The following is a 70,199-nucleotide window of genomic DNA, read 5'->3' as shown; positions in this document are numbered from 1 at the left end:
TTTTTCCCAGGATGCAGCTTTTATTACTTTGAAAGGAACTCGTTTGAGACTCTTTGCGATTTAGGGTTATACAAGGAAACAGGAGTCATGGATATGAAGACATTTGTTCCCGTAAGCCTTTCCAAAAGTTGAACTCTCGCTTTTAACGTTCCACAACGTCTCAGTGCAATCTTTTCATGGAAGCGTGTGTGCGTTTCCTTCAATTGAGCTTGTGGGCAATGTAGTCGATCCGTTGTTAAAAGTTTGGCAGAATCTCAAGGAGACACCATTGCTTGTGCAACGTCATTGGAATTGTTTTATTTGCTCAGGCGTTATGAGGGTCCTGACTAGGAGTGACCGTGGCTTGTGGGTAATGTAGTCAGACTGTTGTTGAACGATTGCAGGGATGATGTCATTGAAATCGTTTGGTTTGATTGGTTGATGATTGTTAGGACGTTTATCACTCTTACTCATGGATACGAAATGGGAACGGCCTCTCTTTCGGGTCGCGATGGTTTGTGGGTCATGTAGTCGATCTCTTGTTGAACGTTTACAGGGATTGGATTTGTTGACATGACGTGAAATAAGAATGTTGTCGACATACTGGCTTCTAAATGAATTATTTTTGCGATCTGTTGCCCTTATACTCCAAATAGGATCGCGCGTTATGGAGTTCTTAAAATAAATTCATGGCATTTACAACAATCATTGAGTCACGTGTGAATTAAACATCTAATATCTGTGTACCAACAATTATTGATGATACGTCAGTATATTACTTTGTTTGAAGAGGTACCTAGAGGATGAAACATTTTATTGTATTATACTTGTCTTTCTCTTTTTTCTCTCTTTCTCGCTTTGTCCCCTTCTCTCTCTCTCTCTCTCTCTCTCTCTCTCTCTCTCTCTCTCTTTCTCTCCTTCGGTCTCGTTGTCTCTCTCGCGCGCGCTCTCTCTCGCTCTCCCTGTTTTTCCTCTGTTTACCTCTTTATCTTGATGTGGCCCCCGAGTTATACGGCTCTGACCTACGAGACTCGCTTTTTTTTGTCATCTTCAGAATTGTAGGACATGTCTGGTCTATAGGAACACATACGTGCATTTTTAAAAGCCGTCCGGCAGGGGGCGCAGTGGCCATGCAAAGCACAGCTGAGCTGTGAAGGAAGGAGGCCAGAGGGAGGAATAAGTAAAACGCTGACTCTTTCCACTCTGCTCAGAGAGAATGAGCTCCTTTGCTAATGAGATGAGTTAGCATTGGGCGGGTCAGGTTTGCACAGCTTAAACCTTACCCTACCTGCCGACCTAGCGAGCTACCCTTTAACCTCTACTCATTCCTCTTATTTTCCCTTCATCAAACCCAGTTTCTGAATTTCCAGTTCAATTCGATGATTTATTCTTTAGATCTCGCATTGATTTTCCTTCTAAAAAAATGAACATTTTGTAAAACCGGTCAAAGGATTTTTTTTTGTTTGATTTGCTACAAGCGCTCTAAAACAGGGGTGTCACAAATACAGAACGGGATGGGTTCGGGCCCGCCAAGAGGCATCGATGAGAGAAGCGCAAGAGAAAAAAATGGAGACAATGAGCTGCAGTCTTAAATGAGTCTACAAGATGCTGCTCCGGTTCACCCGCTGTCGCTGGATTTGCTGACTATCACTTATCAAGCAGGGAACATTTCATTCAAATAAACCATCCTAATATTCTTTGATTTCAAATAAGAGACGCTTGTTTCCCGTAATTGAAACATTTGCTCCTAAACGACACAACTATCGATCATCACCCGGATAAAACGTAACCAAAAAAAAAAATAGCACCGAGGTGTCTTTGCAGAAGTTTAAAGAAGATTTAGCTCCTTTCTATGAATTCATACAAAATCTAACAGTTGAGTTCCCGAATTCGGGTCGACATTTTCGTTAGAAGAAGAAACATACGTCGATCATTATAGCAATCATTAAAAGCGCTTGCGTGCTATTTTTCAATTTCTTGTTTGCTTTCGTTTCTCCGAGTTAAATAAACTGTAGTGGAAACGAATGTCATTGTTGAGCTCCCCCCCTTTTTTTTTCTTTACAAATGCACACTTCATAAACTACAAGACATTTCATTTTAGTAAAGGAAAGAAAACGTTCAATCATCGTTCGATCATCAAATCTTCTACCCCTGTATCATAATGAAACGGCGAGCCTCCAAAAAGAACTCCAGCCCTACAGCCTTTTTATGCCATTTACTCGTCCGCCTGCCGTGAAACACAGAACTCTTTATACGTGCGTGTATAATTTACACATTTTGGGAAATGAATTGTAAACTGGAATTGAACATTGAAGCGGATATTTGTTTTTATTTGGGAAGAATCTAACCAGTGGCATGACGTGACGCCGAAGGAAAGATTGGCAAAAAAAAATTATTAGCGAAAGTTGTTTTTGGTATTATTTCTATTTTAGTGACACGGCCGCTTTCTGGTGTCCCATTTCATCCGGAGGGACGGAAGCATGAGCAACTTGGGTTGTTTGGGTGTTTGGACATTTGGGTTGGCCATGCTCCAAAATGTTTGTCTGTTTTTTGCTCCTTTTTCCCCTTTTTTAATATTCTTTATATTTGTATGTGTTTGTCTTGCCGTAGGTCACCCCTCTCAAGGGATATGACCAGGGTAGATGGATAGAATTACAGTATATTTCTACCATTTTCGTTTGCTGCGACGGATGACAAAGGCTAATGGCTCATGTGTAGCCCACGGGCCATAGTTTTCTCCCCTCTTCTCAGGATATCTCATCTTTCCTGGCTTTTATTGCACGCCTTCTCGCGTTCCCCGCCTTGCACTCAAAGCCAACAATGAGGCACTCTAAAGCTCCAGTCCTCGCAGTAAAATAGGGCCCTCAAACTTGCAGCCTAGGGGCCAAATATGAAAAAACGGTACGAACCCGTATTTCATCGATTGTATGTATTTTCTGTGCGATGTTGACGGAACTTGACTCGAATGTGTTTTTTCTCCCCTTTGACGACACATCGCCTGATAGTGGATAAGCCTGGCCGGCGAGCTCGCCGGCTAGCCGGCTGGCCGGCTCGCAAGGAGTTGCGGAGTGAGCTCCTTTTGTTGAAGTGACGTGCAAGTAAGCTCTTTTGCGGCTAAAGCCAATTTGGCCCCCGAGATTAGGGGCCATCTGTCTGGACAGTCCCAAAGGCGACTGCCGGCCGAGGCCTCTCGCGGGTCCCGCGAAACCCTTTCCGCGCTCTACCCACTCGGCGCTCTCAACCAAAATAGCATTTTTTTTCCACATTTATCTGGAGAAAAAACGGACCGCGACCCCAGCCCCGAAACACCGGCCCCTAGTGCCATACGTCGCTTTGAGTGCGTCTTTACCTAGGTTTTTGTGCGTTAACTCGCGCGCTTTTACATCCACGCTATTTGTTATTTCCTGCTCTTGGTTACCGTTTCTATTCGTCGGACTTCACGCGTAGGATATATATGTTGCCGGTGAGGTTCCATTTTTGTCGAACATAAGGACCTGTCTGTTTTTCTCTATTCGACCGAGCGGAATTCTGCTCAGAAATGTCAAATTCTACTTCTTTTGAAAGTAACAGAAATAGTTACTTTCCTCAGTAACCAGTTACTTTTACTTTTTGGGAAAAGTAGGGAGTAATTATAGCTAAGTAGTTTTTGGAATAACATGCCCAACACTGGTCAAGTGTACAGTTCACCGCCAGGGTCCTCAGGCCACCCCCCTCTGCGGTAGTCTTAGGCAAGTACAGCCCGGTAGGGCCCATTTTTTTGGCGAGGGGTTCGCTCCCCCGCATGGCTCGGATAGTACCGCTTTCCACGGTTAGGAGGAGAATGTTTCCCATCGCTTTCCGATACAGCACTTTCATCACCCGGTCACGGTTTGTTTTTTGCTGTAAAGCGTCATTCCGCTCTTCAGAGACGTTACGATATTGATACTTTGTACTCAATCGCAGAGGAAAAACCATTCTATGGTACCTTACGCATCGACTCGCTTGCCACTTTTTATATTTTTCCTGAAAAAAAATGGTGGCCTTGACGATTTGTCCTATGCTTTTGTGACATATTATAGTCTCAAAGCACGTTGTCTGCTAAAAATGTCATTTTCGAAAAAGTATTTCAATACAAAAAATCTGTTAACTTAATGCCAATGTCCAAATCATGACTCCATATATGGATGTAAATCAAAAATGGAAATACCAGCTAGCCTAAGGCTAACGTAATATAAAAGACCTTGCGTGTAGTCGGACAAAATAAGAATAATCGGATGCTGACTTCAAATCCAAATGACTCAAAATATGTTCACAAAGACTACTACTAACACGGATTGCAAAACGGCATATACATTAGTTATGTTAGTCAATACAGACGCCTCCTGACTTTCGTGCATTCGACTTCCGGATTCCGGCAGATTCGATCATTTTTTTTCACGATGTCGAAAAATATCCGGACATTGCCGTAAGTTAGATTTATGTATCGTGCGCACCTTTTTCTGAGTAGAGGACAGTACCGTAGCGCTTTTTTCCGGCGCTACCGGCACGCGGCGCTGTGAGAGCTCACCCGACATCCGCAACGAAGAAGAAATCTGGCTTCCACTTCCTGTGTATACACACTGCACTGTATCTCTCGTGCGCTCAGAACTTTTGACATTTTTATCGTTCAACACGGTGGGTGTCAAGTGTAAAGAAAAGGCGAGACGTTTCTTTTGAAACGAAAGTGGAACAAGAAAGCCGACGCGGTTGAGAAAACGGTCGTGACGCTTTTTTTCAGCCACTTTTTACCAGGCGCGAGTTCCAAAAGGAAGTAAAACGATATGGAAACGGTAGAGAATCTTTTAGCTATCTTTCGTGATCAAGCCAAGAAATGTGAAAACGTTTTCTTCTTCTATAATTTGGACCTTTTTAAAGCAGTTTTAGGGGCTCGACTTACACGCGAGTGTACACAGACATTTGTAACTAGATACTTCGGGAGTAAGACTTTTTAGTGTCTAATCTGGGGGTTAAGTGAATTACTTTCAAAAGGAAGTGGTAGGTTTTTTTTCATAACTTGAATCTTTTTATTGTCCGCTACATCGCACAGCAAAACAAACAAACAAAAGTCCACTCAAAATAAATAGAATGGAATTAAAAAGAAACAAAGAAAAATACTCAAGAGAATACCGAAAAGAAAAATCAACTACTTCCTGCCCGCCCTTCCTTTTTATAATCAAGGTTTACAGTTTATAAAAAGACTTTTGCCATATTTGACGATGAAGCTGTAAAAAGTGTACCTGCGCTACAAAGACAAAGCGTATCCCATTGGCAGAAAACTTGAAATACATATTGAAGTAAAACTTTCGTAACAGATTTCATCTTGTTTCCAGGAATATATATACTATATTAAAAATATCAACCAAGGAAAATTGTCTTACACAGCAGATGGTAAACAAGTTTACTCATTTGGAGAAAAAAATGTACAAGAAAACAAGTGAAACTATGAAAATGAGCCCAATCGTATGAAATACATTGAATTGTGTGGGCTTCCGATGAAAAGCACCCTTACAACACAGCGAATACCCTCAAAATTAGATTTCTATTTATTATCGATGTTTGATATATTCCTTTTCTTTAAATATAACTCTGAATTTTGGTGCTAACCGTTTCTTGTAAACATATGGCTGGCCCTGCCACCTTAAAAGGTTTTTCTCACAATAGTGACAGGGCATTGGGATTTCCTAGGAATGTTGTAGAAGCGGTATAAGAAATGAATATTTGCTTGGTTGCATCATTTTTTTTCACATAAATCAAATGATTTAAAGGGACCGTGTGTCATTTGTGACCACGACGCGTCGTTTGTTGCAGTGCCACGTAAGCGGCAAGATGGCCGACATCTTATGTCAAATAAATACAAGTATTTGAAAGAATATTTCAAGAATGTTTAAATCGTTTTATTTTAATTCCTCATGAAGTAACCCTTACCCCTTTTTTATGACAGTTCATGTATTTTTGTTTCTTATCGAAATCGATATTTGAGTAAAAGTGCTCGATAATACACACTGTCCCTTTAAGAATAGTGTCGTTGTCCCCAAAAACCTTTTTGTGTAAAAATGAAAGCGGAATAAAGCATGAGCACGTTCCTTGTTAGGAAACGTCAAGGTTTTTTCAAACGCGGCGCGGTTAGGTGCTGCGGTACCGGTGTGTGACGACAGAGAGCGCCGAGCGAGCCCTTTTAACCTCTGTCCCTTTAAATTTGTCCAGTTCTGTTCCCGTTCACTCTCGTTTCTTCTTCTTTTGCTTTTTGTCCGGCGGCGGGGAGGCGTGGCCGTTGGTCGCCGCGGCAACGCCGTTGCCCAGCGCGTGATGGGCCGCGGCTTTCGCGGGCGGGGCCGGCTTTCCCCGGTAGGCGTGGTAGTAGAAATTGGCGAACAGGACGATGAAGGTGACGGCGTAGCCGATCAGAGCCCACTGCATCCAATTGGGGAAGGGACAGCCCGTGTACAGAGAATGGCCCGCGTGGCCGATGGTCACGTGGAATTGAATCTGAAAGAGAATCCGGTCAAACTCCGTTGCCTAAAAAAAACAATCCTTGTAAACTACCATGGGGCGGCGCGTAAGATGGAGAGGAAAAAGACGCATCCGGTGCCATGGAGATACAAAGAGAAAGAGAAACAGATACAGAGAGAGAGAGAGAGAGAAAAACGACACCACGGAGAAACATCTACTGGTCCAATAATCCACGCTGCCCCTTTAAACATAAAAAAAATGGAACGAGGATACCGGGCTCACCATTTGCATGATGGTCAAGTATTTCTTCCACCAAAGATACTTTTGCATCTGCGGCCCTAAAGCCGCTAAACCGTAGTAGCCGTACATCACCACGTGGATCCCCGAGTTGATGGTTGCTCCGAAAAAAGCTGCAGAAAAAAAAAACCCCCCGCATACATCGGATTGAGCTTTACGTCCAAAAATAACGAGGGAGACTTTGCGTGGCAAGGATCGCACCTTGTCCTCCCGGGACCCATTTGATGCCGATCCACCATAAGATGAACATGGTGCAGTGATGGTAGACGTGAAGGAAGCTGACCTGCTTGAACTTCTTCCTCAAGATGAAGAAGACGGTGTCCAGGAACTCCACGCCTTTGGAGATGTAGTACCACCAAAGCGCAGACGCTATCTGAGGAGGAGAGGGATTCTAGCATATTACGTCCCTCGTCCCCGTCCGACGAGACGCCCTCCACCAAAGGTCGTGCGTATGCGGTCGGAGAGGGTGCTCACCCTGACTTCATTGACGTCGTCCGAGTAGTCCACGGGTTGACAGAGGTAGCTGTAGCCGGCCGCTCTTGAAGCGAGCAGGAGCTGATTTCAAAGCAAAGTCCCGGCTGCTTTTAGAACAATCCCTTTATTGCTAGTACTGGCCTTTTTATCTTGAGAAAAACACAGTAATATCTCGCTCTATTGCAGTTTTGCTACTTGGTGAATTTTCCCGGTGTGTTCTGCATTCTGATCGGCCAAACACTTGGATGCCCTTACTCACAAGAAAGGGATGCGCAGACCATAGATTATTGGCACCATCCCCTGATCTAAAACCTACATGAGGGCAAGGCTCAGCATGAGGAAAACAAAGAAACCTTAAAAGGGGACTGCACATGAGGTCATCCGCTTCCGGAAAATCGCTATTCAAAAGCAGTCTCGCATTAAAAAAGACATCCCGATTAGTGGAGTTGACTTTCTGCCTGTGTCTGCTTGTGTGCCGAAAACGTCGCGGCCTACGTTTTACGACAACATAAAACCGCTTAAGGAACCTATATTTTGTTTTTATTCTGAAAAGAAAAAGTACTATATAAATGCTGCAAAAGTACTACTACAGTAATACTACAATAGAAATAACAGATGCATATTACGATAGAAATACCACAAAAATACGACTACAGTAATCAAACAAAATACTGCAAAACAGTACCATGTAAAAGGCTGCAAACATACTGCCATAGATCTATCAAGACAAAAATACTACAACAGTAATACTACAAAAACCACAGAAACGCGACAAAAATACAACAGAAAAACTCTAAAAATACGACATAATGCGGGGGTGGAGGGGTTGTACCGCAAAGCCCGCAATAAAAAGATTCCTGTCTTTGCTCTGACTTAAAACGACACGATGAGGAATTCATGAGGTACCCGTTCCTGAAAATGTAGAAAATACGCTTGTATGGTTTGCCATTTTTGCACGAAGCGAAGGATTACCGTACCTTTTTGTCCATCCATCTATCTATCTACCCTGGTCGTATCCCTCCAGAGGGGTGACCGATAGCAAGACAAACACATACGCAAAAACAAAGAAAAGGAAAAGCTAGCAAAAAATGACCACGGCCAACCCAAATGCACCTCGGCACTTAAGTGGGTCATGCTTTCGTCCCTCCGGATGAAACGGGACGCCAGAAAGCGTCCGTGTCACTCGGGTCGGGGCGACGCAACACGCCCTTCTGTTCGACAGCAGGGCCCGACAGCTTTCGCTGGTTTACCCCCGCTGCATCCCACTATCCTTTCACAATCATTCCTATCTCCTACAAGAGCTCTAGCTTCCACTAGATTTCGACCTCTTTCCTGCAGTGCACTCGTAACACCATCCATCCAGGTCCATGGCGGCCTTCCTCTCGGTCTCCTTCCATTGACTTCCGCTCCTTAGATCCTCTTCAACATCGGCTCCTCATCCATCCTCTCCGTGTGTCCGAACCGACCGAGTACTCTCTTATGCACACGCTTGCTCGGTTCCGCGACGACTCCGGTTCTGTCTCTCGCGATTTCATTTCTCAATCTATCCAATCTTCAAACACTTTATCTCAAAAACATTTCATGACCTTCTCAAATCTGCGTTCAGGCTCCGAGTCTCTGCACCGTACGACACAGTCGGCACGATCACTCTCTCATACGGTCCTCTCTTAACATCCACGTTCCTCATCGCTCTCCTCAGAGCAGCCAAAACCTTGCTTCCTTGATTGACTCTGTGCAATACCTCGCCCTCCATTCCACCAACTGCAGCCACATCCCAACCTAAGTACCTAAAGCTTTTGTAGCGATTAAAAATGGATTCAATCATTGTTTTAGGACCTCTTTATTGATACAGATGTGTAGGACCACCATGCTGAAGTTGTAGACCATAAGCGGTTAAGGTTTTGGATTTTGCATGAAGCGAAGGATTACTGTATCTTTGTTGAGACAAAAAAAAAAAGAATATAGTGCGTGTGATTTGTGACCTCTTTGGCGATGTAGAAGTTCAGGAGCACCATGCCGAAGTTGTAGACGATGAGCGTCTTCCTGAGCGTGTAAGCTTTTCGATTTTGCATGAAGCGAGGCCCCGCCCACAGGAACAACAAATACAGGAAGCTGATGGCCAGCGTCGCCCGCGGCGACGACATCAGCGGCCACGTTGCGACGCGCTTGTCTAAGGGAAAGAAATCAATTTATTAAAAAAAAGCATTCAAACCTGGTTTGAGCTCCCCGGGAGTAGTGGGCTACAAAAAAACATTTTACGGGGCCGGACGAGCGGAAAGAGAGACGAAGGGAATCGGAATCGAAAGGTAGGAGAGATAAAGAGAGATCACGAAAGACAAAGAAAGGAAAAGGAAAAGAAACACACCAAGAGAGAAAATACAAAAAAGCCAGAGAAGAAAAAATGACAGAGAGAGAGAGAGAGAGAGAGGCTTAACCCTGAGAGAGAAAGAAATCCAGCCGGAGTTGCTTCGTGAGCGGCGCTTTGCTTTGGTGGTATCAAGTGTACACATTTGAAACCGAAGCCTATTTTTTTCCCTTGTGCTTCTCTCGGCATTCTCTCCCGGGCCAAACCTAAAACCCTTGGCGGGCCCGGTCCAGCCTGCGGGCCACATCTTTGACACCCCGGCTTTCTAATCACCGCTGTAGATGAACTGCTCTATTTGAACACACTTCCTGTCCTCAAGTGGCCAGAAGTTTTTTTGCATTGATTTCAAAGAACTCTTGATACAAACGACCTAGAGACTCGCTTCTTTTTTGACACACGAGTGAACCTACGAAAAGGAAGAAAAAACGAAAATCTCCGAGGGGCCCGATCCAGCCCGCAGGCCGTGTACTTGACTCGCCCGTGATACGCGGCCAAAAACGCAAAGTCAAACGAGAGACTCACCTGCTATTGTGAGGCTCCATTTGTAAAAGTCTACGGTGTCGTTCATCAAAAGCCTTACAGCGTCCATCTTCTCGACGATTCTGCCAAAGACAAAATGATTCGTTGATGACAAACCCCAATTATTCCTGCATCACCGACGTTTGCTTTCAAAATAATGATAGCGCTATGTTGTCCTTACAACAACTGTTTTTCTTCAAAGGGACAGTGTGTATTATGATATCGCGTCTCCTACTGTATTTAAAAAAACAAAAAAAACATGTATTTGAAAGTAAACCATTGACTTCAATCATAAGCCAAAACACATACAAAAATCATAAACGTGTATTTTCAAAGTACCGACAGGCGGAGAAACGTAAATTTATTCGACACTCAACGAAAATCACCCGAAGGGAGTTGACATGCTTGTCGGCCATCTTGTTTCCAAGCGTATGTATGTACAGTACAGTAATCCCTGGGTTATGGCGGTTAATGGGGACCAGAACCACCCGCGAAAAGTGAAAATCCGCCAAGTAGCGACGCCCCTTCAAAAATCCTTAAATTCTTTTTTTTTTTTTTTTTTATTATTTTATTTTATTATTATTATTTTTTAGACCTGCGAAGCTCTGAACCAGTTAACATGGAACCACGAAGTAGCAAAGCCCCTTCAAAAATGCTTATATATTTTTTTAATTTTTCATCTTTTCTTTTCTTATTATATTATTTTTTAGACCCGCGAACGCGGAACCGCGAGGTCCCAGCGAGGTCCCATCTCCCCCTAGTGGCAGGTGGCCAGAATCAAGAACACATTCTTTGCATTCTTGACTCTTTCTGGGAGATTGAAATGAAATGATCTGCATTTCTATAGCGCTTTACATTGTGCTTCACATTTCCCAATAGCGGCCGTGATCTGTGCAGCCACGTAAGGCTGCTTATTGGGGGTATTTAGGGTTCAGTGTCTTACCCAAGGACACTTCGACATTACCACGGACAAGCCGGGATTCGAACTGGGATCCCTTATTAGCTAAAACGACCGCCCCAGTTGATAAAGAGGAGGGGATTCCCAGCCCCCTCTCTCAACTGAACCGATGTGTCGCAACACCTGTCGTTGGGAGTCATCTTTATTTCTTCTTTCTTTTTTGTCTTGCCTCCTCATCTTTGTTTTTTTTCGTTATACTTTTTGTTTTTTTGACCTTTTTCCCACGACTCATCTTTTTCTCCTCATGACTTTTTTTCTCTTTCCTGTATTTTTCCATTTCATTCTTTTTCTCTTTTTGTTTTCTTATTTTTCTTTCCTTTCTTTCGCTTTCCCCTCTATTCTGTTTTACCGTCCCCCCCACCCCCTTTTTGTCTTTCATTCACAAAAGACCGGACGCAAAATACGGAGTAAAACACATGGCACGTTGCTCACTTTGAGTCTCCCCAGTTGGTATTCGTCCTGGTGCTTTTTTTGAAGGCTGTCCCTCGAAAAAAAAGCGGAGCAAAATCCGAGAGCGGATGCGTCAGCGCTTCTTGTGTTGGAGCGCTCAAGAGGCTTAAGCGCAATTGAGAAACAAGATTATTTGCTAAGTAGGAATGACCGCCACAAAGAGCAATGTCGAAATCAATGGAAAACCTATCTACGGTATCTCCATTTTCTCTTTGTCGGGACTGGATGACTCCCCGGAAAAGACTATATTGAAATGCTTCCGATGACGAGTGTCGGGAGCGTTTTGTGACAGTAATAAAGCGGCGGAGGAAAAAAAAAAATCAGAATGAAAATGCACTTTACCTCCTTTATGTTTCCGAGGCGTTTAATGACATCCGGTGAAATGGATCTCCCGGGCAGCGTCACACCTCGTCCTCTCCCAAACGGAGCCCGTCCCTCCTCATCCAATGAAATCTATGAGGAAAAGGGCTCCCGATCGACAAGAAAACGTCAAATGCGCTTTTATCGAGACCCGAGTGGTTTCCCGTTGAAGATGGTTGTCATGTGGCCTTACTGAAGCGAACGGCTCCCACCTCATCGAGAGCCGGTTCCCGTTCGAGATAGGGATGTGTCGTTTGCGAACGAAAGGACTCCGCCAGCCAAACGGCTCCTCTCCGACCTCGTGATGTGGTTTTCGCGAACGAATGGGCTTTACGAGCCAGCTCCCCGCCAATCAAGATTGTGGCGTTAGTGAAAACGACATCCATTTTCTTTTCGTTTTTTTCTTCCTTTTCGTAGGTTCACTTGTTCCTGTTTTCCTGCGTTCTTTTTCAATTCTCACATTTTTTTTATTTTCCAGATTGTTGAGTTTTTTCTTTTTTTTTCCTTTTCTCCCTTTTGCTTTTCTGTCGGTTACTATTTTTCAGTTTTGTCTTTCTTTTTTCCTCAGCCGTTTTTAAAAAAATCGTTTCGTGCGCAATGCGCCGCTAATCCGTCGCGGGATGTGCTGGTGATTTAAGAAAAGCTACCCGTGTTTATACGTTCCCAAAAATCTTACACGGTTCTAAACTTTCCTCGGCGATATCGAGGTTTTTTTCATCGATCGAAATAAGTAAAATAACGGAAGTGTTTGGAGACTTGTGAGGCTCCTTCTCAAGGTTTCTTTATTTTTTGTCGGTTTAAGATCAGGCGATGGTGTCATTGTCATCCCGCGCAGTCCTTGGAGACGTTTTTGTGATTTAAGGGCCAAACAAATCACTGGGACTTAATATAGCCGACTCTTTTGAGTGAGCTGATTCGAAAGAGCCGCAACTCGAAAAAAGAGACGGAATTGCCACGACTGCTCGGAAGGAGCGGGCAGTTACCGCGCATGCGCCACTCCTCTCCTCTCTATTTGCCCATAAATTGTCATTCTTTTGACCAACGTTCTTATGATTTTATTTTTTCTCAGCTTTTCTATTTTTTTTTTCACGCAAATCGAAAGTAAGGAAAAACTGTGGCATTTCTCTTTTTTGTGCACAAGAGGGCGCCATCGAGCCTTTTTGGGGGGAGGGCCACGTCCAAAGAGTCTCTCTTCTATTTTGAAATACATTTGTCAGGTAAACATTTTAAACAAATGTATTCTGGCATTAAAATTGAAATCCTTGCATACTGCTTTTCCTTTACTTTAAGCAAATAGCGTTTTTTTTATTTCATCAAAACTTACGACACTTAGTTTTGTCTGTTTTGAAGGTAGAACAAAGACATATTTTGCACTAGGATATAACAAAGGTCATACTTTGTGGATCTATATCGGTGTATATACGCCTGTGTTGGAACGAGATCATAAAAAAGGCCCTTTTTGTTTGGCGCCTGCGTGACGTCATCCATGCAGATGGGCGGGGCGTCACCTTGTTAGATAGGCGGTCCAGAGAGACGGGGGGCGGGGCCTGGGCGGGGCCTGCCCGCCACCATTGCCTGGGAATTCGTCTCGACGTCAACAATTTCTTTTTTTGAACTGTGATTTAGAAACGAGTAGAATTTGGTCAAATTTGAGCCGATACAAATATTTCTTTCCTTTTGATTATTGCCGATTGAAATGTTCAAAAATGCAGTTTGCAAAACGCTGAACCCCCCCTCCATGAATTGTCAAAGCGACAGATGAGCTCCGATTAGCGCAGATTAGCGTCTGCAACCTTTCCAATAGTATCATCAGCAATTCATTCATATGTAAAAAACGAATATATCATTGCCAGAAACTCTGCAAACTGTATGTTGATTTGATCTTGGGTTTGCTCAGCATTTGGTTGCCATACGCAGGATGATGTTGCTCACCAATCTTCCAGGCGATGCTCACTGACTTTGTGTGATTGCTCAGTCTTGTGGAAGCTCAGAGGGTACATTGTTGCAGAGTTGCAAAAAGTACTGAGACATGGTTAAAGTCATAGAAAAGCGAGTTGAACATACTCCAAAATAGTGAAAAGTATTGGAATATGACATCAAAAGAAGCGGATGCTTGATCATTTCTGAGCCCTCGTTACTTGGCGCTTTAGTTAACGCCGGTTCACTCCTTCACAAGTTTGAAATAGAATCCATTTTGTCCTGGTCATTGATATCGACATATCGTGCATTGCGTTCTGCGGACAGCAGGGACTGATTAGGGAGGGCGCTCTGTTTGGGCGGGTGTGACTTTGTGACTGTGATAGGCTGCGGTAAGCTGTCAATCAAAGAGTGGAAGGCCCTGCCTCTGTGAACAAATTGGGAAGCATAGCGCCCGCCGCTACTAGCGTCCCGATACGTTGACATTGAATTCACCGATTCGTTCGGACTCTACGGAAAGTCAGGAGAGCGCAAAGAAATGCCGGCGGTCGCTCTATAGATCGTTATCGTGCCCGGGAATCGTCTGAGGCGGCGTCGGAAGCGAAAACAATCGCCCGGTCGCTGCCCTCGCCGACGGCTCGTGGCTAAGCTAACAACTCTGCTAAACTGCCGCCGCTCACTCTGTATCTTTTGAAAACCTGGAGCTAAAACTCGAGGAACATCGCTACGCAACTGCTGGCTCAATTTGGGTACACCCTATGCGAGTGCGGAGCTAGCCAGACACTCTCTGAATCGCTTTCTTACACCAGAAGAAGCCCTCCGTCTTTGTTTAACTTTTGTGTAACGAATAAAGTGCATTTATTCAATTGCAATTTGAAGCTCTATTATTTTGTCACAGTTGTAGACTCTCAGTCGGTATTGAGATCATCTGGACATAGGTTTAACCCTCTTGGGGCTTTCGCGAAGGTGTAACGCTGCTCGGAAGAATTTCCCTTTTAGCGAGCGGTTCATCCGGGAAAACCCCGGCATCGCTCTACTCGAAATTCCAAGAAGCAAAGAGGCATAATTGACACGCGCTTTGGCTGCTTTTTGTATTTTATTGCATTTGACAGGAGGACTCTCATGCAGGTTTAAGGAAGAAAAGCGCCAGGAGGGAAAAGCACCAGTTCGGGAGAATCGGGAAAATAACCACACTACATTTGAAAGGCCGCCGCGCCCCCAAAATACACAGTTGCCACGGTAATACACCCAGCAAACACAATCTATCCGCATTGTCTGGTATGTCACCTTTTATTATTATTTTTCTCATTCAACATGTAATCGCCACAATGGAATAAGAGTCACTTTTGAAAAAGAAACGACACAGGACATACATTTAGACGCGAGTTTTCCTACAGAGCAAACGTAATGCTAGCATGCTAGCGACCTCCTCGTTCGTTGACGCCGGCAGAGGGCGCCGCTTGAAACGGCTAGCCGTGTTGGAAAAGAAATACCGCTTCTAAAAAACTGACCGCTACGTGTGCGTAGATCGAACGTGGACATGCTTACCCCGTGATATGTCACCAAAATCTGAAGTTGTTTTTTTTGTTTCCATTCAATAAAGAAAATACGTTAAAGCAGCGGACGACGTGGAGAATCGGAGGAGCGATAAGGAGCTCGGGCGTCGACATCGCAAAGCCGCGGACGTTACACCGACGTAGCGCATATTAGCTGAGGGGGTTAGCTCGTTATGATTTGATGAGGGGGCGGAGTCAAGTTACACACAGCCAAACACAATCCACGTTAAACAACACGCTCTTTGTCAGTCAGGTGTTGAACAAAACACACAACTTTGTCCAGAAGGAATCTAAATATACATTTTTTTGATCATCTTTTTTTTCTTTTAACACTGATTTGCACGCACACGTAAAACACCTTTGTCTGTATCTAGGTTACACATTCACAGTAGTGCTACAACATAGGGGTGGAGTTTGCAGGGCAGGGGGGGGGGGCATGTTCGCAGGTCTTCCAAGGGTTTTGGCGGCGTAGTGGAAAAGGTGGGCGTGGCCAGACATCCATTGCGCCACACGCAGTAACACCTGTAACCACAAGTTGCATTGAAGTCAGTGGAATTCTCCGGCTAAAAACCAATTCCGAGGTAAAGGAGCCTTGGTGGTTCATTGCTCCGGAACAGTAACTACACAACAGTAAGATGAAATGGTTCGCAATGACTTTTCTGGATAACGAGTGCACTTACGCCTTAATAACATTTGTTACTGGTGTTCCGACATGGTGCGTTACTCCGCTACCTATCAAAAGTAGATCATGAATTGCTTGCTCCTACAGTCGCCATGTAGCATACATTCCCAAGAAGGGCGGTCGTGTTTCTATTTACCTGCAAAGTACAACTGAATACGGTTATGGTGGCGCTGTCTTAACCACTGAGTTTTAAGTCGCTGAATTTCTCCTCATGTAGATATCATCCCCACCCTATTTTTTCTCATTAGAGCCAAATTTACCACGATGAATATATTAGTGAATGACTCTTGTATCTATTGCTGACTTGGTGAATCACATCTCATCATCGCACAAGAGGAATAATTGTGGACATTTCATTAAAAAAAAAAAATGCAATTTGGTTCAAAATAAATGCAGACAAATTAGAAAAAAAACAACTTCAATTAATGGATGTGTTTTTAATTTTGTATTTTCATGAACCCTTACTCTCCCCTCGCCTGGCCATCTCCTCATTGTGGATCATGTCCCGATTTTGTCTTTGATCGGTTACAAAATTATTATCGTCCCTGTCCGTCATTCAGCGTTTTCCGTTTTGACGTAGATGTCGGCTTTCGGCTCGACGAAGGCCTTTTGGAGCGCGGTCGTCTGTTTTGACAAGATGGCGTCTCTGCGTTGACACTAGATCTCATCTCGGTGGCGCTCGCCCCGATTTCTGCGCAGTCGCTCGGACGTTTTCTTCCTGGACTGTTCCAACAGAGTCCGAGTTCCCACGCCGACCAGTCTCACTCGCGTCGACCAAAAGACGTCCGCTACCTCTTCAAGGCGCAATTGTGACAAACGGACTGCGTCGACGGTCGTTCCAGGAATGGAGGCGATAACCTCTCAGGAACGCGAGCCTTCGGTCGTGTTCGACTCTCGAGCTCAAATGTATTTTCTCAATTGCGCCGATCGCCCGATTTAAGAACTGCATTTTTGGCAACAGCGTCGACTTCTTGTCAGAGCGAGGAGGAGGGGACGGAAGTCAGTCAGTCTTTCTATCTACAAACTTTGGGATCGAATTTTGAGTAAGTAGGCCATTTCCGATCCAACTGACCTTTTTTCGGCCGTCCTACATGAAATCCTTGATGTTGAGGTCGTCCAGAGCGTTCCTGGGCGGGGCAGGCTTTCGCGGGCTCATTCCGGGAGAAATCTGCGGAACGGAGAGAGGAACGATCGATAACGGCCTTTTCTCCCTCTCGCAAAAATCTGGAGCCGGGGTTACCGGGGCGCCTCCGGCACGGATCCCCGGCCTAACCCGATGCGTCGCGGGAGCCGCCGCGCCCACGGGCTTTATTCGTGAGACACACACAACACAGAGCGCAACATTTACATTCAAGCCGGACTGGGAATTCTCGGCTATTTTCAAGACATCTTCTCTTTTTTCTCATTCGTCAATCCATAGAGACGCTATACGTATACATGCAAACCTATACGAGCTATTTCTTTTGACATTTGTCTCACAACTTGTCTATGAAATGCTCACAATGAAGCAATTTCATATTTTGTTTGTCATATTACCGTCGTTATATTTTTTAGTATGACTTGAGATTTTTGAGGAGATTTATTTCTGTAGTCGTATTTGTGCCACTATTTTTTTGTATTTCTGTCATATTTCCTTGAAGAACGAAAGCAAAAATGATCTCTGTTTTTGAACACCTAATGTAGTATTTTTGTAGTTGTATTTTTGGCGTGTTTTTGTACAATTTCCATATTTTTTTTATATTGTAACACGTTTTTGTAGTAGTCACTGCTGTATTTCTGTAGTCTTGCTGCAGTAGTATTTTTTTGTATTTCTGTATCACGGTATTACCGTAGTAGTATGGCGCTCCATGCCCTTCCAAACTGTCGTATTTTCCCTTACAAAATAACAAAATCATCTTACACCGTTTTTTTTTTTCGTCAAACGTGTTTATTGACGTCGTTTAACATTTTATATTGTACACGTGTTTCGTGATATCATATATATTGTTCATGTACATTTTGTTGTGAGATCCCGAGTTGCTCGACAATAAAGAGGTTTATTATAAAAAAAGTTGAAAAATGAAGTCGCTTGAAGGAAAAAATACATGCAAATATAAGTAAGTAGAATAATAAACTTTCTTATTCAAATGATGAATTTTCTGCATTTAATGATTGTTGGTAATATACTGATTCAAGGGATCACCACGAACCTGTCTTTTCATTTTCTCCTTTTCTACTTCCTTTTTTTCTTAACTTCTTTAGAAACATCATCATTTGTAATATAACGCATCATAGCAAGTGAGTCGTTTGAGAGCCGGCTCTCTTGAATGTGTTGAGCCGAAAAAGCCGGTTCTCTAAAAAGAGACGGACTTCCTTTCACGACATCGAACCGCTCGCTTCGTTTGCAAGGAAAAAAAACATTCCGAGATAGAGGCTACCGCGGCGAACTCGTTTAGCGCGATCGATTTGCCGTTTCGTCATCGTCGGTGAATACCGGATAGTACCCGTAGTTGACAAATTTGCCTTTTTCCGTACAGATTTTCTTGTACGTCGTACACGCCATAAAATGCATCAAGAACTTGCTTTGTACGGCAAAAACATACAGGTTGACGGGTATTTAGTATTTTGTTTTTATTCATGTCGTATGTTTAATTTTTGAAACAAAGCAATACATTGGGTTCCTGTTTTTAGGCACTCCATTTATTGAGTTTTGTAGGGATTTTCTTTCATGATTCATATTTTTCTAGTAGAGGAAGAATGAGGGTCAATCCCAACATTTGATAGTAGCAGTAGGACTCGACTATTATTCATATTATTGTTATACTTTGACTTTTTGTTCTTTGGGCTGCGCTCAAAAAGCCAGCCCTGGTTTTTGCTCGTACTGTTGAGTAGAAATAGGATTCTGCTAAATGTGATGCCAATGTGGTCATTTGTTTATGAAAGGGGTCTTTTTGGACTCTTACCATGCCGTAGCCTGGGTGAGTCCCCGTAAATGGAGGGGCACCCGTGGGTGCGGGCTACAAATTGGAGAGAGGGGAGCGGGGATTGTGCACAGAAGACAAAAACAATCAAAGAAACCAACGTAGCGTACGCATCACGACACATCACAACACATCACAACACAAACACCAGTAAACCGGTAAACGGAGGAGCACCCATTGCTGCTGGCTACAAATTGGAGAGAGAGTTTTGCGTACGAGACAAAAACTATAAAACAAGGAAACGTAGCGCGCGGTCCTCATTTGAATTGGCAAATTCGTGTGGCGGATGATTTATTTGATATTCTTACCACTTTATAATTCAGACGTGTCGTATACAAAATACTACTCCAAGGTGCTGTCTGGAATTTGATGGTTACACTTGCTGATGCCATCTTCTGGCTTAAGTTATTATTGCAGCCTCTGCAAGCTCCTTGTTATTTAGATACATTCCGTTTTTTTATCTTTATGCTGTTTGGAATTTGAAACGGGCCCTTTTCATTCCACACTAACAGAAAACCACCAGCGTGAAATCCTCTTGAGAAGGGGCCGCACGTGAGATCGTATCTTTCTAAGTACGTTTATGTTTTGTGTACGACGAGGGCCGGCTCCACTCCACTCCACGCGCGAAACCCCTAGCCGAACATTTACCCTGGGGGGCCCCCGGCCGGGGAGAACTACCTGAGGAGCAGCCGGAGATGCCGCGGTCAGGTCTGCGGCAGAGAAATCAAACAAAAGCCGTCAGCGAGCCCAAAAACACCGACATTTCGACAAGGAAACAAGAGTACCACTTACTACTCGCCGCGTTAGCCGCGGAGGCGTCGAGTTGGGCCGAGTGGGGGGTCAGGGTGGGCTTCATCACGTCTCCTAACACGTCGAACGCTACACCGAGGGAAGGATCGGGAAGAGGGCCACGGGAAAGGGAATGTGAAAGAAGCACTCATTTATTACAAGGAAGCAGTTTTCGGATCACGTGACCGTTCCAAATGGCCGATACAAAGACGTGCACGTATTTACTACTGCGCCGAAAGAAATTGCAAACGAGGGCTGAAAACGGGGCATCAAATGTGAGCCGTACTCAGGGCAACTAAACTGTGGAAAGTACTGCCAGATTGCAATACTGAGGTGTCTTTTTGTGTTTTTGTCATTAGCGGTTGCCACGGTAACAGACTAAATTGCATCGTCTTGTCACCGTTCCTCGAGGGTTCGTGGAAACTTCAGCGACTGGACTTGACGCCGATGATACGGAAAGAGAAATGTAGCATTTTTGATGGATAACTTCCACTTGTGTCCAATTCGGACTTGACTCGAAGGTGAACGTGTTGTAATATTGTATGTTGTAAATCTATTAAGCAATTTATTTATTTTGGGGGGGGCTGGTGTTTTATCGTATTTTTGGTCTTTTTTATTTCGGCTTGGCAGTTTGGTCATGTTTAACCTTTTATTAGGCATTTTGGGAATTTTTCATCGTTCTTTGGGTGGTTTTTGGTGGCATTTTTGGTACTTTTTTTAATCGTTTTTCTTTGTCCATTCCTCGTTTGTTTCATTGGTCATTGTTATTTTGGTCCGCTTGTTTGTTCACGTCTGACCTTTATCTGACATTTCTGGCGGTCTCATTGGTCTTTTCAAAACGGGGTCCGTTTTTGGGGAGGTCGTTAATGTATTTTTAAATAAACGGCTAAAATATTTTCAAGCGAAGTAAAAACACCGAATAGAATAGCGTCAAAGCTCCCCGTTTGCTCTTGTTTCGTATCAAACACTATTTGTAAGTCATTTCTCCGGCGTACGGGTGTCATAAATCTTTCCGGCCGTCACTGTGGTGTTTTGTATTTAGAGTGCATTCGTTGTGGAAAAGAGCGGCTCGCTGTTTTCCTCAGTTCTGCATAAAAAAGAATAAGCCGCACTGTATTAAAAGCTGCGGTGTTTAAGATGTAGCAAAAGAGAATTGACTGCAGTGTACGCGTGTGACTTGCGTAACGCAGGCAGCGCCACAAGAAAAGCGCTAAAAGCGAGAAAACTCACCCAATTCGTTGTCAGGAAACGAGCAAGCGCCACCACGGGCAAGTGTAGAGAAGCAAGCGAGAAAAACAAATAAGAGGATGCAAAAGAGAGCAGAAAAAGAAGCCTTCTATCTACAATGAGATTTTCCTTCATGCATCGATTTTTGTCTTACCTGAGATAAGTTCTGCAGCCGGGGCTGCCGCGGCGTCCCCGGCAGTGGACTCTGTCGGGAGAACCGGACCGACATGGGGTCCGCCCGGGGTCCGTCGTGGCATCGGGGACAAGAGGGGGGACGTCAGCACAATGCTCCAAAAGAAAACTCAAATATAGCATCATTTTTGACATTTATGACATTCATACCACTCTAGAGCGCCTGGCTGTTAGCCACCAAATGGTATCATCGTTGGTTTTTAAATTGTACGTTTTGCTCGCAAACCGGAGCGTCATTGAGACAGTTATCATTGACGCGTGCCTACTCTTTGTTGCGCCTGGAAAATTCCAGAGATATTTACGGTGCCTAGCTTTTATGTTTTTGAAAGATTTATAGTTCTTTTGTTGATTCGAGCGACGGACCCGACACGAACGCTCACGTTTCGGTGTTCAACACTGCCGGACGATCGGAAGCAGGTTTAAACGGCACTCGCCGGTAAAAGCCAGGCAAAGTTTGCAAGACGTGTGTGTGTGTGTGTGACTGATACGTAAGCTGTCAGTCAGTTAGACAAAACAAATCACACAGCTTGCAGCTAAAGCATCTTACATTAAAAAGAGAATTGATCAATAAAAGTCAGAAAAGCGCAAAGAAATGCTGATCAGCGTGCGCTTCCTGGATTTTTATCGCATCTGGGAATCGACTGAGGTGGCGTTGGAAGTAAAAGAAGCTAGGCTATCTAACTACTGCCGAACGTGGCTAGTCACCAACCGTTACCTGTGCAACAGATGACCTGGAGCTACAACTCTGGGGAAACCGCTACATCCGTGACTTTTGTATTTTAATCTTCACGGAGACCTCGCAGAACCCGACCCTTATGTGCAGCGAGCCGGCCGCTCTCTAAATCGCCTTCCTACTCTGAAAAAGGATACGCTTAAATTCTCCTGTGCTTTTGTATCATGACATTTATTCGATTACAATTCTGTTATTCTGTTTTATTTATAAGATCTATAGTTGTTTATCGAATTCTCCCGGTCGGTAATAAGGTCATCTGGAGGTGTATGTTTGCATGTTACTATGTTCAAGTTCTCGTCAAAAACAAAACAAGGAAAGCGATGCACTTTTCTTTTGGAATCCAAAACGGCAACAGAACTGCAGCACGGGTCTGGAAACGAATGAGAAAATACTTCTGTTTGAAAATGTGCAAAACCAGATACGTCTTCCTAAAGACTGGTGGCTGATGTCGCAGCAAAAGGAGCTTGTACCAAGTATTGACTCAAAGCGGGCCAACAGTTTTGCAAGGCCTACTTTCAATGGTTTTTTTTTTGTTTGTACAATGTAAAATGTTGGATCAATTGGGTTTCTGGTGTTGATGATTTCAGGACCTATTTTGGGTTTTCATCCATAGGTTTGAAGCCTGAAAAACGGCAATAACGTATGTCAAAACGTACTCTGGGGGCAATACTTTTGCAAGGCACCGTACGATAAAAAGATAACACACTTTTGAAAAGAAATAGCTGCAGCATGACTAGTTACCCACCACAAAACAGGCTGAAGATGTCGTTACTGTCGGCTTTGGGCGCAGATGAATAAACGGAGAGAATGGCGGAGGACTCCAAAAAATCCGCTTCGGAAGGACAAGCGTGATACAATCAACTTGGAATGAAGACGAGTGGCATATTCAGCAAAAAAATGCCCCTTTTGGGCCAAAGATCCACAGCAGGCCAAAATGCACGCGAAGGCCGGCATAGAGCAGGAAATTTGTGGCGGGAATGGAAAAGAAGGCAGTTAAGAAGTTAACCGTGGGCGTCCGTGCAAACTTGTTGTAGGAGGCGACAAAAAGAAGAAGAAATGCTTAAAGATGGCTGCTCGCAGTAAGAGCGTTCAAGGGAAAAAGATCTTTTTATTGTGGCCTTACCCAGCAACCTTCAAAACAGCTTGGAATCTTTGCATCTTCGGGGTTAGGTTACAGTCCTATCCTGTTCTTCTGGAGAGTTCCAAATCCATTCATGTCTTCTCTCCTTGTCTTGAGCTTCAACTAAACTATAAACGCATCATTTCATTCCTTTGTCCTGGATATTGTGCATCTTGAGGGTTTAGCTGTCCCGCTAGCTCAATTCTGTGTCCTCTTCTGTCCTTATTTTGTGTTTCTACCAAACCGTTAACTTATTAATATCGTGCATCTTGAGGGTTTTGTGCGGTCCTCTCTGGTTCTCCTTGTTTGCACAAAAATTCAACCATGTCTTCTCTCAACTAGAAAAATATCATTTGGTCCTTTTGAGCAGAATTTTCAACAGCAACCTAAGAGTTATTTTGGATCCTAAATGTTTGGCACTGTCCTATCCTGTTCTCCTTGCAAGATCATAATCCGTTCATGTCTTTTCTACCTGCATGTGCAAAATCCGTTCCTATTTTTTCTCCTTATTCTGTCCGATGTGTGGCAACTGCCGATTTGGACCGGGATTAACCGCACTCCGGTTTTACTTCTTTGCCGGAAAATGTGCATGGACAGCAAATGCCGAGTCACCTACCGGCTCCGGCGCTCGGGTCGGCCGCAGGCGTGGCAACGGCGGCCGCTCCTCCCTCGGCGGCCGCCGCCTCGGTGGCGGGCGCGGCGGGCGTGCCGAATGCGTCTGACGTTCAAAGTAGGAAACAAAAAGGAAGGCCGCAGAAGAAAGTGAGAAAAGAAGAAAATGAGAAGCGCTAGAGAGGACGGGAAGACGGAGGGACGGGAAGACGGACGTGAAGGCCTTCAAACATTTTAGGGCACGGTGATGCCACCGCTTTGATAGACGGGCGGAGCGTAAAGATTGTCTATCAAAATGAAAGCTTCACAAAAGAAGTTTGAGTCTTCATATCCAGCTTAACCCATTGAAAGGTTTGATCCAATTTCATCGGGGAACACTATAGAAAGGACGCCTGAGGTTTTTGCAGCACATCCTGTGCCTTTCCAAGTGGATGGCGGTTAGACCCGTCATAAGCAGTCTTGTAAGGGGAGTTTTTTTGCATAGACAAACGGGGGCCGGCATGATTAGTGTGGTGGAAAATGAGTATTCATTCGATCCGTTTGAAATGTGTCTTTACCCTGCCACGTGCGCGCGAGGGCACTCAAACATGTTTTGATCAACGGCAGTTGGCTGAATAGAGTGCGTATACCCCATGTCATTAATGAAGACCCCCGCTCTAAACTTAAAGGGAAGCTCCGTATGGCCGCTCAGGTGCATGCCAAACTGTTTCCGGAAACTTTGCCTACGAGGATGTTTCAAACGGGCACTTTGCGTCGGACGATCGTATCGCGTGCTGAATTCATTTGTTCCGGCAAGCGTAGTCCCGGATCGCTGAGTTTAACCAAAGAAGGAACGATCCCCTATTACAAGGACCCCGCCCTCTCAGTCCCAAGTACTTTAGCTGGGCACCCTAGAAGACCCGAACTGAGCCGCTAGTTGGCTGTGACTCGTCTTTGCTCGTTACCTTCCTATCCACGAGCACTCTTGCACACATGTTCCAGTTTGATGCAGCCAAGACCGTCGGGTCTCTCGCATAGACACATCGCACGGGCGGAGGGACTGCTCAATAAGGCATGGTTTCGCTGCTGCTGCGTATTTCATCTTACTGGGATCTAGAATGGATTCAAGTTTTCCATTTTGTTGAATAAAAGTTGTGTCAATGATGACTTACTTCTGTTTTTAACATTGGAAGGAGGTTTTAATAGAATGCCAGTTCTTTTTTTTTCCAATACATTAGGCAGCGTTGTTTGATGTTTTTGTCGCTACCAGTCAAATATGTTGCCGTTCCCTGAATTCCTTGAGGGACCATCTGCTTTTGTAACCTAGGGTAGGTAACTAAAAGAGCTCGGGGGCGTGCCTTTAGAACAGCTCGGACTTTCTTGTCTGAAGGTTTCTATCGGTTCTCGCGAGTTGAAAATCAACCGACGCCTTCTTTCTTTGTTTCCCCGCGTCCATTAAAGTTTGAATTTGTCAACGGCCGCTAACGGCACTGTGCGTTAGGGTGGATATGAAGCCCGTGGAATAAATGAGCGCTCGCATTCCAGTAAGTGCGGAGAGGCCACGGCACTTCGCTTGAAGCTTTTGCAAACAGAGTGAAAACTCCCCCGGTTAAACAAGGAGCCCACGAAGTGGCTCGGGGCCGCCGTCCAGCCAAAACTCCGGCTGCGTTTGAATCTCATTCTGCCGGAGCTGCTAAAATTGCTGTCGCTTCAAGATCCAACAGCGGGATGGTTTTCCCCGTGGCGGACAGTCAATCGTATTTGAAGCGAGCGTGTCGAACGTACGGCTCTCGGGCCAGACCCGGCTCATTGGAGGATTTAATGCGGCCCGCCATACATTTCGGGGTATGACAAAAAAAGAAGTCTCCGGGCCGTTTCTATCATTGAAACAAAAAAATAAAGCAAATGCTACTTCTGGCCGCTAGAGGTCATTAAAGGCTATACTCTCAGCCCAGTAATTTGACCTACAGAATGTAGTCTAATCTCATTGCCCATGCACTGCTAGGACCTTCATTTTTTTTCTATTCTTTTCAAACGAGCGCCTCAAGACAAAAATGACATGTTTAATAGCTTTTACTGGAGTTTGTATAGCATGGTGTTTTGGTGCATGTGTAAAACTGCATTCACTCAACTGTGAAGAAATCTATTTAACACATTAAATGCCAAACCCGAAAAAATCATTTTTTCCTCATTGTTTGTGAATATATGTGATGAGGTTAGAAAAGATCCCTCGTTATCCATAATTAAGAATGAAAAACGATGGTACGCTCAAAGTTTTAAGTTGACTTTTTATTTTTGCGTTGCGTGGCGATTCGATTTATGTCACATTATTTACAGTCTTACAAGTTTTACGAGTTTTTGTTTTTTGGTCCTACCTTCTGTGACGACTCATAGCAAAATTTTGGTTTGTCTGAAAATGACTGCCCGAGCCTCGCGTGAGTGTTTTTTCTTTTAAAAGACGCATACCGCGCAGCGGAGGTCAAATCGGAAGCATTAATTATCCACCCGTTTTTGTCCTTTGATTTAAAAATAAAAAGCCGAGGTCTGGCAACCGGGCCTGCCCGAGAACCGAAAGTCTGGAGCCGGAGATGAACCGACTCGCCATCCCCGCTTAAACTGCTGTTTCATACCGTGCGCTAAGAGTGGATGGCTTTTATTTTGGCAGCGTTTTGACGGACGGCGGGTTCCGGACCGTCTCCAGCCGGCGGAAATGTCAATCTGCGTCTCGGCAGATCGCATTCGTGGCATCACACGGGTCGGGAGCTTCTCAGAGAGAACGGGAGCTCCGAAAGCGCTCCCGCTTCCCCGGAAGCCCACTAACCTCCTAAGAGATCCGCATTGGTGGCGCCGGGGGCCGCCGGGCTAGAGGCGGCGGCTAGAACGTCTCCGGATTGGGCCGCAGCTCGGGCCGCTTCTGCTGCCGGGCCGGGCTCGGCTAGCAAGGAATCGCCCATCTCTGAGGAAAGGGTTGAGAGGGGTGTGGCGTGGTTTTACCGGGTTTTGCCCGACCCGAATCAAAAGGGCCAGCCCGTAACCCAACGTTCAAATCGAATCGTTTCATGAAAAAAAAAAAACATAACAAACGTTGATTGAAAAATGGAATCGGACCACAAAGGATGGGGAGGGTGAAGGATCAGGATTTAAGTGTCGGGGGTTGGGATTAGAGGGGCAAAAGAGAGAGAGAGAGAGAGAGAGACAACAACAACACTCAGACTAAAAGAGAGACACACAGGGACACTGTAACAATATCACCATGGACCCTACACTTTGACTTTAAGTTAGAAACACTATTCCAGTTGAACTACTAAGGCAGTCAAACATATGGCCCACGGGCGATTTGATCCGGCCGGCCATACATTTCTGTGCGTGTAAAAAAAACACAAGAAGGGAGTGAGTCTCTAGGTCATTCAAGTTTTGTTGTTGTTTGTTTGTAACCAAATGCTCTGTGTGGTGAGTCGGTTCACGTGTAAAGCAGCATTCACTTAACGTTTCTATTCCAGTTAACAAATGCAATGCCAAACATGTAAAGCCCCCCACCCCTGACCCTATTTTTTGGTGAATAAATGTGTTGTGTTCCGAAAAGATGGCGTGATTTTAATATGTAGGGTAGCTCACTAAATTAGGGTGAATGATGAAGCATAATACTGAAGAAGAAGGCATTGTTTTGGTGGCGGGGCCCGCCTCAGAACAAAAAGTCTGAATCGGGCCCCGGGGCCTTAGTTTGACGTCCCTGTTCTAAGAACAAGACAGAGGCTGGAATGCTATTGGACAAAAACTATTAGAAGGTAGACTCGCACGACACGCGGAAGCACTCACCTGATCCTAGAAGGTCTGCAAAAAAAAGCACAAATCGTCGTTTACTCCTTGATTTTCTGATACCGCGCTTTGATGTTTTGTTTTTTTGCCGGCATCCCTTAAAAAATGTCCCGTACCTCCCCAGGAAGTCGGGCCCGCAGATGCTGCCGGGGGGCCCGAGGACGAAAGAGGATCCAAATCCAACAAGGAACTGAAAGAAAGGGTACAAAACAAAACCATAGGTCGGTAATGTCGGTGCTCTACTTTGCTTTGTGCGTGCGAACCGCTGTCGGTCTTTTACCTTAAATATGATCGTTTTGGTTATTGGGGGAAGTTCCAGACTACGAGCAGCTACTCTTTTTCTACGTTTTAAACTCTGCAGGTCACACTATAATGCGCCTTATTCTTTTGACTTATTCTACGCGGGTCACATTTACCGGCGCCTAGAACTGGTGCAGACTAGGAGAATCTCACTTTAATTAAAGGACTGCAAGCAAGCGTCATTTGTCATTTCTGCCCAGTGCTCGTAATGTCAAACTGAAGAAATGGAATGAAGCGTGGGTAAACTACGGACATAACTATGACTCTCTTAACATGCTTCGTCATCCGGTTAGTGATGCGCATAATCGGGTGAACAAGATTCCCGGTGAAATTGTAAAAAAAAGTCGTAACGAAGGAGGGGTACGCGATAAGTATCAGACTGATAACGTAACGTCACAGTTTTCGTCATAATGTATACCCCAAAATTAGCCACCTGAACTATTCCATCGGCTGACACAACTCGTTCGAAAGATTTCAAACGTTGACGTGTCGTGATATTTTTCCTGTAGTGGTAGCGATACGTGACTCTATCCACGGGATCGTTTAAGATCGGTCACATGACTCGGCGTGTGTACACATTCTTGTGATTGTACCGTACATTGCCTTTTGTTTTGAGAAGCTTTCGATTGCACTCCTTTGACGGCTGCACAATCAATAGACACTCCCCCGCTGATCTTTATTGAAATGAGCCGAATGGACTCGAAGGAGGAAATATTTCTGGCCAGTTCAGCTTGTACAGAGGCAACGTCGAGTTTGTTCCTTAAATGTGCGCACGCAGCTTTTATTTAGGTGCCTTCCGCCGCCCAGAATCGAAGGTACATCGCTCATCCCGTAAGTACGTACTCTTCTGCCGGCTCGGGTGCGGCGGCAGCGGGGGCGCCGGTTGCGTTTTCCCCCGGCGGAGGTTGCAAAACGGGGACGGCGTTGGAAGATTTGGCCGGGGTGGACGTAGGAGACACGTTGTTTGTGGGCGAACCCTGCAAGCGGACGGATGCGATCAGAAAACGCCTTCGGGCGCGCAGAAAGCGCCACTCCCGACCGCTGTCATTCGCTCGCTTACCTTGCTCGGAGACCTGCAAGGTACAAACGAAAATGTCATTTAGGGAATCGGATAGCAAAACAAAAACAGCAACACGCACAGGACCTTTAATTGAGTTGAGTGCCGGACTGGGCCGAGGTGAATGGTATACGGACGCCTGTAACAAGGGTTAAAAACCTAATAATGGGTATTTATGTGCCCGATCGTGGTTCTTCCCATTGTCCCTGAAGGTGCCACCGGAAACGACACCCTTTTCAACGATTCAATTGTGAGTTTAGAGAGTACCGTATAAAGTGCTCTGGCTTTAGTCTATTCAGTTGTTTATGGGAGGGAACCCAAAGAGTAGCAGCTTCAAAATGTAACCCTTGCTTTCCTCGGGACCCGTTTGTACGCCTGGTGACCTTTACTATTAGCGTTAGCCATGTTACTAACCCATGCGAACATGTGCTCCTTTAATGGGTTTTCTTCATATTCCGCAGCCCCTCCGCTCAAAAATATCAAACTCTTATCATCATTTTGCATTACAATACGTGATACGCACGCGTGTCTCGCCGACTTCACTTATGTGTTCTCGAACACGCGCGCACACAGATCCTACAGGTGCTTGAAATCCTTGAGTTTGAATTGAAAAGGCCTTGATTTTGTAGACGGTTGGAATTTTTGCCATGTTTCATAACAAGTCTGCTCTGTGCAACAACAAAAAAAAGTAGTCCGGTAACATTTGGCAGCAAAAGAACAAAATAACAGCGGCAAAGTTTTTCAGCTTTGTGTGCTCGTTTAGGGCGATGATGGCCCTGGGTAAGAAGCTGTCGGTCCAAAAATCAAGAGAATTCAAATGAACAGTTCTTTTGTTCAAAATAAATACTTAGCTTGTTACTCCTAACAAACTGACACTTTGATAATGTATTGACCCAACTACGGGGTGATTTTTACAGGATTCTTACGGGCGCTTGACTTCCTTGAAAGCGCTTGAATTCCAATTTTGTGTTTTCAAGGTTTGAAAAGTACTTCAATACAAAATATATTCGCAATTTACTGATTCTCCAAAAATCATATGTCTTGATGAACGCACACGCAAGATTAAAAATGGCATATGAAAATCACGTTTGTGAGGCTCTTCAAAAGACATGATTGACACTGGCTTTTTTCTTTCAATGCTACTGGAGAAATCCGAAAATTGGCTTGGACAGCCCTTAAAAAGGGTTTGAATTTGCCCACGAACATAGTGCACGAACCCCGCAACCTCGCTAAACTCATGCTAAAAGAGCATCCGTCGCCATATATTCCAAATGGAAAGTTTCTTAAAGTGCTCACCCTTCACTGGCGATCCCAAATGAAGGAAAAGGGGAAGAAAAAGAGAGCAAAAGGTTAAAGGAAAGAAAAACACACTTAAGCCCCGCCCTCATTGGCCACGTTCTCTTTTATTTTAGCAAATGAGAAATATTCTTCAACCGTTTTTATTTCTTCCCATTTACTTTGCCTTTCAATTGTCATCCGTAAGAATTTCTTTTCACCTCCGATTGGCTTTCACGTTGGCAAAGTTCAAGTAACCCTCAACCTCAAAATGCTTTTCAAATAGCCACATACTAAAAGACATTCCAAATATGAATGAGGTGTGTCACTAAACATCAATCGTTTCAATATGTAGTTATTAATGATAAATATAGAGGTAAAACGCTCAAAGTCTAACATTTTTAAAGCAGTTAGTGTACTTTCCAGCAGCACTTCGACGTACATCATTTGTGTCGTTTCATTCTTTGCCTTGATGCTTGTCGTCGCTCTTTTCCTTCCTTTTATCGTGACCCGTTTTTATGGAAGAGTAAGGAAATGAAACCGACAAAAGCGCAATCAAATGAGTCCTGGCCCCTCTAAAAGGGCTCAATTGAATGACCAGAAAGGAGGGATGGGGCAGGGCTTTATCGCCATCTACTGTTATGGAGTGTCATCGACCCTCCGTTTTTTTCTCCTTAGGCTTTATTCTGCCGCTAAGACCCACTCAAAACGGGTCCGTAAGAAACATTAGTCTAACGTACTAAAGTACTTCCAATTTGGAGGTGTTTTTTTATTTATTTAAAAACTCTGGTCGATTAAGAATTATTTAGTGAGATGATTTATGAAGCTCCTAAAAATGCTCAAATGAAGTGAAAGTGCGTTTCTCACCCCTTCTTGGGGCCCTTGACGTCCTCCAGGCCGTTCATGTGCGTTTCCAGGGACTCCAGGATGCTGCTTGGGGCCTAAAGTACAAAAAAAAAAAAAAAAAAAAAAAAAGATTTTTCATTGGGATTTTCCAGGAAATACTTCTGCTTTTTCAACTATTCAAACGTTTAGGGTCACTAAGAAATATATTTGAAGGAAAATCTATTTTTTTTTTTTTTCAATTAAGATAACATGCAACTATTCAGAAATAAACCCCATACATTGTTAAAGGCACCCTGTGTTACATGTGACCACTCATCTGTCCTAGCTGTGCAGGAGAAGTGTGCTTGCACGTTGGGGTGCATCATTTCAAAAAGTTGCCTTCATTTGAGCTAATCCAGTATCTGGAGTGTCACATTTGGAGCTGTGATTCAACTTTTCAGAAAAAGACAATTTTTGTGTGACGCTCAACAATCTAGTCAAAAAAATGAAATACCCTTCCATGCCAGAAATGACCAAGAAACGGAAGATCTCCTACAACGGCGTGTACTACTCTGTTCAGAGAACAGCACAAACGGTCTCTAACCATAGTAGAAAGAGAAGTGGCATTAAAGTCCCTAGTTTTTTAAAATAGATGCCTCAAAGTCCTTAACTAGCAGCTTGGGTAAATAGTAGCCGCGACACACCGGTGTCTACGTGTACAGAGTGGCAAAGAAAAAGCGACATTATTATGAGCAAACCGACACGTATATTATTTGATAAATAAAAGTGTGAGCTTTCATGGAAAACCCTGACTTGTCCGCACGACCCCAAACATTTGAACAATAGTGTCCGACTCGAAGGCGCACCGCAAACAAAATATCGGAAAGTCGCTATCCGAGACGGCCCAAAACGGCCGCCCGACACTCCATCCTGCGAACAGGCACGCGGCCGTCGCTACCGTTACCGGTTCCTCCTGCGGCGGTTTAAAGGGACAGTCCGGGTCCTCGTAGTCCGCCAGGTCCACAACGGCGCCGGGGTGGAGACACTACAGGGGCGGTTGCGGTTCACGGCGCGGGCGGGACGGTACATTTAGCCGGTGACTCGGGTCGTTCGCGTGGAAACGCTAAATTGAGAGGGAATGTTACCCGGCCACTTACGTAGTTAATGTCGGGGATGTCGTTTTTCTCCACTCCCACCGTCTGAATAGAAGATGGCAAAGCAGACGAGTTAGGTTTAGGGCGGCGCGTCGCCGCAGCTTTCGCGTTCCAATAGCAAACCTCGGCCAGTTTCATGAACTCGCCGATTTTGGTGACTCGGGTCAGGAAACGTTTGTAGATCTCCAAAGCTTCCTTGCAGTCGCTCTTCTTCATCTTGAAAAATTTCTCTGCGTTTCAAAAAAAAAAGTCATAAAAAGAAGAAAAAAATGATTCATTTGAAATGGTTTTGTTCCGTCCAATGAGTCTTGAAATATTCACGCTTAAAGCAAAAGAATCCATCCGGTCCTTGTTTGAAGCACTTTTTTTCACATTTAGTATTACTCTAGTTGTATTTTTGTAGCGTTTCTGTCGTGTTTATTTCTTTCCAGAATGAAATAGAATGCAGAATTAGGTCCCTGTTTTGAAGCACTCATTGTGATGTTCTTTTACTGCATTTTTGTAGTATTAAGCAGTATTTTTTGTCGTAGTGTATTTCTATTATTGCCGTGGTAGTTTTTCTGCACTATACACTTTATTGCAGCATTTCTGTAGTATTTTTCTTTTTCTGGTTGAAAGTAAGTATTAGGTGCCTGTTTTTAAGCACTGTATTTGATATTGAAATTTATAGTATCTGTAGTATTTTGCAGTATTTCTGTGTTAGTATTTTTGTAGTACTTCTGTTGTACTATTTCTGTAATAATATTTTGTAGTAATATTTCTTGAATAATATTTGGGAGTATTACTGTAGTCGTAATTTAGTTGTATTTAGGTCCCTGTTTTCAAGCAGGAAATTTGGTATTCAGTTTAGTCGTTTTTGGGTGGTATTTCTATCTTTTTGTAGGAAACACTTCAAGGGAAGTCGGGGACAAAGCTGGTCCTAAAAACATCTATGGGTAGAACTTGATTTACTATAAGATATATTGTCATATTTTCCCTATTTTTGTGAGGCGGAGCGGATGAAAAAGCATGTTGCCCGCGGCCTCCATTTTTCCCACTGAGAGTGTAGAATATAGTACATAGTACATACCTAGCATGTTGATGACGCCATCGTTGTAGGACGCGAAAAGTTTGACCAGATCCTTGAAGAGGAGCAAGAAGGCGGCATTGATGATGGCGTTGTTGAGCTCCTTGGGATGCACCTGGGCGCCATTAGGGGGCAATGTTTTTACACACATTCATTTACATATAATCCCTAAGAGTAATCACACCTAATACAGTAATCCTTAATAGTAATAATAATAATAATAATAATAATTTCCTTGTATTGTCATTCTGTGTAACAATGTACACAGAACGAAATGTCGATTGCATCTGACCCGATGCAGCCGCAGCCAAGAGAGGGCGCCGCCGACCACTTTTTAAGTCTTAGGAATGACTCGGCCGGGGCGCGAACCCGAACCTCCCAGTCTCAAAGCGGGCGCCTTACCATCTAGGCTACTGAGCTGGTCACACGTAATGCAGTAATCCATAATGATCCCTAATAGCAATTCCCGGACAAACTTCAACATGTTACCTCGTGTTCTCTTTTATTGGTGTTTACTATGACACCAGCTCGGTGGCCTTGGGGTTATGGCGCCCCGCCCCGAGACCGGGAGGTTGTGGTTCAAGCCTCGGCCGAGTCCTAAGACGTAAGACTTAAACATTGGTACCCGTTGCCTCTCCTGCTTGGCGCTTGGCATTAGGGGGTTTGGTCACCTAATGACTCCCAACACCTCAGTTGGGTTGAGCGAGGGGGCTGGGAATCCCCTCCTCTGAATCAATCTCCCAAAAAGAGTCAGAAATGACTCTAGCCACCTCCTACTAGGGGGATATGGCTGTAATATCTCATCTCATCTCATTAGCTGTACCGCTTATCCTCATTAGAGTCGCGGGGTGGCTGGAGCCCATTCCAGCCATCTCCGGGCAGGGAACACCCTGAACCGGTTGCCAGCCAATCACAGGGCCCACGGGGACAGACAACTCACTCGCTCAGACACACCTAGGGACAATTTGGACCGGCCAATTCACCTGAAATGCATGTTTTTTTGGAATGTGGGAGGAAACCGGAGTGTCCGGAGAAAACCCACGCAAGCACGGGGAGAACATACAAACTCCGCACAGGAAGTCTGAAGCTGGATTTAAACCCACGCAGGAGGTTCCCATGACATGAACTGTGCCGCACAAGCGCTAACCACTGCGCCGCCGTGCTGCCTTGGCTGTAGTGTATATATATATATATATATATATATAATATATGTTTGCATACTGTAACTCCACCCTGGTCATCCTGGCCCCTTCTCAAGGTTTTTTTCCTCACGCTAAGGTTTTGAGTTTTTTCTTGCCCGCGTGTTGGTTTACCATCAGGCGATGGTGTCATTGGAATCCTGTGCGGTCCATTTTTGTGATGAAGGGCCAAACAAATCAATGTGACTTGACTTGACTACTGTGGTTTCGCTACTTTGCCAATTTTATGGTTCATTTTGCTCTGCTTTCCACATGTCTGAACAGCCACCTCGCCCCTTTTCTGCCCGTGTCTGCCTTTGCGTCATTAGGCTCGCACTCTTTGCGGTACTCGCACGTAAAACGGCGACATGCCCGAATCTTTTTCAATTTGCAGCCGTCGTGTCGAGAATCATTCTGGACTGACAAAAGCGGCGACAATTTTGGAGTTCTCCGTTTGCTAACTATGGCGGGGACATGTTTGGAAGCAAAGCAGAAACGGCGAAAAACAAAGCGCTAGTGCAGTCGTGTACTCACGTCAAACTCCAGCAGCGTGTCAATTTGAGTCTGCAGCACGGGCATTCCCTTCAGCAACTTCTCCGTGGTCATGGTCCTCATGACGCCCTCCGCCCTAGGGTTAAGATTCAAGTTAGGATAAGGGCTTAGGGTTGGGAATAAGGGTTAGGAGTTGGGGTCAATGGTATTGTCAGGGTGGAGTCGGGCTTTGGGGATACGACGTCTCTTTTGCACGGCCGTTCTTACCCTTTCTTGACCCGGGTGAAGTCGAAGGCCATCTGGCGGTAGGCGAAGGCTTTTTCGTTCAGGTAGCGGCCGTAGCGTCGGATGAAGGTGGACATGTCGTAGCCTGACAAAGAAGGACGGACGAGGACGTACTTTTAGTTCCGCCGTCCCGATTAGAAAGTCATGCGGTCGCTGTGGGATTTGTTGTTTGTTATCGTGAAGCTAGCCCGCTTTTGTGAGAATGACAACCGTTAGCATAAAGCTAGTCTGCTTTGGTGGCATTTTCAATCGTTTGTCAGCACGCAGCTAGCGTGCTTTTGCGGAACATCCGATCGTTTTGTGTTCTGGCGAAGGCGGGTGCGAAACGTTACCGTGAGAGCCAGTTTTGTCGATAAAGTTGCTGAGGTTGAAGAGCGAAGTCCTGGAGGCCAAGTACTGGATGAACCTCTGCAAGGAAAGGAAAATCTTCATCTTTTCTTGTTGCCGTCGTTGTGCACGCGCCCCGCTTCCGTGCGCGACGAGCACCATCGTTTTGTCTACGCGCCGCTGTTGTGCATGTACTTCGTCTCCGTGCAAGAGAGGCCTCGTTGTTTTTGTGCGTTAACCCCCTCTCGTTGCGCACGTACCTAATAGCCGTGCACGAGAAACATCATCTATTCCTCGCGACGGGCACATACCTGTCGAGCTGTACGTTTTTGCCGTACAAAGTGCCTTCATTATGCATTTTAAGACGTGTACGACGTACGAGAAAATCTGTACGGAAAAACGCAAATTTGCCAACGGCGAGTGACATCCGGTATACACCGACGATCGCCAAACGGCAAATCGATCGCGTCAAACGAGTTCGCCGCGGTAGCCTCTATCTCGGTATCGTTTTTTTTTCGTTGCAAACGAAGCGAGCGGTTTGATGTCGTGAAAGGAAGTCCGTCTCTTTTTAAAGAACCTGCTTTTTCCGCTCAACTCATTTTGGATGTATTTTATTATGATGTTGTATAAAGAAGTTAAGAAAAAAAGGAAGTATACAAAGAGAAAATGAAAAAAGACAGGTTTGTGGTGATCCCTTGAATCAGTATATCACCAACAATAATTGAATGTAGAAAATGAAATCATCATTTGAATAAGAAAATGTATTATTCTACTGAATTATATTTGCGTGTATTTTTTCTTCTACAGTGAAGGTCCATTTTTGAACTTTTTTTTGTAATAAAGCTCATTCATGTCGAGCAACTCAGTAAATGTTCACGAACAATATATATGATATAACGAAACGCATGTACAATATAACACGTTAAACTACATAAACACGTTTGGTGTAGGATGATTTTGTAAGGGAAATAGGAGAATTTGTAAGGGCTGGGAGCCCTGGAGCGCGACAGGGCACCCGGTTGCCGGAGGAGCGCAGTGTTTTGTGCGCGAAGCCCATTCGGTTGTGCACGTTACCTCGTTTCCGTGCACGCACATGTGGTGCGTGGTGACGAGGGCCTTGAAGACCACCACCCAGCTGGCGTTCGTGGCTCGCTCGAAAAGCGTGTCGGCCATTTGCGGGATGTTGACGTTGGTGGTGTTGGTAGCCGACACCAAATCTGAAAGAAACGACAACAAGACAAGTATTGCTCTCTCTCTTTCTCCCTTTTCCTTTCTTTCCCATTTTTGGGCTCTTTCTCTCTCTTCCCCTCCCCCTTTCTACCTCCATCTCCCGTTCTTTGGGTTCCTCTCATTTTTTTTCTCCCTCCCTTCAAACCCTAGTTTCTCCACCGCTCCCACCCATTATTTTTTTTCTCTCTCTCTTGCCTCGCCCTTTTTATAAAGTTGATCAGATCTCCTCAGTCGTAGTAAACAAATGGCTAATCGACATGCTAATGAGGATTAGCCGAGCTATTTGAAGTATCCGACGTTAATCCGACGGCTCCCTGAATGGACAATCGCTTCAATGTTTTGGCCGCACCCACCTAAAACTAAAACTCAATTAGACAGAAAACACGTTTGGATTTGAGGATACAAATTTCCTATGAAATATATCGGAATGGCAGTCTGTGTTGTAGTAAAGAACCCGCAGCCTGCCTCTTATTTTCTGATGGGCATTATACAGCCATTCTACTTTTAAAGACGATTTTTCAACTTTTCCAGTACCAAAAATAAGGAAATCCTGCATTTTGCAGAGCAACAAATACTTCTGTGAATGTGTTTGCATTTATCAAGTGATATGATTTTGAGATCTTGAATAAATTGTGAACGTATCTGTTTTCGAGACAAATCTCTAGACGAATCGGTAGTATGTAGCTGGCATTTTCAATCGTGGGAAGTTCTTCCGACAGCAATACGCCACCTTGCCCATTACAAATGTCCCCAATTGATGCTTTATCCATTCACTAATACACTTTTGTAGGGCCCTCTTTAGGTGTAGCATGTCCTGTAGGGGGGGTGATACTTTAAAGGAGAATTTCGTACAAACTCATGCCAGTTGCCGTTCATTTACGAGGGAAAAAATGCAATGGCAAAGCCAATCCGCTAGAGACTTTCTTTCAATCTTTCTTTTTTTCTTTCCATCTATTTCATTCTCTTTGTACCTATCTCTTTTTTCCCCGCCCTATTTTCTCTCCTGTCTTTTCTCTCTCTCTTTTTCTCCTTTTCTGTCTTTTGTCCCCTTTTGTCTCTTCGAGCTCAAAGGTGTTTGTCGCCAAAGAGAGCCTGAGTCGTCAATCGACTGGTTCTGAAAATAGCTAACCCGTGTGTGTGATTCTCTGAGAAATGTGATTCCTAACTGGAATTCAAAATAGACGTAATCAGTGTCTTTAAAAACAGTGTTTTGGTGATTGGCTAACCCTACTTATAATGATTACAGCTGGCTAATATAAGAATGACATAGTCATGACATATGTTGTTATTTTAGACCTACATTTTAAAGCGGTAGCCCTTTGCCCTAAGCCGTACTAAAAAGTAGCTCTCCGCTTCAAAAAGGTTGGTTTGAAGTGTACAATTTTTGCAGTCATGGGTTTATCTTGATTTTAGAGAGCCCTACATTTTAAGAGTTTGATGGAATGAGCTCTTTTGGAGACATTGAAATACGTACAGCAACTTGCAAGCTCATATGTGGCTACCAAAACAAACTTTTGTAAGGGAGCCACAAGCTTTTAGCGGCTCGTTACATTAAAAACAAATTCCTCGACCCCTGAGGTAAGTCAGAAGAGGGCAAAGAAACGCCGAGTACCAGGGGGTGCTCCGTGGATTGTTATCAGGTCCTGGGAAGCGACTGAGGCAGTTTCTGGATTGAGATTTACTACCCATGAAATGGATGAGCTGGAGCTACAACTCATGGGAAACGGCTACATTTGAGACCTTTGTTTTTCAACGTCACGGAGAGCTGGCTCAGCTGAGGATAACGGATAATTGTGTGCAGCTAGCTGGCCACTCTCTAAGTTGCCTTCTTTTTCTGTACGTTTGTATAATGACAATAAAGAACATTCATTCAACCGCAATTCTTTGTTGTGGGTTTTTATTTGTAGATCTGTTGTTATCTTGTTACAGTGAGATTTTCTCAGTCCGTAATGACGTCATTCGGAGGCAAGTTCGACCCTCGGTGGAGTTTCCCTTTTGGAAAAGGGTCGTGGTCCGCGTTAACCGAGGAATCTCCGTATCGATTTTGTTACGGTGTCGTTGTCCAAAGCCTTCAACGAAGAGGGAACGCAAAGTGCGCCACGCGAGCGGTTAGCCACGTCCGAGAGCGCTAAACGCCGCTTTCTGCGGACGATACTCGCCTCAAACACTCAATTTGTTGACTTTGTAAAGCGGAAATCAAGCTAAGGCCTAAATAATGCAGGCCGCACATTGGCTGATGGCTGAATTATTCACCAGGGGAGAAGATCACGAGTGCAAGTAAAGATCACAGGCCAAAAAACAAACAAAGCTCTTCATTTGAAGGCAAATGTCTCACGCAAACCAAATGATTTTACGATAATCCGATTCCTGACCTGAAATCGTGTCATTGCCCAATGGCATTCTTGTTAGCAACTGAATGAAGCTCAGGTGTTTTAGTAGGCTTTTCCTTTTAACGCATGTCAAAAAAATCCATTTGAGCTGAACAGCAGACAATATTGCATCTTATTTCACAAAACTTAAGAATATATCATTTGTCTGTGTTTTTGTTTTGTCGCCGCTAGATGTTATTGTTCTTGGTGCACGATTGTTACCACGCGCCAATGTTTTTTATTGCGTTATTAGGACTTAGGCCACTCTATAAGCTCAAGGTTGTATTTTTTCTGGCCTCTTTATCCTGACTGTCTTTTTATATTTTGTTCACTTTAAAGTCTTTCTGACACGATTACCCCGGAGTGCCATGTCTAAATGTTTCAAAACGTTATATCAATGACACCAAAGACTAGTTCATTCAAGTTAGGGGTCAGGAATTTGATTTGGACTGGAACCTATTTAGATTAAAATGCAAATTCTGCAGATGTGGGATGCAGATGATGCTACATGCTAACCTAGCCCCCAACAATGTGGCTCCAAAGTATTTGGAATCAGGGGACTCATTGGGTTCAAATAGTTGGCCAAGGGGCCCATCCTGGAGACCTATCCATTTTCTTTGTTTATATTTATGAATAAATCTATATGTAGACATTTCCATGTTATATTTGTTTTGAAATGGATACGTTTCATCATATTTGTTTTTGAAACAATCACGACTAAAGCAAAATCATAAACGACGTCCCCGTTTGAAGCACTCAATGTGTTCTTTTGGTTTTGTACTTTTACAGTAGATGTAGTTTTCGTAAATGTTCTGCAGCTGTTTTTTGCTGAAGTTTTGTAATATTACCGTTTGATATTAGTAGTATTTCTACAGTAGTATTTTTGTAGCATTTCCGTTGCAGTATCTTTGTCGTATATCTTCTGTTGTATTTTTGTAGTATTACTGCACTTTTTGTCGTACTGCATTTCCATAGTAGGAATTTTGTTGTATAGCTATAGTATTTTGGTAGTATTACTGTACTAATGCCTCTGTAATAGTATTGTTTGTAGTGTTTTTGTATTAAAGTATTGCTGTAGTGGTGTTTTTTTGGAATTATTTCCAAAGTAGTCATTTTGTGGTATTTCTCGTAGATTTGTTGTCCTTTGTAGTATTTTGGCATATGTATTTAGTATTCATTATTATTATATCATTATACTGTAATTGGATTTTGTTGTATTTCTGAGGTGATATTCCTTTATGAGTATTTTTGTATTTATATCTGTAGTAGTATATCTTGTTTTAGACACACGAAGTGACAATGGGGACAAAGTTTAAAAACACGTTTTTATCGGTAGTACTTAAAATGATTTTGTATTTTGTTTTATTCTGACTATTTGGGTTGAACGGGCCGGCTGAAAAAAGCCCGAAGGGCGCATGTCGTTCGTGGGCCCCGGTTCGCCCACCCGATCTCCATGCTTGCAGAGAACGTTTTATGATCTCTTTTTCTCCCGCGTATGTATGATGTGGGAAGAAGATGCGTGCTATTTTCGACTCACACTCCAGGTGCTTCTTCTTGGGCGCCATGACTTCGTGCGTGGTGGCTTTGCACACGGCCCTCGCCATGTCCGAACCCGTCAACTGGTACTGGGCCGCAGCGATGCGGTCCGTTAGCGTCTGACCCGACATTTCCTCTCACTTTCTTTCACTTCTTCAGCAAAACAAACGGTACGAATATATCAACAAAACATGCACAGTAGATAAGAGCGAGGCGGGAATGTGGCATTTGGAGTCGAACCTTCGTGCAGAATTCAGCACCGCGGACAGCTCGCGAGCCGCTCGGTTACGTAAGCAGCCGCCTTTCTCGGTGATTTCAAGGCTCCTCTAAAAAAGACATTCAAAATGGAAAAAGAGCAAAGGATGCAAATCAAGGCCCCATAAGCCAAACTCTTCAATCGGCCCGATTTGTTCCTGCAGAGCGAACCCGAAACGTGCGGAGCTTTTTTTCTGCGGCACCCTTTTTTTTTAGTGCGCAGAAGGCGTGCGCAGTCAAATGGCCGAGGGGAGGGGCAAAGAAGAAAGGGCGGAAATGCTTCTTTTGCCCTCATTTCTCCATCTTTTTTTTATTGCGCAGAAGGCGTGCGCGCTAAAATGGCGGAGGACGAAAGGAGGGTGGAAATTCTTACCCGATCGACAGGTTTTATCTATATTTAAAATAAGGAAGGATGAGGAGCAATACGGATCAAACATAGATGTCATTATGGAACGCAAAATTTGGGGCTAATAGAATAAGGCACACACATTTTCTAGAGGATCCCAGTATGTCAAATAAATGGATTCATCTACTTCAACAGAAATACAGCGATATTACGCTATCAAATGTCGGATCTAGTGCTTGAAAACTGGGACCAAACATATTCTTTTGCTTTCGTTCTGGAAAAAAAAAAATGCTGCAGGAATATTGCAGTGATACTTTAATACAAAGATACTACCACAGAAATATTAGCCCAGTAATACTACAAAATATAAACACAACTACAGTCATATTACAAAAATATAAAAGAAATAAGACATCAATATTACTATAGGAAATACTAGTCATGTTTATTTGTTTGTCACTTAATCACAAGAAAGACTACCATTACACTAAAATAGCATTTTGGGAAAAAATACCACTACATTTAATACATTGATACAGAAATACTATTAGAGAAATATTACTACAGAAATACTATTACTGAAGTATTACGACACAACCACTGCAATAATACAACTACACCAAGACTGCAAAAATGAATACAAATAATAGAAGAGGGCGCTTGCCACAACAGTCTCCGAGAAGATATAAGATCCAGTATATTATTAGTATTTCCATAATTGAGCTAGTGATTTTCTTTCATTATTTTTATTGATGTCCTATGACTGTACATCTTGTAGTACTTTTCGTAGTATTTCCATCTATTTAGAATCTTTGTATTATTACTTGTGTTATAATATTACTGCAGGGGTATTCTTGTAGTATTTCCACCTGAAATTGGAGCGTTTCTTGTCTTACCTGCGTTCGTTTAGTCCATCTGGGAAGAGAGTGTTTAATTTTCCTATCCAGCCTTTTTCTGCCCTGAGTCTGTCTTTTTGAGTCCAATTGCTATTTGTTTCTAGGCCCCATATTTGTAATGCCTGTAGTCCATGTCGAATGAAGTGTGCGACAAGATGTGTATTACTTTGTTTAAGGTTCTTAATGTTGTAAATGTGTTGTGCTAATCTACATCTGATAGAATTTCCTGTCTCTCCTATATATTTAATGTCACAGTGTTTACATTTTATGACATAAATACAGTTTTCTGTGGTGGGAGTGATTCTTTGTTTAATTAGGTAGTTTGTCTTGGTAATGGTGTTCCTAACTGTGGTGGCTTGTTTGTAGAATGTGGGTCCCTGCGTTTGTGTTATGTTGATTTCTGGTAATTTACTTTTTACTAAGTAATCTTTGAGATTTTTGTTTCTTTTAAAGGCTGAGATGATTTTGTAATCTTGGATTATGCTTGTGTTCTGTAGTGTCTGATTTATATTTTGTCTAATTTTTCTATTAGCAATTTGGCTAAATTCTGAGTAGGTACTAATTAGTGGGATAATTTTCTGTGTGTCTCGTTGCCCTGTGGTTAAAAATGTTTTACGGACCTGCCTGAGGAAAGATCTTGAGTATCCTCTTGGTCTCAGTGCCTTGAAAAGGGTTTGGGTGGCCTTTTCAAAGTCCGTATCTTGCGAGCAGATTCTGTGGAATCTGAGCAACTGTCATTTTATTAAGCCTCTGTAGGTGTGTTTTGGATGAAGGCTGTTTTTGTGTAAGAGTGCATGTGTGTCTGTGTCTTTAAAGAAGGCCTTAGTGTCTAAAGTTTGTGTTTGAGTGAATGAGGGTCCCTTGTAAGTGGTTGTGTCTAGAAAATCTATCTGGTGGTCATTTGTAGAATGTTTGAGCGTAATTGTACTATGGTGAGTGTTGAGGATTTCTATGAATTGGTTGAATTCCTCTCTGCTATGTGTCCATGTTCCCCAAATGTCATCTAAGTACCTAAAATAATTGGTGGGTAGTTTGTCGCATTTTTCAAAAGCTGTTTCCTCCCAATGCGCCATGTAAATGTTAGCATAGGCAGGTGCAAATTTTTTGCCCATGGCTGTACCACTGATCTGTAAGTAGAATTCCTTGTTGAATTCAAAGTCGTTCCTAGTGAGGTTAATTTCTAGGAGTTGTATTAGTTCTGTGTCTGGGCGTTTGTCGTCCGGGTATTTTTCCATCCAGCGCTTTACTGCTGTTAACCCTGCGACTGTGTTTATGTTTGTGTAGAGGCTATCTATGTCAATGGTGAACAAGATAGTGTCCTGCGTTATTTTAATCTGTTTTATTTTGTTTACGAAGTCATATGTATCTTTAATGTAGCTATTATGTTTTGTGGATAGTGGAGTGAGGAAGTGGTCTATGTATTCCGCGATCCTGTAGGATTCACTGCCGCAATCTGAGACAATTGGTCTTCCTGTCGGCACTTCATACGGAATAGTCCACGATAGTGGTGATTTGTGTATTTTAGGTAGCAGGTAAAATCTACGGGGCCTGGCTTCTTCTTCTCCCATTAGGTAGCGTTTTTGTTTTTTGTTAATATATTTATTTTCTAGTAGTGTTTGTATGATATCTTCTAATTTCTGGGCTGTTTCTGGGTATATTGGTTTTGTTAATTTCTTATAATGTGGCGTATTGTTTAATTGTCTGTGTGCTTCATATATATATTGTGTTCTGTCTAGGATAACTATTGCACTACCCTTGTCCGCTGGTTTAATAACTATCTGTTTGTTGTTAGCTAATTGAAAGAGAGCTTCACATTCTCCTCTGCTAAGGTTATCTTTGTCTCTGTGAGACTGCGGGTTTAATGTGTTAATTAGGCTTTGGTTATCCTCAATCACTTGTGTTATTATGTTAGGGATTTGGTTGTTTCTTGGTTCCCAATCAGATTTTGGTATGAAATGTTTTTGTTCCGAATCTTCTGACCTGTCGAAGAAGGCTGCTAATTTAAGCTTTCGGTGGAAATCTTGGATTTCTCCTCTCAGAATTTCCTTTTGTTTCTTACGAATATTTACCGTGGGGACAAACGATAAGCCCTTTTCTAGTAGACTAATCTGATTTTGTGTAGGTGTGAAGTTCTGAGCTAGTAGAATGATGTTCTTATACCCCTCCCTATTTGGGTTTGTGGGGGTGTTTAGTTTAAATTGTGTAGCCAGTGTTTTAACATCTTGTCTGCTGTCTTACCTGTCCAGTGGATCCCGTCCTCGGTGGTGTGGAAGTCCCGTCCTGGGAGTTTTGGTAGGCATGGCATGTTCCTGGAGATGTGGTCACTGATTTCCTCCAGGTTGAGTTTATGGGGGTCTTCTAGTTGCTGTGAGTAGTTGATCAGCGGTATCCAGATTTCAGCTGCTGGGAAGGTGGCCTTGGTGTTTTTTACCATCATCTGGAGTTGTTTCACCGCTGTCTTCTTAGGTTGTTGCTCCCTGTTGTTTATTCCAACCGACAGAATGACCCTCTGTACCTTGTAATTTCGTGGAGTTTTTTCTAGAAGATGTGCCATGTGGTAAAACGTTGCTCCGGGGTAGCTGTCGATCTGGAAGTCCTCTCTGGAGTAAGATTCTATCCTCGAGAGATTGGAATTTCCCAAGATTATATTTGGTTTGACGGCTGTAAGTGTCCATTGTTGAATTTTCCGGGGTGTTCTGGGATGTCTGTTTGGGTGAAAGGGGCTGTGGCTGGGGTTGGGTGTAGGGTTTGGGTTAGGGTTATGACTGTCATTTTGATGATGCCTGTGTGTCGTTTGTTGGTGCCCTTGAGACATCCATTTTGGCCTGGACATTCTGGAAGGGGGATAACCACACCTGTGGCCACTTTTCAAGGTCTGTTCATTTTCCTCATGCAGATTTTTGGGTTTTTCCTTTCTCTCATATAGGGTTTACATCGGGGGATTGTGTCTTAATAGTCTGTAGTCCGTGCAGACCTTTGAGCACACTTTGGTCACAGCATCTTCTGATCTAAAACCTACATGAGGGCAAGGAAAAAATCAAAAAACATAAAAAAATGAAGTCACCTAGAGAAAGGGGTCGCACATGAGGATGACCAGGCCGAGATGGATGTTGCAATACACAGACACTGTCAACATGAGATGTGTTCATTCCTAAACTATGTAGAGTAAATTGCTTTCAATGATATTGATTTAATACTGAATGTAATTGGCAAGCCTTGGGCGACCAAGAGGCTGAAAGCCACAGCGTCCTCTTCCCAGCCTGGAGACATGGCAAAACCAAACCATGATTCTCATTTTCCCTAACCTTTAGCTGAATGATTTGACAAAAAGAGATAGACTTGTCTGAGGAGGTTTCTTTTTTTTCATTTCCGCCCTATTTTTGTGTCTCCATTTTCTTTCCAGACTGATCAATCGTGATTCATATCAAGGAACTGAAACATCGATCATTTAAAACTAAAATTCAAATATGTTTAGAGTATTGCTTCTTCACCATGAACGCGAGAGGCTAAGTCAAATCAATTAGCGTGGGTAATCGTGAGCCCTGACTACCGGCCGATGAGGTCACCACAAAACGAGCTTCTGAATTAAATCGATATCATTTCAAGCAATTTACTTGACAGCTATCGAATATAAGTGTGCTTTAAGTCTAGATTGAAACAGTTCCAATAAGTTCGCAAATAGAATCTCAGAGGGCAGAGCATTCTTCAGCACAGGGGCCAGAACGGAGAACGCTCTCGAACCTGCGGATTTCTTCTTGGCTCTTGAGATCACTAATAGACCGTCATTTTCTGAGCGAAGCCAATGCAGGTGAGCCAAAAGTCAGGGTCGTGTGATCAAACTTTCTTGTCTAGTTAAAAGCCCAGTTGCAGCATTTTGGACCAGCTGAAGGCTCTGGATTTTGGACTTTGGGAGACTGGAGAGTAGGGCTTGAATAATATTCTCAGCATCCGAAGGGGACAGCAAATAACTCATTTCTGCAACACTGCGAATGTGGAAAAGAAGCTGTTCTAGTAATACGGTAAGACCTTGGTTATCGCGGTTAATGGGGACCAAAACCACTCGCGATAAGTGAAAATCCGCGAAGTAGCGGCGCACCTTCAAAAAAAAAAAAAAAAAAAAAAAAATCTCATCTCATCTCATTATCTGCACCGCTTATCCTTATTAGGGTCCCGGGGGGGCTGGAGCCCATCCCAGCCATCTCTGGGCAGTGGGCGGGGGACACCCTGAACTGGTTGCCAGCCAATCGCAGCTGCAAATCACATTAGTTCTCGCAGCTAGCTGCGTTCTTCATCGACGCATGAGCCGAGTGATCCGCCGCTAAGAGTCGCACAGCTGGGCGATTTTACGTCCGCCCGGGACGATCGGAGACAAATTCAGGGTTTTTACTTTTGCCGCACCGCGGGTGCCGTCCGGTCGCTCCTGCGAGCGAGCCCCTAACCCGTGGCGCGGGTACTTTTTACGCACGACACCGCGACAAGCCGAGCGTGTCGGGCTCCGGCCGACAGACAGACGGCCGCGGGAAAGGGGTAGCTGGGGGGGCCTGTGGGGTTAGGTGGGGGCGATGAAGCGGAAGCCGCACCGAAACCGCGCGCCGGGAAACGAGAACGGCGCGCTGCGCTAGGGTCGTCGGCCGCAAAAAGTGAAAATCTGCAAAGTAGCGACGCCCCTTCAAATTTAACCATTACAGACCGCGAAGCTCCGAAGCCGCGAACGTCGAACCGCGAAGTAGCGAGGGCCCAGTGTATTCGAAAGCAAAATAAGAAAAGCCAAAAATGTAAAAAGAAAAAGAAAAGATTCCATGAAAAAAAGGCATCTAGAAGGGAATCACCTCTTGACTGGTGGGGAGCCGGCTCGTAAAGCCGTTTCGTACACGAACTACATGACGTTGCATTTTTCTGAGTATTATCCGTCGTAATTATTCTGCAATTGTTTTTAAATCATAGTGCTACTGTAGTGGTATTTCTGTATAAAACATTTTTTAAGATCAGAATGAAGACAAAATAATATATTAGGTCCCTGGATGAGCTCGACTGGAAACGAGGGTTCGTAAATTCCGGTCACGTGACGCTTTGCTCGAAGCGCGCCTTCATTTTTCGCGCCCACTCGCATTCAAACGTAAACTTCCAATCGACGCATTTCGTCCGTCGCCATTGCAGGTCACCCAGAAAACTGCAACTTGAATTTTTTTCCATTAGGCGATTCGTGGAAACCACAAAAAATCTCAACAAGACGACTTTCGGTGAGTTTGTTTGGAAACTCTTTCCCCTTTTAAGTGTGACGCGCTTGAACGAACGATGTTGCTCGGAGAAATGGCGGATAACGTTTCAAACGCATGTGAGATTTACTTTTAATATTCATCGTCTCTGTAAATGATATTTGTCTAACGTCGTCGCTTATTTTGGTGTACATTTTTCAGTTTCGACGTTAATGTCAGTGGCTTGGCGCAACAATTGGCCGCCATTTCATGACGCAGTTTTTCAGGCAATATGATAACGTTGCTCAGAAAAGGATAACATCGGCGTTCTCTATTTTCGCTGGAAATGGAGAAGTTTAGCAGGTCGTATAAGTGGCTTGGGGTGACAATGTTGCTTATAGAAGCAGGGGCGATTTTAGGGTTAGAGCTTCTGGGGTGCTGGGCACCCAGATCAGAGGTGGGAAAACTACAACCAGACGAACCAAAATGAATATTGCGACGAACCAAAATGAATATTGCAACCAATTCAACTGCAAAAAAAAAAACGACATATACAATACAATAATTACACTGAGGAAATAGTATTTTAATACTACTGTAAAAACACTACAAAGTGCTATGAAATAAAATACAGTAATGCTATAAAAACACAACTGCAGATATAATATAAAAATACGACAACAATAATACCAAAACAACTACAGTATTACTGCAGATGTACTATAACAGTTCTACGATAGAAAATACTACAAAATATGACAACAGAAATGATACAAAAAGACTTGTACATAAATATTACAACAGAAGTCCTACAAAAATGCTACAAAAGGAAATAGTGTTATAATACTCGTGTAAAACACGACTAAATATTACAAAATAAAACTACAGTACTGCACTACACAGAAATATTACAAATGGAATACTGTAGAAGTATTAAAGGAATGCTTTTTTGAATACTGCATTGCACGCTTTATGAAAGAATACCCCAAACTTTTGATGACAATTATTTCAGAACAACTCAAGAGAGACCTAAACCTACCTACTTTGACCCGGACTCCTTGGAGCCAACAAGGGACATCGCCTGATCACTTCCACAACAAGGTGGCGCTACTCTAGGTAGGAATTGGATTCTTTCTTTCCTCTTGACTGTGGATTGCACAACACATGCTCGTGAATTGTCTAAGGTGGAGGGCATTGGAATTTGTTTTTTTTCTCGAAATGATGGTTCGTACTAGCGCTTGAAATACTTGGAGAATGTTTGAATGTTAATGTTGTGTTTTCATGGTTGGAATTTTTTAAGAAGAATTTTTGTTGTAACGGTGGTGTTTTTGTAGTATTATTGTAGTTGTATTTTTGTAACGTTTCTATTGTTATATATCAGCATACCTGTCAACCTCCACGGCTCTATGCCCGCACAAACTGTCGTATTTTACCGCACCAAATACAAAATAATCGTACGCCGTATTTTTTCGAAATGGCGCATGATGGGAAATCCCCAGGCGGCAGACGCATGCGCACAGTAGCATCAAACCGCTCGCTTCGTTTGCAACGAAAAAAAAACACGATACGGAGGATAGTGGCTACCGTGGCGACCTGACTTGATTTGATATGCCGTTTGGTGATAGTCGGTGTATACCCATAATTGACAAATTTTCCGTACAGATTTTCTTGTACGTCGTACACGTCTTAAAATGCATAATAAACGTACTTTGTATGGCAAAAACGTACAGGTTGACAAGTATGTATTAGTAATTGTTCTGTTTTATATTTTCTGTGCAGTATTTTTTTTTTTTTAGTAGTATAATTGTTTTATTTATTTAATATTTCTCTCATAGTATTTTTGTAGTATTTCCATTGTATTCATTCTGTAGTAGTGTTTTTGTGTTTCAGTATAACTTGAGTGCTATTTTTGTTAGTGTTTCTGTAGTAGTCTCTTGTATTCTAGTATTACTCTAGTGTCATTTTTGTCAGTGGTGTTTCCCCCACCCCTGATCTAGCGTATTGCTGAGCTGCTATTCTGTATTTGCGATTGGTGTCGCTTTCGCTCCCTCTTGTGGTCACTTGAGTCAAGTGTCAGGCTTTTCAATGCATCCGCGTTACATTTGTTGAACGGAAGTGCCATTTCCAGGTAAAGCAAAGTCTTCTTTGTAAGTTGTATCGACATCAAAGTCTCAATGATGGATTAGATGCACAACTTGCAGGCAAACTTAAAATTGTATGCATAAAAGTAGAAAGAATACAAGCGCACTCTAAGTACCGCGAAAATGATGATATGGCGCGCCCTTGTGGTCATTCTTGGTAAGTGTAATGTGTTTTTTTTGTACTGGATATGTCTCCGTTGTTAGGGTTAAGGTTTTTGGTTGTGGTTGGGGGGATAGGTTTAGGGTTATGGTTTAGGGATTTGGGTTGGGGGTTAGGTTTAGGGGTTAGGTTTAGAGAGTTAAGGGTTTAAGGATTAGGGTTATTATGTATTTGCGATTTGTGTCGCTTAAACTCCTTTTAGCTCCCTCTTGTGGTAACTTGTAAAAATGCATCCACTTCTAGGCTGTCGCTTGAGCTCCCCACTTGTGGTCACTTGTAATAATGCATCCACGTCTAGGCTGTCGCTTGAGCTCCCTCTTGTGGTTTTTTGTAATAATTCATCCATTTCTAGGCTGTCGCTTTAGCTCCCTCTTGTGGTCATTTGTAATAATGCATCCACGTCTAGGCTGTCGCTTGAGCTCCCTCTTGTGGTCACTTGTAATAATGCATCCATTTCTAGGCTGTCGCTTTAGCTCTCTCTTGTGGTCACTTTAGTAAAGTGTCAGGCTTTTTAATGCAGACACGTCTCATTTGCAAAAATGATTATATGGCGCTCACTGGTGGTTAGGGTTAAGATTAGGGTTAGGGGTTAAGGGTTAGTCTTATTCTGTATTTGTGATTGGTGTCGCTTAAACTCCTTTTAGCTCCCTCTTGTGGTAACTTGTAAAAATGCATCCACTTCTAGGCTGTCGCTTGAGCTCCCTCTTGTGCTCACTTGTAATAATGCATCCATATCTAGGCTGTCGCTTTAGCTCCCTCTTGTGGTCACTTGTAATAATGCATCCACGTCTAGGCTGTCGCTTAAGTTCACTCTTGTGGTCACTTGTAATAATGCATCCATTTCTAGGCTTTCGCTTTAGCTCCCTCTTGTGGTCACTTGTAATAATGCATCTACGTCTAGGCTGTCGCTTGAGCTCCCTCTTGTGGTCACTTGTAAATGCATCCATTTCTAGGCTGTCGCTTGAGCTCCCTCTTGTGGTCACTTGTAATAATGCATCCACGTCTAGGCTGTCGCTTGAGCTCCCTCTTGTGGTCACTTGTAAATGCATCCATTTCTAGGCTGTCGCTTGAGCTCCCTCTTGTGGTCACTTGTAATAATGCATCCACGTCTAGGCTGTCGCTTGAGCTCCCTCTTGTGGTCACTTGTAATAATGCATCCATTTCTAGGCTGTCGCTTTAGCTCCCTCTTGTGGTCACTTGTAATAATGCATCCACGTCTAGGCTGTCGCTTGAGCTCCCTCTTGTGGTCACTTGTAATAATGCATCCATTTCTAGGCTGTCGCTTTAGCTCCCTCTTGTGGTCACTTGTAATAATGCATCCACGTCTAGGCTGTCGCTTGAGCTTCCTCTTGTGGTCACTTGTAAAAATGCATCCACTTCTAGGCTGTCGCTTGAGCTCCCTCTTGTGGTCACTTGTAAATGCATCCATTTCTAGGCTGTCGCTTTAGCTCCCTCTTGTGGTCACTTGTAATAATGCATCCACGTCTAGGCTGTCGCTTGAGCTCCCTCTTGTGGTCACTTGTAATAATGCATCCATTTCTAGGCTGTCGCTTTAGCTCCCTCTTCTGGTCACTTGTAATAATGCATCTACGTCTAGGCTGTCGCTTGAGCTCCCTCTTGTGGTCACTTTAAATAATGCATCCACGTCTAGGCTGTCGCTTGAGCTAGGGTTAGGGTTAGGAAGCAATTTTTCTTTCCCAAGGTCCCCTAAATCTGAGGCTCTTGGGAAAGTAAGTTCGGGGTTAGGGGTTAAGGGTTAAGGGTTAAGGGTTAGGGGTTAAGGGTTAGGGGTTAGGGTTAGAGGGTTAGGGTTAGAGGGTTAGGGGTTAGAGGGTTAAGGGTTAAGGGTTAAGGGTTAGGGTTAGGTTTTTGAAACAATATTGCTTTCCCAAGGTCCCCCAAAAAATTTTTTTCTGGGGGTCCTTGGGAAACCAATTTTTTAGCACTCGCCATACAGGAAAATATAGCGTTTTTTTGTGTGTCTTACCTGCGTTCGTTTAGTCCATTAGGGTTAGGGGTTAGGGTTAGAGGGTTAGGGTTAGAGGGTTAGGGTTAGAGGGTTAGGGTTAGAGTTAGAGGGTTAGGGTTAGGGTTAGAGGGTTAGAGTTAGAGGGTTAGGGTTAGGGTTAGAGGGTTAGGGTTAGGTTTTTGAAACAATATTGCTTTCCCAAGGTTCCCCAAAAAATTTTTTTTCTGGGGGTCCCTGGGAAACCAATTTTTTAGCACTCGCCATACAGGAAAATATAGCGTTTTTTTGTGTGTCTTACCTGCGTTCGTTTAGTCCATTAGGAAAGAGAGTGTTTAGTTTTTTTATCCAGTCTTTTTCTGCTAAGCGTCTTTCTTTTTGTGTCCAATTGCTATTTGTTTGAAGGCCCGATATTTCTAAAGCTTGTATCCCATGATGAATGAAGTGTGCAACAAGATGTGTATTAATTTGTCTAAGGTTCCTAATGTTGTAAATGTGTTGTGCTAGTCTACATCTGATAGAATTTCCTGTCTCTCCTATATATTTAATGTCACAGTGTTTACATTTTATGACATAAATACAGTTTTCTGTGGTAGGAGTGATTCTTTGTTTAATCAGGTAGTTTGTTTTTGTAATGGTGTTCCTAACTGTGGTGGCTTGTTTGTAAAATGTGGGCGCCTGTGTTTGTATTGTGTTAATTTCAGGTAGTTTGCTTTTTACTAAGTAATCTTTGAGGTTTTTGTTCCTTTTAAAGGCTGGGATGATTTTGTAATCTTGAATTATGCCTGTGTTCTGTAGTGTCTGATTGATATTTTGTCTAATTTTTCTATTAGCAATTTGGCTAAATTCTGAGTACGTGGTAATTAGCGGAATGATTTTCTGCGTGTCTCGTAGCCCTGTGGTTAAAAATGTTTTACGGACTTGTCTGAGGGTTAGGGTTAGGGTTAGGGTTAGGGTTAGGGTTAGAGGGTTAGGGTTAGGGTTAGAGGGTTAGGGTTATAGGGTTAGGGTTAGGGTTAGAGGGTTAGGGTTAGAGGGTTAGGGTTAGGGTTAGGGTTAGGGTTAGAGGGTTAGAGGGTTAGGGTTAGAGGGTTAGAGGGTTAGAGGGTTAGAGGGTTAGAGGGTTAGAGGGTTAGAGGGTGAGGGTTAGAGGGTTAGGGTTAGGGTTAGGGTTAGGGTTAGGGTTAGGGTTAGAGGGTTAGGGTTAGGGTTAGGGTTAGAGGGTTAGGGTTAGGGTTAGGGTTAGGGTTAGGTTTTTGAAACAATATTGCTTTCCCAAGGTCCCCCAAAAGGGTTAGGGTTAGGGTTAGGGTTAGGGTTAGGGTTAGGGTTAGGGTTAGGGTTAGGGTTAGGGTTAGGTTAGGAAGCAATCTTGATTTCTCAAGGTCCCCCCGAAAATTTTTGGGAGGTCCTTGGGAAACCAAGTCTCTGCACTGGCCATCATGGAAGCTGGAGCGTTTCTCACCTGCGTTCGTTTAGTCCATCTGGGAAAAGAGTGTTAAGTCTTTCTATCCAGTGTCTTTCTGCCCTGCGTCTTTCCTTTTGATTCCAATTGCTATTTGTTTGCAGGCCCCATATTTCTAAAGCCTGTAGTCCATGTTGAATGAAGTGGGCGACAAGATGTGTATTATTTTGTCTAATATTCCTAATGTTGTAAATGTGTTGTGCTAATCTACATCTGATAGAATTCCCCGTCTCCCCTACATATTTAATGTCACAGTGTTTACACTTTATGACATATATACAGTTTTCCGTAGTAGGTGTGATTGTTTGTTTAATTAGGTAGTTTGTGTTGGTGACGGTGTTCCTAACTGTGGTGGCCTTTTTGTAGAATGTGGGGCCCTGCGTTTGTGTTATGTTGATTTCTGGTAATTTACTTTTTACTAGGTAGTCTTTTAGGTTTTTGTTTCTTTTAAAGGCTGAGATGATTTTGTAATCTTGGATTATGTCTGTGTTCTGTAGTGTCTGGTTTACATTTTGTCTAATTTTTCTATTAGCATTTTGGCTAAATTCTGAGTACGTACTTATTAGAGGGATAATTTTTTGTGTGTCCCGTTGCCCTGTGGTTAAAAATGTTTTACGGACTTGCCTGAGGAACGATCTAGAGTATCCTCTCGGTCCCAGTGCCTTGAACAGGGTTTGGGTGGCCTTTTCAAAGTCCGTACGTTGCGAGCAGATTCTGTGGTACCTGAGCAACTGTGATTTTATTAAGCCTCTGTAGGTGTGCTTTGGATGAAGGCTGTTTTTGTGTAAGAGTGCATGTGTGTCTGTGTCTTTAAAGAAGACCTTTGTGTCTAAAGTTTGTGTTTGGGTGAATGAGGGTCCCTTATAAGTAGTTGTGTCTAGAAAATCTATCTGGTGGTCATTTGTGGAGTGTTTGACCGTAATTGTACTATGGTGTGTGTTGAGGATTTCTATCCATTGTTGAAATTCCTCTTTGCTATGTGTCCACGTTCCCCAAATGTCATCTAAGTACCTAAAATAATTGGTGGGTAGTTTGTCGCATTTTTCAAAAGCTGTCTCCTCCCAATGTGCCATGTAGATGTTAGCATAGGCAGGTGCAAATTTTTTGCCCATGGCTGTACCACTGATCTGTAAGTAGAATTCCTTGTTGAATTCAAAGTCGTTCCTAGTGAGGTTAATTTCTAGGAGTTGTATTAGTTCTGTGTCTGGGCGTTTGTCGTCCGGGTATTTTTCCATCCAGCGCTTTACTGCTGTTAACCCTGCGACCGTGTTAATGTTTGTGTAGAGGCTATCTATGTCTATGGTAAATAAGATTGTTTCCTGCGTTATTTTAATCTGTTTTATTTTGTTTACAAAATCATATGTATCTTTAATGTAGCTATTATGTTTTGTGGATAGTGGAGTGAGGAAGTGGTCTATGTATTCCGCGATCCTGTAGGATTCGCTGCCACAGTCTGACACAATAGGTCTTCCTGTCGGCACTTCATACGGAATAGTCCACGTTAGTGGTGATTTGTGTATTTTAGGTAGCAGGTAAAATCTACGGGGTCTGGCTTCCTCTTCCCCTATTAGGTAGCGTTTTTGTTTTTTAGTTATATCTTCATTTTCTAGAAGTGTTTGTAGGATATCTTCTATTTTCTGGGCTGTTTCTGGGTATATTGGTTTTGTTAATTTCTTATAATGTGACGTATTGTTTAATTGTCTGTGTGCTTCATATATATATTGTGTTCTGTCTAGGATAACTATTGCACTACCCTTGTCCGCTGGTTTAATAACTATCTGTTTGTTGTTAGCTAATTGAAAGAGGGCTTCACATTCTCCTCTGCTAAGGTTATCTTTGTCTCTGTGAGACTGCGGGTTTAATGTGTTAATTAGGCTTTGGTTCTCCTCAATTACTTGTGTTATTATGTTAGGGATTTGGTTGTTTCTTGGTTCCCAATCAGATTTTGGTATGAAATGTTTTTGTTCCGAATCTTCTGACCTGTCAAAGAAGGCTGCTAATTTAAGCTTTCGGTGGAAATCTTGGATTTCTCCTCTTAGGATTTCCTTTTGTTTCTTACGAATATTTACCGTGGGGACAAACGATAAGCCTTTTTCTAGTAGACTAATCTGATTTTGTGTAGGTGTGAAGTTCTGAGCTAGTAGGATGATGTTCTTATACCCCTCCCTATTTGGGTTTGTGGGGGTGTTTAGTTTAAATTGTGTAGCCAGTGTTTTAACATCTTGTCTGCTGTCTCACCTGTCCAGTGGATCCCGTCTCCGGTGGTGTGGAAGTCCTGTTCTGGGAGTTTTGGTAGGCTTGGCATGTTCCTGGAGATGTGGTCATTGATTTCCTCCAGGTTGAGTTTATGGGGGTCTTCTAGTTGCTGTGAGTAGTTGATCAGCGGTATCCAGATTTCAGCTGCTGGGAAGGTGGCCTTGGTGTTTTTCACCATCATCTGGAGTTGTTTCACAGCTGTCTTCTTAGGTTGTTGCTCCCTGTTGTTTATTCCAACCGACAGAATGACCCTCTGTACCTTGTCGTTTCGTGGAGTTTTTTCTAGAAGATGTGCCATGTGGTAAAACGTTGCTCCGGGGTAGCTGTCGATCTGGACGTCCTCTCTGGAGTAAGATTCTATCCTCGAGAGATTGGAATCTCCCAAGATTATATTTGGTTTGACCGCTGTAAGTGTCCATTGTTGAATTTTCCGGGGTGTTCTGGGATGTCTGTTTGGGTGAAAGGGGCTGTGGCTGGGGTTGGGTGTAGGGTTAGGGTTAGGGTTAGGGTTTGGGGTAGGCTTAAGGTTAGGTCTTGGGTCCGGGTCATCTCTGGAGACAGGATTGGAGGTTCGCGTGGGCCTCTGTGGTCTTTGTGGAAGTGGCTTGGGACCTCTGTTGTCCTGTCGTCCAGAGGTTTCTTCTCCCCTTCCATTTTCCCGTCTCGGTGGTGTTCCCTGTGGTTCAGGGGGCCCCGTGGGACTCCCTGCCGTCCTCGTCCCCTTGGGCCTGGGTGTCTCCTTCGGCGAAGGTCCCCGAGGGGGACCGCAGGATCTGTCTGGTCCTGGTTCCGCGTTGTTGTTGTTCTTCGTTGTTTAGGGAGCCCCCTGGGACTCCCTGTTGTCCTCGTCCCCTCGCGTCCGTTTGTCTCATTCAGTGAGGGCCACTGAAGGGGACTGAGGGATTCTTCTAAAGGAGAGATGGTGTCGTTAATATTTTCTGTACTTACCTGGTTCTGGTTCTGAGTTGTCCTGGTGTTGATTTTTGGTTTTGTAGGTGGGGGTGGTGGCGAATCTGTTAGGGCTGCGAATCTGTTGGTGGTGTGAAAAGATGTCAAGGGGTCCTCCGATTGCAAGGTTGGAGTTGTGTCTCCTCCGTCTCCCAGACTCCAGATGACCGTTTCTTGTGCCCTTTGTACTGTGAGAGGATGCAACCGTCTCCCGAACTTTTTCTTCGCCCATCTAGTTGCCACCTCGAAGGCCTCGCGCCAGTTGGTTATTTGCATCGCTTCCAGTTTCCTGGCGAGATCCTCTAGGTTCTCAAGGTAGTGTTCCTCAAGGATTTGCATGCAAGTGTGCAGCCAGTTGACCGCATTCCCTTGTATTTTCATCAATGTGTCATCTGTGGGGGATGCTGGTCTGATTAGAGTGGCTAGTTCCTGCATTTTCCTCTGGAGGCTGGCTGGTGGTGATGCTTTGGCCCCCGATACTGTAGTATTCTGTAGGTGGTGTAGTGTTTGGATAATCCGAAAGAGAATTTTAGTGGTTTCCGTGAAGGTTGCCATACCTGTTTGGGGATTTGTCTAAAAGAGAATTGATGTGAGTAATATTGCAAATACTTACCCTTTACTTACCCTGGCACTCCAGGTGTTCCTGTTTCTTTGAGGAATAGGCAGCAGGAGGTTCCCTTTGCGTCCGCGAAAGGTTCTTGCTCTCTTCTGTCTTCCAAGTTAGTAAATTCACACGACGTTTCGGCTTATTTCTTAGCCTTCCTCAGGTGCGAAAAAGATTGTAACTCACTGTGTTTCCCTTATAAGTAGTACCAGTGAAGGTGTGGCTCACTGTTTTTGTGGGAGGCTGCTTACCTGGCATTCCCCTCCTTGTTTTGTTAGGGGCTGAGGCTTTTGTTCTTTTTGAGATAGCTTTAACGACCCCTTTACATAGTCGTTCTTCCGCCCTTATTTTTCTTCTTGGTGGCTTAATGGCTTTGACCTTTACCCCGGTGGGTGGAAAACTTGTTTTTCCCAATTTTTCTTAGTAGAATGTACTTAGTTTCCCTTTTATTTGTTAGATCTCGTTTATTTTAGTTAAGTTGTTGTTTGTAAGTCAATTTTTGCTGCCATTATTTCCTAGAGGCTCTGGCTTAGTTAGGTTAGGAAGCAATCTTGATTTCTCAAGGTCCCCCCGAAAATTTTTGGGAGGTCCTTGGGAAACCAAGTCTCTGCACTGGCCATCATGGAAGCTGGAGCGTTTCTCACCTGCGTTCGTTTAGTCCATCTGGGAAAAGAGTGTTAAGTCTTTCTATCCAGTGTCTTTCTGCCCTGCGTCTTTCCTTTTGATTCCAATTGCTATTTGTTTGCAGGCCCCATATTTCTAAAGCCTGTAGTCCATGTTGAATGAAGTGGGCGACAAGATGTGTATTATTTTGTCTAATATTCCTAATGTTGTAAATGTGTTGTGCTAATCTACATCTGATAGAATTCCCCGTCTCCCCTACATATTTAATGTCACAGCGTTTACACTTTATGACATATATACAGTTTTCCGTAGTAGGTGTGATTGTTTGTTTAATTAGGTAGTTTGTGTTGGTGACGGTGTTCCTAACTGTGGTGGCTTGTTTGTAGAATGTGGGGCCCTGCGTTTGTGTTATGTTGATTTCTGGTAATTTACTTTTTACTAGGTAGTCTTTTAGGTTTTTGTTTCTTTTAAAGGCTGAGATGATTTTGTAATCTTGGATTATGTCTGTGTTCTGTAGTGTCTGGTTTACATTTTGTCTAATTTTTCTATTAGCATTTTGGCTAAATTCTGAGTACGTACTTATTAGAGGGATAATTTTTTGTGTGTCCCGTTGCCCTGTGGTTAAAAATGTTTTACGGACTTGCCTGAGGAACGATCTAGAGTATCCTCTCGGTCCCAGTGCCTTGAACAGGGTTTGGGTGGCCTTTTCAAAGTCCGTACGTTGCGAGCAGATTCTGTGGTACCTGAGCAACTGTGATTTTATTAAGCCTCTGTAGGTGTGCTTTGGATGAAGGCTGTTTTTGTGTAAGAGTGCATGTGTGTCTGTGTCTTTAAAGAAGACCTTTGTGTCTAAAGTTTGTGTTTGGGTGAATGAGGGTCCCTTATAAGTAGTTGTGTCTAGAAAATCTATCTGGTGGTCATTTGTGGAGTGTTTGACCGTAATTGTACTATGGTGTGTGTTGAGGATTTCTATCCATTGTTGAAATTCCTCTTTGCTATGTGTCCACGTTCCCCAAATGTCATCTAAGTACCTAAAATAATTGGTGGGTAGTTTGTCGCATTTTTCAAAAGCTGTCTCCTCCCAATGTGCCATGTAGATGTTAGCATAGGCAGGTGCAAATTTTTTGCCCATGGCTGTACCACTGATCTGTAAGTAGAATTCCTTGTTGAATTCAAAGTCGTTCCTAGTGAGGTTAATTTCTAGGAGTTGTATTAGTTCTGTGTCTGGGCGTTTGTCGTCCGGGTATTTTTCCATCCAGCGCTTTACTGCTGTCAACCCTGCGACCGTGTTAATGTTTGTGTAGAGGCTATCTATGTCTATGGTAAATAAGATTGTTTCCTGCGTTATTTTAATCTGTTTTATTTTGTTTACAAAATCATATGTATCTTTAATGTAGCTATTATGTTTTGTGGATAGTGGAGTGAGGAAGTGGTCTATGTATTCCGCGATCCTGTAGGATTCGCTGCCACAGTCTGACACAATAGGTCTTCCTGTCGGCACTTCATACGGAATAGTCCACGTTAGTGGTGATTTATGTATTTTAGGTAGCAGGTAAAATCTACGGGGTCTGGCTTCCTCTTCCCCTATTAGGTAGCGTTTTTGTTTTTTAGTTATATCTTCATTTTCTAGAAGTGTTTGTAGGATATCTTCTATTTTCTGGGCTGTTTCTGGGTATATTGGTTTTGTTAATTTCTTATAATGTGACGTATTGTTTAATTGTCTGTGTGCTTCATATATATATTGTGTTCTGTCTAGGATAACTATTGCACTACCCTTGTCCGCTGGTTTAATAACTATCTGTTTGTTGTTAGCTAATTGAAAGAGGGCTTCACATTCTCCTCTGCTAAGGTTATCTTTGTCTTTGTGAGACTGCGGGTTTAATGTGTTAATTAGGCTTTGGTTCTCCTCAATTACTTGTGTTATTATGTTAGGGATTTGGTTGTTTCTTGGTTCCCAATCAGATTTTGGTATGAAATGTTTTTGTTCCGAATCTTCTGACCTGTCAAAGAAGGCTGCTAATTTAAGCTTTCGGTGGAAATCTTGGATTTCTCCTCTTAGGATTTCCTTTTGTTTCTTACGAATATTTACCGTGGGGACAAACGATAAGCCTTTTTCTAGTAGACTAATCTGATTTTGTGTAGGTGTGAAGTTCTGAGCTAGTAGGATGATGTTCTTATACCCCTCCCTATTTGGGTTTGTGGGGGTGTTTAGTTTAAATTGTGTAGCCAGTGTTTTAACATCTTGTCTGCTGTCTCACCTGTCCAGTGGATCCCGTCTCCGGTGGTGTGGAAGTCCTGTTCTGGGAGTTTTGGTAGGCTTGGCATGTTCCTGGAGATGTGGTCATTGATTTCCTCCAGGTTGAGTTTATGGGGGTCTTCTAGTTGCTGTGAGTAGTTGATCAGCGGTATCCAGATTTCAGCTGCTGGGAAGGTGGCCTTGGTGTTTTTCACCATCATCTGGAGTTGTTTCACAGCTGTCTTCTTAGGTTGTTGCTCCCTGTTGTTTATTCCAACCGACAGAATGACCCTCTGTACCTTGTCGTTTCGTGGAGTTTTTTCTAGAAGATGTGCCATGTGGTAAAACGTTGCTCCGGGGTAGCTGTCGATCTGGACGTCCTCTCTGGAGTAAGATTCTATCCTCGAGAGATTGGAATCTCCCAAGATTATATTTGGTTTGACCGCTGTAAGTGTCCATTGTTGAATTTTCCGGGGTGTTCTGGGATGTCTGTTTGGGTGAAAGGGGCTGTGGCTGGGGTTGGGTGTAGGGTTAGGGTTAGGGTTAGGGTTTGGGGTAGGCTTAAGGTTAGGTCTTGGGTCCGGGTCATCTCTGGAGACAGGATTGGAGGTTCGCGTGGGCCTCTGTGGTCTTTGTGGAAGTGGCTTGGGACCTCTGTTGTCCTGTCGTCCAGAGGTTTCTTCTCCCCTTCCATTTTCCCGTCTCGGTGGTGTTCCCTGTGGTTCAGGGGGCCCCGTGGGACTCCCTGCCGTCCTCGTCCCCTTGGGCCTGGGTGTCTCCTTCGGCGAAGGTCCCCGAGGGGGACCGCAGGATCTGTCTGGTCCTGGTTCCGCGTTGTTGTTGTTCTTCGTTGTTTAGGGAGCCCCCTGGGACTCCCTGTTGTCCTCGTCCCCTCGCGTCCGTTTGTCTCATTCAGTGAGGGCCACTGAAGGGGACTGAGGGATTCTTCTAAAGGAGAGATGGTGTCGTTAATATTTTCTGTACTTACCTGGTTCTGGTTCTGAGTTGTCCTGGTGTTGATTTTTGGTTTTGTAGGTGGGGGTGGTGGCGAATCTGTTAGGGCTGCGAATCTGTTGGTGGTGTGAAAAGATGTCAAGGGGTCCTCCGATTGCAAGGTTGGAGTTGTGTCTCCTCCGTCTCCCAGACTCCAGATGACCGTTTCTTGTGCCCTTTGTACTGTGAGAGGATGCAACCGTCTCCCGAACTTTTTCTTCGCCCATCTAGTTGCCACCTCGAAGGCCTCGCGCCAGTTGGTTATTTGCATCGCTTCCAGTTTCCTGGCGAGATCCTCTAGGTTCTCAAGGTAGTGTTCCTCAAGGATTTGCATGCAAGTGTGCAGCCAGTTGACCGCATTCCCTTGTATTTTCATCAATGTGTCATCTGTGGGGGATGCTGGTCTGATTAGAGTGGCTAGTTCCTGCATTTTCCTCTGGAGGCTGGCTGGTGGTGATGCTTTGGCCCCCGATACTGTAGTATTCTGTAGGTGGTGTAGTGTTTGGATAATCCGAAAGAGAATTTTAGTGGTTTCCGTGAAGGTTGCCATACCTGTTTGGGGATTTGTCTAAAAGAGAATTGATGTGAGTAATATTGCAAATACTTACCCTTTACTTACCCTGGCACTCCAGGTGTTCCTGTTTCTTTGAGGAATAGGCAGCAGGAGGTTCCCTTTGCGTCCGCGAAAGGTTCTTGCTCTCTTCTGTCTTCCAAGTTAGTAAATTCACACGACGTTTCGGCTTATTTCTTAGCCTTCCTCAGGTGCGAAAAAGATTGTAACTCACTGTGTTTCCCTTATAAGTAGTACCAGTGAAGGTGTGGCTCACTGTTTTTGTGGGAGGCTGCTTACCTGGCATTCCCCTCCTTGTTTTGTTAGGGGCTGAGGCTTTTGTTCTTTTTGAGATAGCTTTAACGACCCCTTTACATAGTCGTTCTTCCGCCCTTATTTTTCTTCTTGGTGGCTTAATGGCTTTGACCTTTACCCCGGTGGGTGGAAAACTTGTTTTTCCCAATTTTTCTTAGTAGAATGTACTTAGTTTCCCTTTTATTTGTTAGATCTCGTTTATTTTAGTTAAGTTGTTGTTTGTAAGTCAATTTTTGCTGCCATTATTTCCTAGAGGCTCTGGCTTAGTTAGGTTAGGAAGCAATCTTGATTTCTCAAGGTCCCCCCGAAAATTTTTGGGAGGTCCTTGGGAAACCAAGTCTCTGCACTGGCCATCATGGAAGCTGGAGCGTTTCTCACCTGCGTTCGTTTAGTCCATCTGGGAAAAGAGTGTTAAGTCTTTCTATCCAGTGTCTTTCTGCCCTGCGTCTTTCCTTTTGATTCCAATTGCTATTTGTTTGCAGGCCCCATATTTCTAAAGCCTGTAGTCCATGTTGAATGAAGTGGGCGACAAGATGTGTATTATTTTGTCTAATATTCCTAATGTTGTAAATGTGTTGTGCTAATCTACATCTGATAGAATTCCCCGTCTCCCCTACATATTTAATGTCACAGCGTTTACACTTTATGACATATATACAGTTTTCCGTAGTAGGTGTGATTGTTTGTTTAATTAGGTAGTTTGTGTTGGTGACGGTGTTCCTAACTGTGGTGGCTTGTTTGTAGAATGTGGGGCCCTGCGTTTGTGTTATGTTGATTTCTGGTAATTTACTTTTTACTAGGTAGTCTTTTAGGTTTTTGTTTCTTTTAAAGGCTGAGATGATTTTGTAATCTTGGATTATGTCTGTGTTCTGTAGTGTCTGGTTTACATTTTGTCTAATTTTTCTATTAGCATTTTGGCTAAATTCTGAGTACGTACTTATTAGAGGGATAATTTTTTGTGTGTCCCGTTGCCCTGTGGTTAAAAATGTTTTACGGACTTGCCTGAGGAACGATCTAGAGTATCCTCTCGGTCCCAGTGCCTTGAACAGGGTTTGGGTGGCCTTTTCAAAGTCCGTACGTTGCGAGCAGATTCTGTGGTACCTGAGCAACTGTGATTTTATTAAGCCTCTGTAGGTGTGCTTTGGATGAAGGCTGTTTTTGTGTAAGAGTGCATGTGTGTCTGTGTCTTTAAAGAAGACCTTTGTGTCTAAAGTTTGTGTTTGGGTGAATGAGGGTCCCTTATAAGTAGTTGTGTCTAGAAAATCTATCTGGTGGTCATTTGTGGAGTGTTTGACCGTAATTGTACTATGGTGTGTGTTGAGGATTTCTATCCATTGTTGAAATTCCTCTTTGCTATGTGTCCACGTTCCCCAAATGTCATCTAAGTACCTAAAATAATTGGTGGGTAGTTTGTCGCATTTTTCAAAAGCTGTCTCCTCCCAATGTGCCATGTAGATGTTAGCATAGGCAGGTGCAAATTTTTTGCCCATGGCTGTACCACTGATCTGTAAGTAGAATTCCTTGTTGAATTCAAAGTCGTTCCTAGTGAGGTTAATTTCTAGGAGTTGTATTAGTTCTGTGTCTGGGCGTTTGTCGTCCGGGTATTTTTCCATCCAGCGCTTTACTGCTGTCAACCCTGCGACCGTGTTAATGTTTGTGTAGAGGCTATCTATGTCTATGGTAAATAAGATTGTTTCCTGCGTTATTTTAATCTGTTTTATTTTGTTTACAAAATCATATGTATCTTTAATGTAGCTATTATGTTTTGTGGATAGTGGAGTGAGGAAGTGGTCTATGTATTCCGCGATCCTGTAGGATTCGCTGCCACAGTCTGACACAATAGGTCTTCCTGTCGGCACTTCATACGGAATAGTCCACGTTAGTGGTGATTTATGTATTTTAGGTAGCAGGTAAAATCTACGGGGTCTGGCTTCCTCTTCCCCTATTAGGTAGCGTTTTTGTTTTTTAGTTATATCTTCATTTTCTAGAAGTGTTTGTAGGATATCTTCTATTTTCTGGGCTGTTTCTGGGTATATTGGTTTTGTTAATTTCTTATAATGTGACGTATTGTTTAATTGTCTGTGTGCTTCATATATATATTGTGTTCTGTCTAGGATAACTATTGCACTACCCTTGTCCGCTGGTTTAATAACTATCTGTTTGTTGTTAGCTAATTGAAAGAGGGCTTCACATTCTCCTCTGCTAAGGTTATCTTTGTCTTTGTGAGACTGCGGGTTTAATGTGTTAATTAGGCTTTGGTTCTCCTCAATTACTTGTGTTATTATGTTAGGGATTTGGTTGTTTCTTGGTTCCCAATCAGATTTTGGTATGAAATGTTTTTGTTCCGAATCTTCTGACCTGTCAAAGAAGGCTGCTAATTTAAGCTTTCGGTGGAAATCTTGGATTTCTCCTCTTAGGATTTCCTTTTGTTTCTTACGAATATTTACCGTGGGGACAAACGATAAGCCTTTTTCTAGTAGACTAATCTGATTTTGTGTAGGTGTGAAGTTCTGAGCTAGTAGGATGATGTTCTTATACCCCTCCCTATTTGGGTTTGTGGGGGTGTTTAGTTTAAATTGTGTAGCCAGTGTTTTAACATCTTGTCTGCTGTCTCACCTGTCCAGTGGATCCCGTCTCCGGTGGTGTGGAAGTCCTGTTCTGGGAGTTTTGGTAGGCTTGGCATGTTCCTGGAGATGTGGTCATTGATTTCCTCCAGGTTGAGTTTATGGGGGTCTTCTAGTTGCTGTGAGTAGTTGATCAGCGGTATCCAGATTTCAGCTGCTGGGAAGGTGGCCTTGGTGTTTTTCACCATCATCTGGAGTTGTTTCACAGCTGTCTTCTTAGGTTGTTGCTCCCTGTTGTTTATTCCAACCGACAGAATGACCCTCTGTACCTTGTCGTTTCGTGGAGTTTTTTCTAGAAGATGTGCCATGTGGTAAAACGTTGCTCCGGGGTAGCTGTCGATCTGGACGTCCTCTCTGGAGTAAGATTCTATCCTCGAGAGATTGGAATCTCCCAAGATTATATTTGGTTTGACCGCTGTAAGTGTCCATTGTTGAATTTTCCGGGGTGTTCTGGGATGTCTGTTTGGGTGAAAGGGGCTGTGGCTGGGGTTGGGTGTAGGGTTAGGGTTAGGGTTAGGGTTTGGGGTAGGCTTAAGGTTAGGTCTTGGGTCCGGGTCATCTCTGGAGACAGGATTGGAGGTTCGCGTGGGCCTCTGTGGTCTTTGTGGAAGTGGCTTGGGACCTCTGTTGTCCTGTCGTCCAGAGGTTTCTTCTCCCCTTCCATTTTCCCGTCTCGGTGGTGTTCCCTGTGGTTCAGGGGGCCCCGTGGGACTCCCTGCCGTCCTCGTCCCCTTGGGCCTGGGTGTCTCCTTCGGCGAAGGTCCCCGAGGGGGACCGCAGGATCTGTCTGGTCCTGGTTCCGCGTTGTTGTTGTTCTTCGTTGTTTAGGGAGCCCCCTGGGACTCCCTGTTGTCCTCGTCCCCTCGCGTCCGTTTGTCTCATTCAGTGAGGGCCACTGAAGGGGACTGAGGGATTCTTCTAAAGGAGAGATGGTGTCGTTAATATTTTCTGTACTTACCTGGTTCTGGTTCTGAGTTGTCCTGGTGTTGATTTTTGGTTTTGTAGGTGGGGGTGGTGGCGAATCTGTTAGGGCTGCGAATCTGTTGGTGGTGTGAAAAGATGTCAAGGGGTCCTCCGATTGCAAGGTTGGAGTTGTGTCTCCTCCGTCTCCCAGACTCCAGATGACCGTTTCTTGTGCCCTTTGTACTGTGAGAGGATGCAACCGTCTCCCGAACTTTTTCTTCGCCCATCTAGTTGCCACCTCGAAGGCCTCGCGCCAGTTGGTTATTTGCATCGCTTCCAGTTTCCTGGCGAGATCCTCTAGGTTCTCAAGGTAGTGTTCCTCAAGGATTTGCATGCAAGTGTGCAGCCAGTTGACCGCATTCCCTTGTATTTTCATCAATGTGTCATCTGTGGGGGATGCTGGTCTGATTAGAGTGGCTAGTTCCTGCATTTTCCTCTGGAGGCTGGCTGGTGGTGATGCTTTGGCCCCCGATACTGTAGTATTCTGTAGGTGGTGTAGTGTTTGGATAATCCGAAAGAGAATTTTAGTGGTTTCCGTGAAGGTTGCCATACCTGTTTGGGGATTTGTCTAAAAGAGAATTGATGTGAGTAATATTGCAAATACTTACCCTTTACTTACCCTGGCACTCCAGGTGTTCCTGTTTCTTTGAGGAATAGGCAGCAGGAGGTTCCCTTTGCGTCCGCGAAAGGTTCTTGCTCTCTTCTGTCTTCCAAGTTAGTAAATTCACACGACGTTTCGGCTTATTTCTTAGCCTTCCTCAGGTGCGAAAAAGATTGTAACTCACTGTGTTTCCCTTATAAGTAGTACCAGTGAAGGTGTGGCTCACTGTTTTTGTGGGAGGCTGCTTACCTGGCATTCCCCTCCTTGTTTTGTTAGGGGCTGAGGCTTTTGTTCTTTTTGAGATAGCTTTAACGACCCCTTTACATAGTCGTTCTTCCGCCCTTATTTTTCTTCTTGGTGGCTTAATGGCTTTGACCTTTACCCCGGTGGGTGGAAAACTTGTTTTTCCCAATTTTTCTTAGTAGAATGTACTTAGTTTCCCTTTTATTTGTTAGATCTCGTTTATTTTAGTTAAGTTGTTGTTTGTAAGTCAATTTTTGCTGCCATTATTTCCTAGAGGCTCTGGCTTAGTTAGGTTAGGAAGCAATCTTGATTTCTCAAGGTCCCCCCGAAAATTTTTGGGAGGTCCTTGGGAAACCAAGTCTCTGCACTGGCCATCATGGAAGCTGGAGCGTTTCTCACCTGCGTTCGTTTAGTCCATCTGGGAAAAGAGTGTTAAGTCTTTCTATCCAGTGTCTTTCTGCCCTGCGTCTTTCCTTTTGATTCCAATTGCTATTTGTTTGCAGGCCCCATATTTCTAAAGCCTGTAGTCCATGTTGAATGAAGTGGGCGACAAGATGTGTATTATTTTGTCTAATATTCCTAATGTTGTAAATGTGTTGTGCTAATCTACATCTGATAGAATTCCCCGTCTCCCCTACATATTTAATGTCACAGTGTTTACACTTTATGACATATATACAGTTTTCCGTAGTAGGTGTGATTGTTTGTTTAATTAGGTAGTTTGTGTTGGTGACGGTGTTCCTAACTGTGGTGGCCTTTTTGTAGAATGTGGGGCCCTGCGTTTGTGTTATGTTGATTTCTGGTAATTTACTTTTTACTAGGTAGTCTTTTAGGTTTTTGTTTCTTTTAAAGGCTGAGATGATTTTGTAATCTTGGATTATGTCTGTGTTCTGTAGTGTCTGGTTTACATTTTGTCTAATTTTTCTATTAGCATTTTGGCTAAATTCTGAGTACGTACTTATTAGAGGGATAATTTTTTGTGTGTCCCGTTGCCCTGTGGTTAAAAATGTTTTACGGACTTGCCTGAGGAACGATCTAGAGTATCCTCTCGGTCCCAGTGCCTTGAACAGGGTTTGGGTGGCCTTTTCAAAGTCCGTACGTTGCGAGCAGATTCTGTGGTACCTGAGCAACTGTGATTTTATTAAGCCTCTGTAGGTGTGCTGACGTTTCGGCTTATTTCTTAGCCTTCCTCAGGTGCGAAAAAGATTTTAACTCACTGTGTTTCTCTTATAAGTAGTACCAGTGAAGGTGTGGCTCACTGTTTTTGTGGGAGGCTGCTTACCTGGCATTCCCCTCCTTGTTTTTTTAGGGGCTGAGGCTTTTGTTCTTTTTGAGATAGCTTTAACGACCCCTTTACATAGTCGTTCTTCCGCCCTTATTTTTCTTCTTGGTGGCTTAATGGCTTTGACCTTTACCCCGGTGGGTGGAAAACTTGTTTTTCCCAATTTTTCTTAGTAGAATGTACTTAGTTTCCCTTTTATTTGTTAGATCTCGTTTATTTTAGTTAAGTTGTTGTTTGTAAGTCAATTTTTGCTGCCATTATTTCCTAGAGGCTCTGGCTTAGTTAGGTTAGGAAGCAATCTTGATTTCTCAAGGTCCCCCCGAAAATTTTTGGGAGGTCCTTGGGAAACCAAGTCTCTGCACTGGCCATCATGGAAGCTGGAGCGTTTCTCACCTGCGTTCGTTTAGTCCATCTGGGAAAAGAGTGTTAAGTCTTTCTATCCAGTGTCTTTCTGCCCTGCGTCTTTCCTTTTGATTCCAATTGCTATTTGTTTGCAGGCCCCATATTTCTAAAGCCTGTAGTCCATGTTGAATGAAGTGGGCGACAAGATGTGTATTATTTTGTCTAATATTCCTAATGTTGTAAATGTGTTGTGCTAATCTACATCTGATAGAATTCCCCGTCTCCCCTACATATTTAATGTCACAGTGTTTACACTTTATGACATATATACAGTTTTCCGTAGTAGGTGTGATTGTTTGTTTAATTAGGTAGTTTGTGTTGGTGACGGTGTTCCTAACTGTGGTGGCCTTTTTGTAGAATGTGGGGCCCTGCGTTTGTGTTATGTTGATTTCTGGTAATTTACTTTTTACTAGGTAGTCTTTTAGGTTTTTGTTTCTTTTAAAGGCTGAGATGATTTTGTAATCTTGGATTATGTCTGTGTTCTGTAGTGTCTGGTTTACATTTTGTCTAATTTTTCTATTAGCATTTTGGCTAAATTCTGAGTACGTACTTATTAGAGGGATAATTTTTTGTGTGTCCCGTTGCCCTGTGGTTAAAAATGTTTTACGGACTTGCCTGAGGAACGATCTAGAGTATCCTCTCGGTCCCAGTGCCTTGAACAGGGTTTGGGTGGCCTTTTCAAAGTCCGTACGTTGCGAGCAGATTCTGTGGTACCTGAGCAACTGTGATTTTATTAAGCCTCTGTAGGTGTGCTGACGTTTCGGCTTATTTCTTAGCCTTCCTCAGGTGCGAAAAAGATTTTAACTCACTGTGTTTCTCTTATAAGTAGTACCAGTGAAGGTGTGGCTCACTGTTTTTGTGGGAGGCTGCTTACCTGGCATTCCCCTCCTTGTTTTTTTAGGGGCTGAGGCTTTTGTTCTTTTTGAGATAGCTTTAACGACCCCTTTACATAGTCGTTCTTCCGCCCTTATTTTTCTTCTTGGTGGCTTAATGGCTTTGACCTTTACCCCGGTGGGTGGAAAACTTGTTTTTCCCAATTTTTCTTAGTAGAATGTACTTAGTTTCCCTTTTATTTGTTAGATCTCGTTTATTTTAGTTAAGTTGTTGTTTGTAAGTCAATTTTTGCTGCCATTATTTCCTAGAGGCTCTGGCTTAGTTAGGTTAGGAAGCAATCTTGATTTCTCAAGGTCCCCCCGAAAATTTTTGGGAGGTCCTTGGGAAACCAAGTCTCTGCACTGGCCATCATGGAAGCTGGAGCGTTTCTCACCTGCGTTCGTTTAGTCCATCTGGGAAAAGAGTGTTAAGTCTTTCTATCCAGTGTCTTTCTGCCCTGCGTCTTTCCTTTTGATTCCAATTGCTATTTGTTTGCAGGCCCCATATTTCTAAAGCCTGTAGTCCATGTTGAATGAAGTGGGCGACAAGATGTGTATTATTTTGTCTAATATTCCTAATGTTGTAAATGTGTTGTGCTAATCTACATCTGATAGAATTCCCCGTCTCCCCTACATATTTAATGTCACAGTGTTTACACTTTATGACATATATACAGTTTTCCGTAGTAGGTGTGATTGTTTGTTTAATTAGGTAGTTTGTGTTGGTGACGGTGTTCCTAACTGTGGTGGCCTTTTTGTAGAATGTGGGGCCCTGCGTTTGTGTTATGTTGATTTCTGGTAATTTACTTTTTACTAGGTAGTCTTTTAGGTTTTTGTTTCTTTTAAAGGCTGAGATGATTTTGTAATCTTGGATTATGTCTGTGTTCTGTAGTGTCTGGTTTACATTTTGTCTAATTTTTCTATTAGCATTTTGGCTAAATTCTGAGTACGTACTTATTAGAGGGATAATTTTTTGTGTGTCCCGTTGCCCTGTGGTTAAAAATGTTTTACGGACTTGCCTGAGGAACGATCTAGAGTATCCTCTCGGTCCCAGTGCCTTGAACAGGGTTTGGGTGGCCTTTTCAAAGTCCGTACGTTGCGAGCAGATTCTGTGGTACCTGAGCAACTGTGATTTTATTAAGCCTCTGTAGGTGTGCTGACGTTTCGGCTTATTTCTTAGCCTTCCTCAGGTGCGAAAAAGATTTTAACTCACTGTGTTTCTCTTATAAGTAGTACCAGTGAAGGTGTGGCTCACTGTTTTTGTGGGAGGCTGCTTACCTGGCATTCCCCTCCTTGTTTTTTTAGGGGCTGAGGCTTTTGTTCTTTTTGAGATAGCTTTAACGACCCCTTTACATAGTCGTTCTTCCGCCCTTATTTTTCTTCTTGGTGGCTTAATGGCTTTGACCTTTACCCCGGTGGGTGGAAAACTTGTTTTTCCCAATTTTTCTTAGTAGAATGTACTTAGTTTCCCTTTTATTTGTTAGATCTCGTTTATTTTAGTTAAGTTGTTGTTTGTAAGTCAATTTTTGCTGCCATTATTTCCTAGAGGCTCTGGCTTAGTTAGGTTAGGAAGCAATCTTGATTTCTCAAGGTCCCCCCGAAAATTTTTGGGAGGTCCTTGGGAAACCAAGTCTCTGCACTGGCCATCATGGAAGCTGGAGCGTTTCTCACCTGCGTTCGTTTAGTCCATCTGGGAAAAGAGTGTTAAGTCTTTC

General features: G+C 43.5%; 2 protein-coding genes across 2 annotated transcripts; both read right to left on the bottom strand.

Annotated features, from left to right (window-relative positions):
* Window positions 1–5,381: 5,381 nt before the first annotated feature.
* On the bottom strand, window positions 5,382–12,136 carry LOC148345896 (very long chain fatty acid elongase 4-like). The gene is made up of 7 exons (XM_088325492.1): window positions 11,853–12,136; window positions 10,106–10,185; window positions 9,201–9,388; window positions 7,219–7,299; window positions 6,946–7,117; window positions 6,730–6,857; window positions 5,382–6,483 (listed from the first exon to the last, which is right to left on the bottom strand). Exons 2-7 carry the CDS (start codon window positions 10,170–10,172, stop codon window positions 6,214–6,216), a joined length of 906 nt encoding a protein of 301 aa, XP_088181618.1. The 5' UTR covers window positions 10,173–10,185; window positions 11,853–12,136; the 3' UTR covers window positions 5,382–6,213.
* A 2,922-nt stretch (window positions 12,137–15,058) lies between these two features.
* Window positions 15,059–41,052, bottom strand: snap91b (synaptosome associated protein 91b). Its single transcript, XM_088325642.1, has 24 exons — window positions 40,788–41,052; window positions 40,549–40,700; window positions 36,487–36,629; window positions 35,418–35,493; window positions 35,068–35,170; window positions 34,843–34,936; window positions 33,134–33,245; window positions 32,188–32,294; window positions 32,068–32,109; window positions 30,953–31,026; window positions 30,107–30,112; window positions 28,814–28,826; window positions 28,597–28,730; window positions 27,570–27,643; window positions 27,454–27,468; window positions 26,459–26,593; window positions 23,663–23,764; window positions 21,156–21,206; window positions 19,778–19,864; window positions 19,664–19,695; window positions 18,815–19,021; window positions 17,266–17,331; window positions 17,098–17,193; window positions 15,059–15,865 (listed from the first exon to the last, which is right to left on the bottom strand). Exons 2-23 carry the CDS (start codon window positions 40,676–40,678, stop codon window positions 17,113–17,115), a joined length of 1,884 nt encoding a protein of 627 aa, XP_088181768.1. The 5' UTR covers window positions 40,679–40,700; window positions 40,788–41,052; the 3' UTR covers window positions 15,059–15,865; window positions 17,098–17,112.
* Between the last annotated feature and the right edge of the window lie 29,147 nt (window positions 41,053–70,199).

This window comes from Urocampus carinirostris, chromosome 20, assembly GCF_059441175.1.
Source record: "Urocampus carinirostris isolate Australia breed hairy pipefish chromosome 20, RoL_Ucar_1.0, whole genome shotgun sequence".
NCBI lineage: Eukaryota > Metazoa > Chordata > Actinopteri > Syngnathiformes > Syngnathidae > Urocampus > Urocampus carinirostris.
The sequence above is the reverse complement of the archived record's forward strand: the minus strand, read 5'-3'. Positions and strand labels throughout refer to the sequence as shown.

What these genes read in the sequence shown, in the direction of transcription:
- LOC148345896 (XM_088325492.1), bottom strand. Translation starts at nt 10,172, where the DNA reads ATGGACGCTGTAAGGCTTTTGATGAACGACACCGTAGACTTTTACAAA. An exon ending in ACTTCTACATCGCCAAAGAG is followed by an intron (nt 7,300 to 9,200) that starts GTCACAAATCAC and finishes CTTTGAAATCAG; the next exon opens with CTCCTGCTCGCTTCAAGAGC. An exon ending in ACTTGACCATCATGCAAATG is followed by an intron (nt 6,484 to 6,729) that starts GTGAGCCCGGTA and finishes ATTCTCTTTCAG; the next exon opens with ATTCAATTCCACGTGACCAT.
- snap91b (XM_088325642.1), bottom strand. Translation starts at nt 40,678, where the DNA reads ATGTCGGGTCAGACGCTAACGGACCGCATCGCTGCGGCCCAGTACCAG. An exon ending in CAATGCGGATCTCTTAGGAG is followed by an intron (nt 23,765 to 26,458) that starts GTTAGTGGGCTT and finishes TTTGAACGTCAG; the next exon opens with ACGCATTCGGCACGCCCGCC. An exon ending in CGCGGCTAACGCGGCGAGTA is followed by an intron (nt 19,696 to 19,777) that starts GTAAGTGGTACT and finishes TCTCTGCCGCAG; the next exon opens with ACCTGACCGCGGCATCTCCG.